General features: G+C 41.4%; 1 protein-coding gene across 1 annotated transcript; it reads right to left on the bottom strand.

Annotated features, from left to right (window-relative positions):
• Nucleotides 1-21,329: 21,329 nt before the first annotated feature.
• LOC124157937 (fork head domain transcription factor slp2-like) lies at nt 21,330-23,827 on the bottom strand. Its single transcript, XM_046533039.1, has one exon. It carries the CDS (start codon nt 23,610-23,612, stop codon nt 22,371-22,373), a length of 1,242 nt encoding a protein of 413 aa, XP_046388995.1. The 5' UTR covers nt 23,613-23,827; the 3' UTR covers nt 21,330-22,370.
• Nucleotides 23,828-72,089: the final 48,262 nt, after the last annotated feature.

The raw sequence follows: 72,089 nt of genomic DNA, 5'->3' as shown, positions 1-72,089 counted from the left end.
AAGCACCAGGTGTATGTTTAAAATCAACTGACCTACAAATTCTAGCAGGATATTCTTCTGCTCATTTAGTTTTGCCATTCTTCACGTTGTGCTTGTATGGCTACTACTTCAAATGATGTGCTCGTATGGCTACTATGAACAAACTCGCCAAACTGCATTTCTACTCCGAGGGATTACAGCTACGTTGTTAGTGAGGGTGGAAGGAGAATTCAAAACAAAGTTTCGCGGAAATGAATGAATCACGGATTTTGGAGGCTGTGATTGGCTGAAGTCTTCCGCACGCCTTCTTGGCCCGACGTTGCCAACTCTTGCCGTACGTATAGCAGCTCCCCTCGCATGGGCCTATCCGTAGGGTACTGGAGCATACCGATTTCCCCTCCGCTCGCTGACCCTACGGATGGGACCGTACGAAACGAAGACTGTAAGGGAGGAGCTCGTGCGCTTTCGAGCATAGGGCCCCAGGCCGGCCGGTTCATGATATACTTGCGCGAGCGTTATAGGGGCCCCATAAGCTCGGGGCCTTCGGCGATCGCCGACCAGCCGAACTGGCCAGACCGCCCCTGGGTCTTCCTTAGGTATTTGACTTCACACCTTTAATTACATAGATTTAAGGTCAAGCTCCGAAATATGCAACCACAGATTTCAAGTATTTGCAACAAATTCCTGCTCTTCAGATTTCTCAAAAATTTCCGGGAAAATGACACTTCAGTCGTCGAAACCCAACGAGAGCCTAAAATGTAAGCGGATCTACATAGCATGTGTATAATCATTATCTGAATTTCCTCTTTTTACACTGATAGATTCGTATTTTGTACCATGATTTCAAATTACTGACCAACTAAACCATCATTAATGGCTTTTGGTCCTCGGCGGTGGAAATATTATCTAAACATCAATCGCTATCTATTCCGACTATAGGTGACAGCAGATTGTTGTTGCTGGATTAATGAGAAATAAGCAACATCACCTCTACCTACGGCCAATTCAAAATAAAGTTTGTGCACGATTTTAAGTAAAATCTATCTATAATAGACGTGAGGGTTCATCTGAGAGTGGACAACTACGCGTAGGCATTAGATGTCATTTCATCACACAGTAGGCATTATTAACCCTGATGACGTTCACTGTCGGATGAAATCAATTACCTAATTAACACGAGATTTGCTTAAATCGCGCAGAAAGTTTAGTTTTTTCAATCAGGCGTGAATTTCCTCAAAGTTATTGGCGAAATTGGACAAATATTTACTGGCAATGAGTAAAATTGATGCATAATAAAGGACTACATAGTGTTTCGATACCCATTGTATTGACCCTAATGCTTAAATTAATCATATCCATCAAGTTTTGATGAAAAAAGACAGGAATTCAAGATACTTTCATTCAGAATATTATTTGAAGGAATGAAGAAGCGTAGAACAGAGAATTTGGCTGGTCTAAGGTAGCAAAAAGGTAAATTTAAATTAATGGACACAGATTGGAATAGATTTTCCAAATTTAGACCTGTATTTTTCAATCAAATTTTAATCACTATCTAATATTAGAGCATTATATTACTGATTTTTTGGCCTTACGGAGTTTATGGACTGAAATAATAGTATATAATGAGAGCCCGTTAAAAATTCTTTCTTCAGGCTAAAAAAGCTTACTTTTTTAGCCATGGCAAAATATTATACACCCAAATGTCGCTCAAACTGCTAATACTTAAGGCAAAAAATATATGAATTTATGTAAAAGATGGATGGATCCATTTAGGTAAGGAAATTAAGATATTAATTAGTAATAATTAAATTACTTGAGATTCTGCGCCTGTACATTGGTTGGAAAGTTTCCATCTTCACTGCATAACAGTTTTTCAACTTTCTTCACGGATTCTGAGAACATCAGTCTGCACCCAGCAATAAAATTAAGCCTGCAGCTTCCCTTAATATGTCTTTGAATCATTATTGAGGCATTCAACGGTAAACTCATCTCAATCTAATCAAACGGTCAAACATCATGGGGAATCGAAGCGAATACTGCCTTAGGCCTTCTATCAGCGAATAGAGTATGGAGAGACGCGTTTCGAAATGCTAAATAGGTTACTTTAGCGCCTCATCTTGGTTCTTGTTTCTGTTTGCCAGGTCACAGCAAGAAACAGATAGGTCGGAAAAAGGACAGGCAATTCTTGCATTGACGATAAGTCCACAACTCTGACGTGATCAAATAAATTCACAGCTAAATGAAGGAATGAGATCTTTCCCTCACACCATATGATGCTCGGTTTGTTGTGCAATTTACGTAATCCGATGGAACAAGCAGAAAAGAACTAGTACTTACTGGTATTCGCGATGCCAAATTAACGTAATATAAAGGAAAAAGTTAACCCAATATTATTATCGAGAGTCAATTTTAATAGAGAATCGTCCATCTAGTTACTTTCCAATTAGAGGGGCAATCAACTTGAAACATTTGTCGAGACAAGTGTAATGTCTTACTTTCACATTGCACAAAAAGGGTCAGATGTGAGCTTTTTAGCGACGAAAGGTTTCAAGGGTTTCATTTTCCGGTGCAGAAAGACTTAGTCCGCGAACTGAATAAAATACAAAGGAAGGCTGCGCGTTTTGTCAAAAACTGCTACGGGCGTACAGACAGCGTTACCCAGATGTTAAGCGAATTAGGCTGGGAGCCGCCGGAGACTCGGAGGTTGCGCGCTAGGCTTAGATTGCTTGAACAATTGAGAATGGATATCTTTAACAGCAACATAGAGAACATACTATTAGAGCCCCACTATATTTCCAGGTCCGATAGAAGTGATAAATTAAGAGAGATGTTTTGCCGAACGGATAGATATGGGAATTCGTTTTTCTCCCGAACCATAAAGGACTTAATAAATGCTAGTCGTAATTTCCTTAGAGCACTTCCTTTTTATTTGTAAACGGCTGGTATCCTATAACCCCCTACCCCACGCCTTTTAGGCGGCTTGCGGGGTATTATGTAGATGTAGATGAATATTTGACAATCGCCTGACACGTTATTTCGGGGGCCGCAACTCCGTGTTGTCGTTGCGGTGGCAGTTCGTTAAACGCTAGTCCCAACTTCGTTAGAGCACTTCATTTTTTTATGAGTAATCGGCTGGTGTCCTAACACCCCCTGCCACACGCCTTTTAGGCGGCTTGCGGGGTATTATGTAGATGTAGATCTACGTGCATTGCGACTCTCGGTGTATTCTCCTGCGCCCCCCTTCTCCCCCCCCTCCTTCCCATTTTCCGAAAGACCAAGAGCCCATAACTTACCCCACCAGTCTCTTCTCTTAATTATCCTGCAATCAATATTTTTATGCGTCAAAATAATAGCCATATTCATTTACACGAAATACTCGTATGAATTCTCATTGAAAACTTATATTTCTGCATAAAGGATTCTGCGTTGCGACTATATCGAGACGGTGAGAATGTAAATACATAAACTGGAGGGGATTAGTAACACGACATTAAAGTCTCTGTCGCTCACTCACTGATTCAACCCGAACGTAGGTATGGATTTGATGGTAAAGCTCACCCAGAACTAAGCTAATGGTGTGTGAATTCCACTGTAAAAATAGTTGATTGAGGCCGCGTAGAATCCAATTTACCACCACTTAGTCAAAAAATAAATAAAGTAGTTATTCCGAAACAGCACGGATCCTAAGTAGAGGCATCGAATTTTCACCAAGAGCGAAATCTCGGAGCTCAGTTTAACGGTTTATGTGCAAATGAATTGGAAATAGACCACATGAAAGTGTTACGCACACTCTGAAGGCACAGTTTGCACATTTAATAACAAAAATTGATACAAACATTGTTGAAATAAACTTCACTTATGAATGCTGTTCACGTATATTCGGTGATTCAAGTTCTTGGATTTGTTCGAGTTAGGTGAAGAGAACAGCTGATCCCAGCGGTTGAGAAAAGTGAGACGTTTGAGAGATGAATGAATGGAGTTCAGAGAGAACGGTTGTCATAAGTGCTCATTTTAAATCTTGAATTTAACTCGAGGGCGGATAGGGAATTCCAGAGAGTTAGGAAGATCCCTCGAGAAAGAAAGGGTCGGCCCCAGTATAGTACAGAGCATAAGGTCCCACGTGCAACATGGCGGGGCCCTTAAAGGGTTCACAGGAGGCCCTGAAGGGATCCGGCGGGGCACGGGGGCGGTAATTGAAGAGCGGCGAGCAGGGGCGGCAGACCGCATCACAGATAGCGGCGGATGCAGCGGGGGGGAGGCCCTCCTCGGGGTGTGAAGCGCCCCTTCCGGTGCCCCCCCTCCCAATCCCCTGATCATTGTTCCCCCTCTCTCGGATAAGAAGGTCCCGGGATCGCGATTAGGAGCCGGGTGGTGTCGGCCCTTTGACACCAGACCCCCTCGGCCCAACACGAGAGATTCACTGAAGAAATCGAAGAATCCACACAGAAACGAAGGCAAGAATAGAGATCGCTCTGGTATAGGCCAGTCGAAACTTTGAAAAGGGAATGGTACCCGATGCATTGAGATGTGTAGTACTGATTTTTAGTGAGTTCTTAGTACAATTATCGGTACTAAAAATTCAGATAAATCAACTCCGGAAAGACTCCTGGTAAGAGAAAAAACTACAAAAGTTATTTTTTATAAAAACCAAAGATTCAAGCATGATGGAATGCCATTTTTCCATATTAAAATTAATACTTGAAATTTTCCACGATTTTAAAATTCTTCCTAACAAAAATTTTTATGCAGATGATAATGTTTCAATGATGATGTAGGAACACCTGAAAGATTATGTAATAACATTGAAACCTAGGCTGTAATAGATGCTATAATTGTGAGTATTATTGAAGTATTTATTTTAATATTTTTTTTGTTTTTTGCTCTTTCCTATAGTTTATGCATACATTCCTCAATCCTCACACGAATATGTATTTAAACTATTTTCAGCTTACCACTTCTAGATTCTAGAATTCCTTGCCGTTAAACATCAAATCATCACAATACCTTAGTTCCTTAAATAATTATTACAATGTTATTTGAAGACCAGCATTTACGTTTGTCAACCATTCTTCTTTTTTGGTTTCGCAAAAACATTCTATTCTTGTGAGTGATCGATACGATTTATTTCAAATCTAAAAAAAAATATATTTTTCGTTTTACTGTTGCTGAATACTTCGTTAAAATGATATTTAATAAGTTTCTGAGTAGAATACGACATGTAACTTCTTTTCTTTGGTCTTAGAGGGTACCCTAGAACATTAAAAGGCAGTCATTTATTTATCCACAGTGTGCGTTAAGGTAACCGACAGCATTATTGAATTTTTAAATAATTGAATTTAATTTAAAATTGGCCTCTCTAAATTAAACACTTCTTGAAAACCTTTCTCCTCAAGAACAATCCATTAACAAAAAAAGAGATCATTCGCTGCAATGTTTTTTTAAGGTAAATATTCCGAAAATGGCTGGTTCCACGAAAACATTCGTGATGAAAGCAATAGCACATATAACTTACCTAAAAATGCTCGAATACTTCATAGTGCACTAAATGATGGTTATAATAAATAGCAATAAAAACCGAAGATAGCATTAATTATGACAATTTGTTTTGACTTAAACGGAGACGGTCGTGGTTGCAACTCCACCAAGTTCAGCAATGCCACGCTTGAATATAACTCGATGAAAAATTTCGATTACAATAGTCGATACCAATAATAAAATAATGACTAATTTATAAGTAAAGGGTGCGGCCCGCAGGCTGTGTGCAATCCCTGAAAGAATCTTAAGCGCTTTCATACCTGTAAGTGGTAATTATTATAAAACCTATGGCAAGTTAAGTGCTCATTAATGGGTAACAATGATTACATTAGTTATAAATTTTTATTTCTATTAAGTCACGTCACGTTGATTTACGTCACGTTTATTTCTATTAAGTGACGTCTACATTCAGTCCGCTAGTTTTACAAATTTGAATTCTCATTTTGCGAATCACACCAGCCTGTCACCAATCTCTAATTGAAATTCTCTCTCCAGCTAAATTACGACCATTATAAAGTTTAAATTTTCTTTCGCAAAATCTTAAAATCCGATAATCTTCCTTAACCTGTTTTGTTTCCCTAACATTGATGGCACCATTTACGGTCGCCAGCGAATGCACCGATCGGTCTCGTCGGAGTCACCAATGTGGAGATGGAGAAGTCAGAAGATCTCCACGTTTATTTAATTAATTTATTAATGATTATTGAGAAGACCATCTAAAATAACCGTCTCTGACATAGATACGTAAAAATAACATCCAGGCCTCCTTAGCAACAATACAAAATATGATTGGACCATTTCCGGTCGCCACAAATTCTTCACCACGGCTTTCAGCATCCCCTACCCGCTCAGTTTACCCTTCCACGACCTGATGTATTTGCTACAGTACCTACCTACTTGTTTTCTGGCAACGTGCAGCCGTGACAGTTGAATTTCTCCAGCGGCTCAATGCTGTGACCACCTGCGTAAATAAATTAAATACTTTCGGCCCCAGTAAACTGAATATTTTCAGCTTATTTTTATACAGTATTTTCTATAGTTTTCGCTAATATTGTAATTAATAGAGGACTGATTTCGTTCCGATGATGACCTCTGTTGGACCGAGTCGGTCTTCAGCTACAGATAATTTTGAGTGAAAAGAGAAACAATAAATTTATTTTTTAAGTATTCTTTATTCTTGAGCCTTTATAGCATCCTTTTTCTTGAGCCTAAAATTCCTTTTTCGTGTAATTCCTGAAAAGTGAAAAACTTTAATCTAGTAAGGCAAATTCATTGAAAAAAAAATTTCGGTGAATTAAAAGCTGCACACTCCAGAAGTAATATACATCAGTGCCTTAGGAATTGCAGTTTGCCAGGCAACCCTCACCAATGGCACACCTTTCAATGCTCAGTTTCATACACGTAATGAGATTACCAAGCTGATTCTTGATCGGAACAGTGCACTCAGCATCTTAAGGAAGTAACCAGGAACTTTAAAGTGCCATTCATTAATTTGACCCAAATTTATTTCGTAACTGGGTGGAATTACCTCTTATGGATGGAATACGATTTAGCCCCATTCCTAAAAAGAATTGCAGTTCACGGCTATTATATGCTATTCTCGTTAATCAATTATAATTTCACAGATTGAACGGACGGCTGTTCACATAAACCTACTAACCTAAATTGAAACCCTACACTCCATTTGTGAATCATACATAAAGACGGCTACGGTGAATCAGGAGGTAATAATGGTGCTAAAAGCTAAATTAAATATTGCATTTCAAACACGAGTCGTCTAGTACCCGTGACACGTTCAACAATCTTGGTACGAATAATCACCGATAGTTTCCATGACAACTTAGGGAAAAAAGCCTGGGTTGCATTGTAATGAGTCACTTTTTATGGAAAGCTATGGGTCTCTTTTGTTTCCGTCCCTTAAATTCGACTCGCGATCATTATTATTATTAAATTATTCTACCGATTGAGGTAAGTTTCCATGAAGAATTCAATAAGTATTCTGCCAGTTTCTCCTCTCTCTATGGGCCTACTTAAATTCACAATATGTCCTACTCATTTTAATTGCATCTAAAAATCCTATTTTCATCCTTCTTCCTCATTTACAAAACATTCTACCCTCCAACACTGTTTTCAACATCCCCTCCCCCATCAGTACTCGCTCCATCCATACCTTCTTTCAACTCCGTATCTCATCTGGAAGCTGCCTCTCCTCACCCACCATGTCCAGCACTTCGTCGTTCCTCTCCGTCCACTTTATCTTCTTCATTCTTCTCCACAATCATATCTCAAAGGTGTCCATTCTTTTTTCCTCCTCCTTCCTAAGGGTCCTTGTTTCTGCACCTTAAAGTGATCCTCTTATTATCCCCTTCCTTTTCCTGAACGCCTTCTTTGCTAACGCAAATCGCTTCCTGATTTTCTTACTGCTGTATCAACAACCATTTCGATTGTAGTTGGGTGGGTGGTATCTATAAGCACTTGATCATATTTATTTGCAGCAGAATGGAGTCACATTCCAAGAGATGAGGCTTATTCGAGAAACTTCAATTTTCCTTAGCCACCACCCTTGACGGAAGTAAAAGGTTCGTTCATTATTAAGTAACCATAATCACGAGCAAAAACAATTAGCCCCTTGGAATGGAGTGAATAAGTTTGTGCTAGAGAGCTCATGAAGACCATTTCGCACTACGTATACTTTGCTAGACCATCTTTCTCCAAAAATAGAGGTAATAGATTTAATATCATAGAAAAAAGAAAAAAATGGAAGTCATTACATCAGCGCGTTGCCCTTTTTTGGTTGAGCTAAAATAGATGTGTGCATTGCATCTGGATTGATTTCAGCTCGGTGAATAATAAAACATCCGAAGAAAAAACTAAGACATACTTATTGCTTATAAATATCATTCATTCATTCATTAAACTACCCAAAGGTAGGTTTCAATAGGTGAGGGTAGAGCTCACCCCGAACTTGGCCACGGGCGTGTGAATATCACAATAAATGCTAGTTTCTTATCCTCAACCACCTCGCACATAGATGACTTTTATTGGGGGTGTTCGAAGCCCCGGAATTGAACGCGGGACCCTTCAATCAGCAGCCCAGCACTCTACCCACTAGGATACCCCTCTCCACTGTTTATTAATATATCTCACGTATTCGTGACATGAAGAAAAGAATGAGCATAAAAATATTAGGTAATAGGAGAGGCGAGTGGAGTGATGCACCAGAACAATCGTGTATATTGGTGACCTATGACGATGATAACATTACTGATTATTATTGATTGCTCGGGCCGCATAAATAGCTGCGGTGTCCGCTAGTTGCCGATCCCTCGAGCGTTGAGCGACAGAATATTTGGATGGATGATCCGAGGGGAACCCTTGGAGACTTTGGCGATCGCCGTCCACTTGAGCGCGGCCTGGGTGCAGTGGGGAGGCTCAGTGCACGTGTGAGGAGCGGCAGGGGGGAGCAGTGAACCGGATGTGATTCATTGGAGGACTCCGGGGGGATATATCCACTCTCCGTCACCGACCACCGCGACCGCCTCCCGGCAGATCGAGTATCAGATCAACAGCAGTCACATCGATGGAGAGAAGGCAAGGAAGTTGCTGGTGGCAACACAGATAGAGGACGCATCTCTCCTTCTCGGGTGATTGTGGTTTGTCTTTTATCTTAATAACGCATTGCTTGTTTAACACTTAATCAACCATCCGTAAATTTTTCAGTGAATGCAGCGTGGACCAGTGTCAACCCTTGTCAATAGAGGTACTGCTTCGTACTCTTCCGCCCACACCTAGGACATGCAGCGAGCATATGGGATCCGGCGCAGAAATATTTAACCCGTGAACTTAAATGAAATACAAAGGAAAGCTGCAGATTCATCAAAAACTACTCCGGTCGCACAGAATGTGTTACACAGATGTTAAACGAATATAAAACTTGGAGCCGCAAGAGACTCGGAGGCTGCGCGCTAGACTTACATTTCTAGAGTAATTGAGATTAGATTAGATATCTTTCAGAGCGACACGATGATCATAATATTTAAACACCACTTTATCTCCTGGTCCGACAGAAACGGTAAATGAAGAGGAATATCTTGCCGAGCTAATAGGTGTGGGAATACGTTTTTCTCCCCGAATAATAAAATACTTCAATAAATGCAAGGCAGAAATTCGTAGGGTATATTCCTTTTTATTGTTAACGGCTACTACACACCTATTGAAACGGTTTGTAGGGTAGTATGTAAACGTAGATGTAAATTTTAAGTGTACCGGGACTAGCCACGGTGATAACTTTTACGGGAGTCACCCTCAATGCACAAATTGTGCGAAAAATCCACAGAAAAAGAAATCATTCGCCTAGACCAGGATTCAAACCCAGATCCCCCGATTTCCGGTCGAGTGCCTTAGCCAGTTAAGCTACCGAGACGTCATTACTCTATTCTAATTTTCACAGGGAGGAATGACGCCTCGGAAGCTAAACTGGCTAAAGCAATCGATCGTGGGATCCGGGTTCGAATCCTCGTCAAGGCGAATGTAATTCACTAACTCTTGATTAACTTTGTGGTATTTCATTATAAGTTCTACTGGATATCACACAATTACTTATACCACTTCTTTTTACAGAGTTTTCCGTAGATCGCTTTGTAAAAATAAGTGGTATAAGTAATTGAGTGATATCCAGGAAAACTTACAAGGCTAATGATTTTTTTCTCTGTGGATTTTTCGCACAAGTAGATGTAAATGATCCGCCCCCGCCGGAGGTGGAGGTGCCGAAAGGGAGGACGACAGGTTCAGAACCCACTGTTATAATTCTGAGACAAAAGTCTTTGTAACCCAAGTGGAACTATTTGAATTTTTTTTATATTAGCCAGTTGAAAGCATTGGCGGTGATGAGGTTCCTTCACATTTTTACGAAGAAAACTAATGATTATTTTGGGAAAAAACGCAAAATAACAAGCGGAGACAGCAAGGAATGTTTACTTTCCTTGAAGGGAATTCGAACCCAGTTCCTCAGAATTCGCGCAAGATTATCTTCCGCTAAGGCTACGAAGGCACCTTCCTCCCCGTCATCGGAGTTAGGACAGATTAGAAGACAAGCAGATTGTTCTGCCAAACATAAAATGTCACCTGAAGTAGCGCAGATATTTTGTTTAAGAGGAGGCCAAGATCAGGTTAAGGTTTGGTTTAAAAAAAATTAAATAGGGATATCTCATGATACATTCAGACAAAATAAAATGTAATACTTTATAAAACATAAAGAAGTACATGCGACATTACTTGTATGCAAGAGTATGAATAGGATGTTAAATGATAGTTCTATGTGGTGGTCTAGAGGCAGGTTTTATGCTAAATATTTTCCTCATATTTGGGGGATTGGGAAGGAGGTGGACCACGGGCACCTCCCATGCATAAATACCAAAGTCACGTTTATGCTCCCATCTACACAGTCCTGAACTTGAGTGGTAGAGCATCAGGTGCGAACTTAGGGAATATAGGTTCGAATCCCTGTCAAGGGAAATGATATATTCTCAGCAAAATTGTAATGGTGATTTTACGAAATGAGAGTAAGACTCATTAGCAGAATAAAATACGGGCATGTAACTGAAATTAGGCATATTTGTTCAGCCTAAATACAACACACTCGGAAGTTTCAAATTCAAAGAGGAATTCTATGAAATATTAACCTGCTATTTTTACAGATTTGTAGGAATTATGGTATAAAAGTTAATTTTTCCAAATTCTAAGTTATTATTTCAATGCATTACGATTTCCGCTCCATTTCATTTGCGTATTTGAATGTCATGCCAGCGTGAATAAGTTCAAAGGATTTTTAACATTAATTCACCGGCTCAATCAGTATTGCTTTGGAAAAGGGATGGTCCGCACAACATGTGGTGAAATTCTTTTTCTCCCAGTAATCACAGCTTTCATGCGTGAATGGAGTGAAAACTTAGTCTAACTTCGTTTTGTGGCTTCTGAAAAGTTGAAAGAAATTATTCATGAAGGGAAGAGGCGATTCTCCAACCCGCAGTGAAAGGGGACACTAGAGCGACAAAGCAGTTCATGAACGGATAAGATCGGCGAGTCATTCACAGGGGAGTCCGGAGTGGCTTTATGCGACGCGGGGGGGACGGGGGCTCCGGTTCTTTAGGGTGAAGAAGTTTTCAGCGGTAATACGACCCCTCGTAGGGGGCTTTCATGAGAGTACTCGAGTGAAATATCACGTCCGTAGGATGAGGCGTTAAGCCACGCTACCTTGCCCATTTCTACGCAAAGATAGTTTAATACCAGCGGAGGAGTTCTATCCTTCCATACCATCGCTGTGAATGCTTTTCACGAAGGGAGGCACCAAAGCAGGCAAGAAAAATTGCGCAACTCCTTAATTAGAGCCACTACATCCAATGCAATAGATTTTTTAGGGATAGATCTTCTTAAACAAAACAATCACAGGTATCGCCCACCAGATATCATGAAAATAGCAAACATGCCCTCAAAAGGTAAATATCATATTTTAGACTATGATTGTCATATAAACCTAAAAATATATGACTTGCCGAGAAGACTACAATATTGGCATCGACAAAAGCAAAAACTCTAATTCCTTCTGGGGCTGACTGCTTTCAAACTGTCAAACCACATTCCAACAAGTATAACAAATGTCCCAGGATACAGAGTCGACGCCTCCCTTCGGTAATAAATAAAATAACAAGTATCTAGCGACAGCTCCAAGAAAAAACTAAATTGATTCGTTCGACTAAAATTACAGAGAATATTTTAGCTATCAACTTATGGTTTCAATTACATTGCTCTCAATATACTAACGCCGCAATCATGTCTTGAGGCAGTGAAATGTTTCATAATGGAAAATGTTATTTTTTAAATTCACACCCTGGGATACACCAAAGGAGCTTTACACTGCGAGATAATTCAAAAGGCAGAACTGTGCTACGAATTAAGGAGGAAGAAAAGTGTTCTTTTGTACATGGCTTAAAAGAGACACTGGTAAAGCGTTGTAACTTCTCACATTTCAGATATGATCAATTGGCAGGAGGCAATTTAGCGGAAATACTTTTTCCAGCGAAAGATATGATAAAACAAGGTATTACCCGCTTCTTATCCAGACAAATTTTATCTTTATTAATGCAAGTGTGTGTATACCGTGTAAGGGTTCAGCTATCCACAAGGTTTAGCGAAGGTCCTTGACCGTACTGAAGGGAAGTATCAAAGGGAGATCCTTTACAAATGTGAGCAATATTAATCAAGTTCGCGCCGAAAGGTAAAGAATTATGAGGTGAATTATGATTAATCATCCGGATATTGCACGCATATAACCCCTCGAGTTGAAGCAACTTTCTCATCCTTACCACAGCTTGTGTAGGGTAGTAAACATAAGGCTTGCATTCAAGAAAAAACACAGATTATCAAAAACGTTTTTAAAAACAAAGTTAGCGAAATTGTGCTAAGAAAAACGAAATAAATGCGAGTTAAGCGGATGAATTCATTGGTCAAAGCTAAAACCTTTACGCCATTATTCGCATAACTTTTGTCCTCATCGATGCGATTAATTCCTGCACCTTACCTTCTGCATTCTTATCCTTAATGAACTACTTTGCAATAGAAGTAGGCAAATTGACACCAATAATTTTTATCAAAATTGCAGTAGAAATAAATAGATATCAGAGTAAGAACGTGTGTGAATTCCATACAAATTTATTCCGCCATTAACTGAATAATAACTTATCGTAACATCCCGACTACTACTAATAAATGAAAATTAAAGATGACTACCAATTGTTTGCTCACGAGTCATGAGTTTACTAAAATCAGAAGCAGTATTTGTTAAGGGTAGCCATGCAGTGAATTCTTTCTTGGATAACCAATGTAACGTAGTAAAGAGGAATGATGAGAATCAATAATAAGAGCGACCAAGTTAGTAATGAGGGAGTCTTAAGAAGGGTAGGAGGGAAGAGAAATCTTGTGGAACCCTTGACAAGAAGACGGAACAACCTTATAGGCAATATCTTGAGACACGATGGCCTGATGAAGACAATTGTCGATGGATGTCGAGGGACAAGTGGATGGCAAGAACGTGAAAGAAAGACCTCGAATAAAACATATGGAACAGGAAAAGAAGGATGTGAAAAGGAAGGAATACGTAGGTGTGAAAAGATTAGCTGATAGGAGAACTGAGTGGAGAGCTGCGTCAAACTAATCTTAGGATTGTTGACCAGCGATGATGACGAACTAAGATATAAGTGCAATTAATCCATCCACACCATTATTGCGTCTACCTGCTCCCTCAACGATTTCGTGTATGTAACCAGGGATCGGCAGCCTACGGCATGCGATACAAGGGACCCAAGAAAAAATTTCACCCAAGAGCAGTCGATTATTTTCATGCTCCTAGTTAGTGCTTCTACGAATGATGCATGTAAATACCTGCGATAGCTTTAAATAAGTGAAAAGTATTGAATATCCTTTTCATAGGATAATAAAGTATTTAGCGCTGTCATAACGTATCAGGTATTTCGCATTTCGTCAAGGTATTTGGCCCCCTTCACTACAAGGCGAGGACACACAATATTTATTAAAAACTCTACCGGGTTCGACTTTTTCAGGTCATAATCAAGAGGTTTCAGAATTCTGTCTGGACAGATCATCACCAAGAGGTGACAGGTATTGAAGGAATGGCAGAGGTAACAGAATTCGATCCCCTCTTGATAATGACCTGAAAAGGTCGAAACCGGTGGAGTTTTTAATAAATACTCAGTGGAATATAAACATTTTTGCGAAAAATCCACATCGTGCATTGCGGGTGACTCCCGTAAAGTTATCACCGTTGCTAGTCCCGGTATAATTCGTCTAGAGCGAACACCTCTTTGTGTCCAAAGCACGGGCTTTGCTCTCCGGCTGTGGCGCCGTGGGCACGACTTGGACTGCTAGTCGCATAATATGCTCAACAGTCCATAACACCTTGTCCGGAATAGTCCACAAAATTCCACAGGGGAGAATGACGCCTCGGTAGCTTAACTGGCTAAAGCACTCGGCCGGAAATCGAATGATTTCTTCTCTGTGAAGTTTTCGCACAATTTGTGCATTTTGGGTGACACCCGTAAAGTTATCACCCCGGCTAGTCCCAGTATTCGAATATAACGAAGTTCATTTTTGATTTTATCACGTCATCATTCGCGAACCATTGATTTGTTACCCATATGCAGTTTTCCGCACATATCTCTAACCACCGTCTTCAACGCCTCCGCTGCTGTCGGCAGTCGAAGCGTCATCACCTCGTCGGCGGCCACTCGATGCTGCGCTGCCTCGGTCGGGACGGAGGCGAGGCAAAAGCAGACTGCAGGGCGGGTGCAGACGGCGAGGCTCTGGAGGGATTGGCTGCCTATTTCCGCATTTCGAGGCGGGCGGAAATTCCGACGCGACCACCCTTGATGTCTTTCGGGAGAAAAGATGTGTGATCTACTTCAAACGACACCGTCCGCCGAACTGTGCGACCGGTGTCGTGCTACCTTCTGATTTTACTCCCTCGCAAAAAAGACAACAAGTTATTCTCAGATATACAAAAAAGTTGTCAAAGCGCATAATGCATTATAACTGCAGTAACTAATCACCTCGAAAAAATAATTAGACTCAACTGGGTATGGAACTCAGAACTTCCGATTTTCCGTGATCACCCGTGCAGGTGACTGTTTCATAAAACTTGATTTTTAGAAATATATCACCCATTTTAGAGATATACTGACGACTATAGAAATAAATAGAGCCATTCTCACTAGATATTATACCTGTTTCATATATAGTTAACTTGCCCAAAAATTTGAAGCCCTCATTATTAATGATTAGTAACATCAAAATTTAGGTAAGTGTCCGAGTATACTTCCTTAATCAATAGCCTATAGTTACATAGTGTAGAAGGAATAATTTATGTTTTAACATCAATATATGCAAGAGAAAACTTATCTGAGTTATAATAATGCTAAGCTAATGTGTTTCAAGCGTTCTCATGGGATTTGAGAATCTCATTATTACTCTAACAGCTACACTAACTCAGCTCCGCCAAATTTACGGCGAATAATTTTTCGGGGCCTCTATGTTGGACACTATACAAACGTACCTACCATAAGACATTATTTAACATCATTTGGATTTTATAAGTTTTAAGTGTTGCACGCTTTTACTGAAATGCGGTGAAAAGACGGAAAATAATCGATAAAATAAAAATTACGCCGTTAAGACTTAGACTGTCACATCAAAGAGTTCGGAAATAGTTTGTAAAAGCTTTAATTAAGAAGGAAATCTTATTAGGTAGCAATATGGAGTGATAGGAATGTATTTACTATTTCATATTATCCATCAGTTCCGTTGAGTGGCAAATGGTTTTCAAAAGCTAGCTAAGTTTCACAATTCTAAGGACAAGTATTGAAGTTGAATATCTTGTATGATATGTGGCACGATTTGGATGGAGTTATTAACATTAGTTAAAATAAGACATTGAAGAGCTCAAGTGTCTTGTGAATATGTTACAACAACGAGACGCATCGCATGCTAAAATAAATATAGTGGAAATACTGCGATACTTTGTTTATCTTATACTGAAATTGAGTTAAAATTCCTGATCGAAAACAAAATGCAACATAAGTATCAAACTTTCTGATCTGCCTACGAGAAAAGAAAAGGTGACTGGCCACATAATTTTTACTGCTTAAAGTTTAGATAGATAGCCCGTCATTGACGTCGCACTTACGTTCTTTAGCATTATGACAAGTTGTTATTTCTATGAGAGAACTAGGGTAGAGAATATTTCCACTTATGATGAATTTACCTCACATTTTCAACAAACTATCCAAAGGAAGTACCTAAAGAAGCCAAAAACTTTTTCAATTACATGTGAATATCAATTATTCAATCCTGAACAGTATAATAAAAATATGGTGGTAGAAATGAATGAAAACATTTTCTCCCACTACCTGCGTCATAGGTCTGCATTTATTTTCCCAAATTTTTCCCAAAATAGCAGTAAAAGAATTAGATAATACAAAATTTTAGCCTACAGACGCGTCATTCAAAAGATATTTTAGAAGCGTAAGTCGATTAACCAGGTGAAAACATAAATTATTGCACTAATGATTCTAGCAACTGGCCGACGAATTGGGTGAGCTACACCGTCATTAAGGCACAATAGCATATTGACCTAGTCAATGATACGTTATACTTCACTGCAAATTAATTGAAGGACTGATACTCGAAAAAAATACTGGAAACAGCACTAATTCGCAGGAACTGGATAGACAGTTGGTTCCTTAAAATGGAGCATTTAAAAATGTCACGACACGACGCTGGTGGTTAGTGGATAAGCTCCTCCCATGCACGGTCAATACGCCCGTCACATTCCATCCTCGTACCTCACTCGGTTGCTTCCGTAGGACCTCCACTTAATCGAGGTGGATTTCGGCTTCGGCTTTTGCAGACGACCGATCCCAAACTACATAATTTCATCGGTACCACAAAGGCTTTCCGCCAGTATCCAATCGCAGACAGCCAAATGCTGTGCGCTGATTAACGATATCATTTCCTTGAATATTTGTCATGCATGATAGAAAAAATGACGAGTTTTCGAATGCAGAATTTTCATTCACAATTACACGGAAAATATAAATCCAATTGGTTTGTTCCAATGCCATGCACAAAGTTGGAGCAGGCGTCACGAACTTAAAGACAAATTCAAATCCACTTCATTTTTGGAAAATAAGTTCCCATAAATATAATGAACTACTTAGAATCACTTGTATGATGTTAGGCACGATGTGGTGGAAGTTCGTAATATTGTTGAAATGACACATTGCAATATTTCCACTTATAGTATATATATATGGAATATATAAGTGGAAATATTGCAATGTGTCATTTCAACAATACTTAGAATCAATTGAAAAGGTTTTCTCATTCCCCATGAGGACAAGGGCTTTAAAATTGCGGACAGCTTTCGAGAAAAATCATCCCCCATCCTCAACGAAATAATGTCGGCAATTTCAACAAGGAAAATTTAACAAGGACTGGTCTGCGATGGCAAGTTAATACTTTGGATGAAACATACACTGTTCCAGAATATTATTCTTGGCAAAAAGCATTCATGACGATCATTGGGAGATGCTAGTTTTCATAACTACACATAGATAATTTCTAACAAAGCGAAATAAGTTTCGGAGCATCGTGCCATTCTCAAGGAAACAAAGGCAAGACAACTTTTCCAATTGAAAACACACAATCAACAGCACCTGCATCATTTAGGCGGAAATATAGCGAGAATTTTAAAGGAAAAGTTTTACGGACCTGCAATGATTTACCTAGCAAATTAGCATCTTCCTTTGAAACTCGACCAGCGAAAAAATTCTATGGAAAATTTTATAATTTTTGCAACAAAGAATGATAGCATTCAAACTCCTTTTCTCGAAATTTGTTCATGCAGAAATTCAGCAAAAATGGTTTTCAATTTGAGTGCATTTAGTGATATTTCCCATTAACCTTTTAGTTTGTAACTTGATTTTGCATGTATTTCATTGCAGCAGAAGACTTAGCTTGTAATTAAAAGGGAAGATAACTTTCTTTCATGAGCTCGTAAGAGAAAAGGTATGGTATTAGATTAATGCAAATACGGTACTCTTGATCTGATTCTAAAAATTTCCATCGACGCTTAAAAACGATTTCTTGGCTTTGATTTATATTTGAATCTTATTAATGTTCTTCTGGCCGTTTTTGCTGTTTATTTCGCTCTCCCATATTTCTCTGTTCATTTATTATGTTTTTCTTCGGTAGGATACTGACTGGCGCCCTTTTTGTGAATGCATATTTCTTTGCGGCTTCAGGCATCACCATTATACCACTTTGGTTCCACATTAATTTTCTTCTGTTTACTAGGCATCGCGTCATCTACGGCTAATTGTTTGAAACTACGAAAGGCATTCAAAATTCCTTCAGTGCTCTGGTTTTCACTAAAATCTATAAACTCCTGTCAAAATACTTTGCAGATCATTGATTGCCTTACACCACCGGAATCTGCTTCATGGTTTAATTACAATTTTAAAATCCGAAGATCCAAGCGTGATGAAGAGGAAATTTTCCACATTGAAATAAACACGCAATTTTCCAGGATTGTAAATTTTTTACCCCACCCTAGACTTAGATGATACCTCATCATCTTCAACGCACAAAATGGTAAAAAAACCTTTTTTGTACCTTGAAGATGATATATTAAAATCGAAACCTCGGTTGGAGCAAAAGTTTTATCATCGTGGGAAATTGCAAGTGTTCATTTCAAAATATACTTATCTCCTACTGGCTATCTTTCTATCGGAATCAATCCTCCAAAAATCAGCAATCGGGGGCCGGAGGATGATTGGGATGTGGGGGGTAACCCCGCCTCCACACCCTCCCCCGGCTGCCGAACGGAAAACCCGCCCCCACCCCTAACCAACCCACCCTTCAAGCACACATTTCACACTCTCGGTTGACTGAGCGGGGAAGGGGCGCCTCGTGTTTTCTCTCCGAAATAATCCCAAAAGGACCTCTTCCCTGCGGAGCGTCGGCCTGGAAACGAGCGGACCGTATTTTGCGAACTCGAGCTATCAACAAGAGACCAGTCACCCTGCACCGTTCAAAACAAATACTCTGCGAATATGTTACAAGGAAAAAATGTTTTGCCATCGCGGACACATCTATTCAGGTGAAATATTAGAATATTAATATCTACACAAGACGAAGTAATTCAATTGTTATGTTCATGAGTCAACAATTCTTTCTGGTATTTAAGCCCACTGTGGCGTCATTTCCATGTTAAATAAACGATATTAACTAAAAATATAATATTAATTAAGCATTGCAAAATTTGAAATAGCATTTATTACAAAACCAGAATCATTATAGCGGCAATAATGCGAAATTATGAACACATTTATGTAAAATTATTACGAATTAAAATATAGTTTGCCGGTAAACAATTATTTACCATACTATAAAACGAACGAATGATTACGTGACTGCTATCATTAATATTGTAAGACGTAAGATTTATTTTCACTAAGTATTACCTATTTAAGATTTGTAAAAAGTGAATAAAATTAAATGTTAGCGTCAATGTGATGATTGGGAGCCTCGGTGCCTAAGAAGTATTATTACTTGGATTGTCTTACTACCGATATACGCAATGCTGGAATAAAATAGAAAATTCACTAAATCAAATTTACGTCGACCCGAGTTCCAGCATTACTTTTGTAATCTTCAGCTGATTATCTGAAATACTGAGGCAAAAGACTGAGAGACAGACATGATCTTGCCTCAAACGATAGCAAAATTTAAGTACAGGAAATTTCACTGCGTTGAAAGTTGAATCTTGCTATCCCTGCATGTGCGAATTACAAAAAAATATGTGAAAATCCTCAGAGAAACCTGCGACATTGAAAGGCCCATGAGAATAGGCTTCAGGAGAATAAAAACTACAGTAAAGTATAAATTAACTATCATGAGCTCAAGAAAATCGCTAGAAAAAGTTTAACCTGAAGTGCCACGCTCTCTGATGATAAACATTGGACAGTAATAAAGAAAAAGAAACACTTACGGTGTTTGAAAGAGGTTACCGCTGGTCTTTGAGATCTAATAAAAAAATTAAGCTAAAAACACTAAGTCCGTATTAAATGGGAGGATAAATGAGTGAAATTTGGGATTTAATTAGCTCGTAGCTTTGGAAGACAAGGAAGAATCTTCCATCTTATCCATTTTTAAAACATAATTTGATTCGTGACTGGCCAGTGATGCCGAAAAATACTCTTCTACAATATAATCTTCTCTACATCTAATTCCTGGTATATCCTGTAATAATATTTTACGAATTATGTATTCTTTTGAAGAAGATTCGAAAGTTCATATCAAATCTATTGTGTAATTTACGCCATGCTTCATAAAATTTCAAGTTGAAAATGCATTGAATATCATTAAACAGATCTGGTGGAGTATGATTTTTTGGAATTTATCCAGGCATCCCAATAAATTAAGCGCTAGCGTTAAGTTTCAGTAAAACCTGTACAATATCATGAAAACGCTACAGCCACTGCATGAGATTTGAGACACGGTATTGAGAATGAAAAAGATCAAACTGATTGATTGTGTGCGAGTTCTGGAAAAGTGCATGATAATAGAAAATAGATACGAAGATGACAATGAAGAAAGTAAACTGATGAGGGAATAAATTAGTACCACATGCTAATTATAGACGTGATGGTGGGCAGAAGATTTAGAGAGTGAACTTAGGCAATCAGAAAAAGGATCACGAACAAATCCATCCATGTGAGACCAAGTTTAAGACCCATCCACCAATGAATAACTAATTTTAATTGATTAATGCATCACTTATGCCAGAGGGACACCAACTAGGGGTAATTGAAAACTACGTGATAAACGTACCCATCTCCACCCAAAGGTATTGGATATTCAATTTTTTTTAAAAATAAACTTGGTTCTTTCACTTCCGCATAGCAAAAAAGTGAATCCTCAGTTTCAAATGGTGAAACATAGGAGCAGTGCCGTGGATAATTTACAATTCTCTTCCACGAATGGATACAAACCCTTTGACTGCCAGTGAAATATGACTCAGTAATGTACCGTGAAACTACTCCGGAGGACGCCATAACATTAGGGCTATGACGCGTAAGATTGCAACACCTCGGGGACCATATGGTGAGTGTTTCACGTCACCATTCGTCAAACATGGGTTCATCATGAAGAAAGAAATATTGAGAGATAAAAAAATACTACAATTTATAATTTAGGAATCTCCTCTGTATTTTCTTCAACATACTTACAATATTTTATGTTCAATTCTACACTCCTTTCATTTACACAATTTACAAGACGGCAGGGTAGCCTTGGGTTTCGACAACCGCTCATTTCATTGGTATTATCTCATTGTTCATTGATTGTCCAGGATTGGAATGGGACCTTTTTCTTTCTTTTACAATGAAGAACTTGGATTGCACAAAGGACGAGCACACGACGGTATGGGCTAAGGAGCACACTACTGAGTGAAGTAAGAAGAGGTTCTTGCCAATCGGGTGCAGGGATGATGATGGAAAGACATCGGAACGTGGGGAAGCCAGCGAAAAAACCAAAAACAGCTGGCCTAGCGTTAGGAGCTAAAGATCCTTCCCTTTGTATTGGGAAATGGTTAGACCATACTGTCGTGTGCTCCACCGCCTTGAGATCCGAAGGTCAACTTGGTCCTTAGCCAGTAAATTTCCATTCCGAAAGAGCATGTGAGTAACGGCCGAAACCGAATTTGCAATAACAATATCCACACACAGCCTCACATTTCGAATAAATAAAAGGGTTTCCCACACAAAGTGAGTGGTTAAGAGGTCAGTGCGAATCGTCAACTGTAGTTCTTCGAAACAGACGCGAGCGAAGAAAATAAAACATCCTAATGCGGCACACAATCGTTCCATAAGTCTGTTCAACCGTCACTAGGATTAATTAAAACAAAAACAAAATAATTAACATTGCATGTTCTTATGGCACATTCAAACAAAGAAATCACACGAAAAAAAAGCCGGAGAAAAAGGTCTTTTTCGCGGCAATGCCTCGGGCATTTTTTTTCATTTTCCACATTTACTCCGATAAATTAAATACGTTTTCGCTTGTCATACAAGTGCGCGCACTTCCACTCTTTGTCGATGAGATCACAGTCAAAAGCTTTGGCCCTCTTTATCGCCTAAGGGCCGGGGTAATGCGGTCAACGCGCTTGAAAAGATAAGACATTATTATCACACGGGAAGGGATTAGTCACCACTTAGCGGTCCAACCTAGCTTGGCCTCGCCAGTACACTCACGGGCTTGTAGATGACCGGGGCGGTGGGCTCGGGACTCGATCCCGGAGCGACGACCACAGAAGACGCCGCCGAAGAAGAGGACGACGAGGAGATGGGGCCCACGGCCGTGGTGGTGGTGCTCGTGGGGGCCGCGGAGACGGACGAGGGAGCTTGCGGGGCCTGGGCCCCGTGATGCGCCAGCAACGCAGCGGCGGCCGCCGGGCCCAGGGAGCGCAGCGTGGCGTAGAAGTCGTACTGCGGCCCGCCGGGGTGGTAGAGGAGCGGTGGCAGGGACACTGAAGGCCTCAGCGGGGAGGGTTCGTGGGGTCCGGGGGCTAATAACCTCTCCACGGAGAAGGCGTGCGTGGGGGTGGGTTTCGGAAGTCCGGCCGGGGGCAGGAGGGCAGCCGCAGCCGCGGAGTGGTACGAATGGTACGGGCCCACGGCAGCCGCGGCGGCCGCAGCCATCGCAGCCGCGGGGTGGGCGTACCTGTAGAGCGGAGGCGGCGGGGCGGAGGCGTAGAGGTGTCCCAGGGGCCCCAGGGCCCAGGGGTGGCCGGCGGCGGACTGGTACGGGGAGCCGGGGAAGAGCCCGCCCGCCACCACGGTCCGCTTGAAGGCGGCCAGGCGAGAGCGGGAGGCGGCCGTGGACCTCCGGCGGAGCTTGCCCGTCGTCCCGCCGATGAACACGTCCTCGCTCGACGGGTCCAGCATCCAGTAGTTGCCCTTGCCCGGGTCGTCGTAGTGGCGGGGAACTTTGACGAAGCACTTGTTGAGGGACAGATTGTGGCGGATCGAGTTCTGCCATCCCTGCTTGTTGTCGCGGTAGTAGGGGAAGTTCTTCATGATGAACTCGTAAATTCCGTTGAGCGTGAGTCGCTTCTCTGGGCTCTGCCGAATGGCCATCATGATAAGCGCGTTGTAGCTGTAAGGCGGCTTCTCGTGCTTCTTCTTGGCCGCGTCGTCCTGGCCCTCGCCCCCGGGGGCGGTGGCGGAGGAAGCCGGGGCGGAGGGCGAGGCGGCGTGCCCGGGGCGGGTCGAAGACGTTTCGTCCTCCTCTCCACCGGTCACGTCGAGGTCCTCATCTGAGTCGGCGTCCGAATGCGCGGGCGGCGGCGGCGGAGGGCTGGGAGGCCGAGCGGCCGTCTCCGGTAGGATGGAGCTGATGCTGAAGGAGGATTTGAGCGGAGTACGGGCGGCCATGGCGGGCACCACCGGGCCATCAACCTTCACCATGATGTCATCCGCGAAACTCTGAGACCGTGGCGTATCCACAAACCGCAGACTTATCCCCACAAAAACACGGCTCGATGCGAAAAGTTCGGCGCGGGAAGTCCGGCTTGGTCTGCCGTAAAACGAACACGGAGAAAAGCAGTCACTTTTCACAGAGGGAGCACGGATGGAAGTGAATATGCACTGAAGGTCCTGCAGACAGAGAGAGAGACGCACGTGTTGTCAGCTCGGAGTTCTCGTCACTAGTGAGGCAGCGAGGGGGGAGGATTATATATGAGGGGGCAGGGAGGTTGTTTGTGGATAGGGTGGGGGCGAGAAAGACGTCTCCTTTCGTTCCGCTTCGTCCCTTTTTGAAGAGAGGGGTGGTGGTTGAGGGCGCATGGTCGGGGGCAGGGGGGCGGCGACTCCCTCCGGACCACCCGCCGTTCCCAGGGGGGCGGGCCGCCTCTAAAACCACGCCCACTTCACCGCCGGAAGACCAATCGGAGCGGAGACGTCGACAAACGGATTGGAAGATAGGGAGAATGTTTGCCGACGGGACCCGCCCCAGCGTACACACCGTCGGAGGCGCGCGCAGGTGAAAGGGGGGGGGGCAGAGAGAGGGGCAGCTCTGCCCCCTTGGCGGGTGGGGACCGACGGTATTACACTCTTGTCCGTGGACGAAGAAAGAAAGAACGAACGAGAGTGGGATTTCGGTTCATTTCAATGATTCGGTGAATGTGAATCGATACTTGCGTTTCAATAATTCGGTACATGTGATTTGATACATTTCTCAAAGCCAGACGTCCTGTCATCCCCTGCCACACTCCTATTAAGGCGGCTTGTGGGATCAGTGGCGCAGCGAGGGGGGTTTTGATGGATAAATTCCCCCCAGAGCTCAAAGATATTTTTTAAGTTTAATCCATTTTGCTTAATTGGATTAATATTACCTATAGTATAGTGTAAGGATAATAAATATCCATTAGAAAGCCGTAAAACTCACAATTTTGAACCATTTATCTGAAAAATCTCATTTATCAAACCATTTATCCATTTATCTTCTTGTTATTGCGCCACTGTAAATTGGCAATAATTGCTGTACGTGGGCTTTTGAAATAAATAAATAAAAATTTTCTAGGGGAGGACCCCCGCACCTCCCGCTTACCCTGACAGGCAATACATGCCCACTAGACCCCCCAATATTAGTGGCGCCTAAAAGCCCCTAGCCTTAGTTCCTAGCTACGCCCCTGTGTGGGAAAGTATGTATACCTATGCTGATGATTCTCTAAATGCCAATGATTTCCCAAGTATTCATAATGAACGAAAGCATTTATTAATTTACTGAACGCCAAAAGTAGCAATATAAATCCACATTCCCTCCCGCTCCCTCCGTAATAACCACCTACTACACCAACCTAAATTCCGTCTTTCTCTCTCTCTCAGAGATCACTTTTTTACAGATTCCCTACCTCCTTCAATACCATTTCGAGTACTCACCCTTCCCTGGATCTTTCAATGCCCATAAGATTATTCAAGAGGCAGCTTCGAAAAGCCATCTACTGAATCCATTTTTTTCTTTTTTATATCCTTTTTATAGTTTTTTATAGTTTACATTTGTTAAAGCTGCAGATTTTGTTTTGTATTCAATGCAAAGGCCATTTTGGCTGTGTTTGAATAATTTAATAAATAAATAAATATAGCAGCAGCATGGTAATTAAAGTCATAATTAGGAATAAAAATTTTGGTAACACTAAATAATAAGTCAAGAAAGACTAAAAGACTGAAAGTTGAAATTATGGCGTGAGTGAGATATGTCAAGAGAATGGAAAGAGACGGAGAGAGGGAGTGTTGAGAAGGGAGGAGGAACGACGAAATGAGGATCATTTTGGGAAAATATAGAGACGGAATTTAGGTTGATGCAATGCATACATTCTGCTGATTGTGCACCATGGGATCTCCAAATGAACATCACGCGGTCATAAACGCATTTGGCATGATTACAAAAAAATACGCTCAAATTCGCGTAAAGGCAGAACTTTCCAACGTTTAGTAACTCCTATAGTAAATCCATGCAAGGTTAAAACAATGTAAAAGATAAGGATGCAATTAGCCGTCCGATAGAGTAACCTATCTAATATTTTAATCGATACACTGTTGCAATCCTTGATAGTAAAGTGACATTTTAAATCTCTCTGTCTTTCAGGCTATTTCCTTTATATTCTTCTCGTTATCATGTCTACCATAACTTGACATTACTAAACGTAGGGTGCGAAAAATCCACAGAGAAAAAAATCATTCGCCTTGACCAGCATTCCGGTCAAGGTGAACGATTTTTTCTCTATGGATTTTTCACAAAATTTGTGAGTTTGTGCGGGTGACTCCTGTAAAAGTTATCACCGTGGTTAGACCCGGCACACGTAGGGCATCGTCTGAATGTGGAGTAAAAAGAAGATCAAATCAGCCAGCGGGATGATGAATTGATAAGGGAATGAAAAAAAATCGAGTTGGGACGAGAATCGACGCCGGGAGGGCGAAGAGACGCAAAACAAGCGAAGAACGCGGTCACGGAAGTCGAACCGGCACTGAGGCACACGCTGCTATGACAAGTATCACGGTTAAGTCGACTCATCAAAATATCTACATCCTTGCGAAGGCTTTCGTGGTGTGGTAAATATTCAGCGTAGAGCTTTACGGAATACGGATCGCGTGTGTCTTTATGGACAACAGTTTCGCTCGCATCGAAGAATGCAGACGCAATTCCGGCGAAAGTGTTGTTTACAAATATGGATGAAGGCGGTTCATATCCCGTAAACCTCTCCGTTGAATCATCGAAATACATTTCGACATTCGATCGGAGGGGAATATAGGATTTTTTTTAAGTTGAGGGCTATGGGAGTGAGGAGATAAATTTGATAATGTAACAGGAGTAAAACAAGTTGCGTTCCTCTAACCCTTGAAAGACCGAACTAACTTACTAGCGGATTTTTATTATTTTTTTGCATATCATATTTTCAAGCATGTTCCCAAATGGAACACGATACAAAATTTTGCAATTGCTTGAAAAACAAATGTACACTTGACCAAAAAACTAAGTTTGACAACGTATTACATATTGATCTTTTGAATAAATGTGCATTTGTCCCTGGAGAACATGTGTAGGGAAGAATATCGAATATTCCGCATACTCACTACAGTGGCGAAGTAACAAATTTTGAAAATATATAATTAACGACCAAAGTACACACAAGTCATGCGATTCACTTAAAAAATACTTGTATACTTTATTTATACAATAAAAGCTAAAAAATTAATCACAGATACGAAATATTATTTTCGTGAATTTTTAAAAATCTGTCCCCAAATTGGACTGTTATCGGTTAAATAATTTTTCGGAAGAGTTAAAAGATTACTTTGGAGCAATCATGTGGGTATCCAATGTGTCCAATATTTTGTCATAGTCTCCTCAAAAATCAATTATATTTTTTATGAAATCCTCTTTAGTATGATCTTCACGGGAAATCAGCCGGGTAAGGATGGACATTACTGCCAACGTTTCAATGGCCTTCTCTGCCATCGTCTTCAGGGCGAAGACGATGGAAGAGAAGGCCATTGAAACGTTGGCAGTAATGTCCATCCTTACCCGGCTGATTTCCCGTGAAGACTTTATCAACAAGATTCGCCGGGAAAGCGCCAAATCTTTCTTCCTCTTCAATATCCTTAACTGCTTTGAAATCCATTTACTATGTCGTTCCCTCCATGGATGGAAAGCGAAAATTCATAACTTTGTATGCGGCTAGACATCTATGGAATATCTAATGCTCAAATTCTATCAGTCACAGTCAAATTTACATTGCCACCACGATCCAATTGTAATTGAAGGTGTGGCGAAATGGCGAACTGTTCATTTAAATAATAAACCCTTTCTTTAGCAACGAATTCACTAAAATATCAAGTGTAGGTTTCAAAAACGGAATCGCTGACATCATTATTCTCATCATTTCATTAAATCAAAGTTCTCTCCTCCATCCAACCATCCGCCCATACATTTTGAACTGATTGAATGGAAAACTATGATTCGATTCATTCGGTTCTTCCCAATGAGTCGTTCATAAATGTCATGAACGATTCACCAATGAACGATTCACGGGTCAGGGGGAGAAGAAGGGGCCGTGAGTGTGGGTGTGTTTTTTCACCTAACCCCCCCCCCCATCTTCGCCCCCATCCCCTCAGTTTGTGTGTTGGCGTGGGATGGGGTGTGCTTGTTTGGTTGCCCGGGCGATTGTTGCTGTCGCAGCACGGCTCCCGTGTACCCCCACCCACCCCTCTGAGAGAAAAGGAGGAAAAGGCCCTTGTCGCTAAATGATGAATCCCCAAGAAGTGTCCGGGAGAGGCCGACACCCCCCCCACTCCCCTCTGCCCATGGGTGGATTACCGCCCCTCATTTCCCCCTACCCCGCCCACCCGCTCCCTCTGTGAATAGCACGCGTCAATCGACCGGGTGCCGCTCCAACGCTCTCTCCCGCACCCCTGCACCACACCAGAAATTTCTTCCTCACAATTTGATTTACTTAATCTCTTCTTACGCGGAAAGTGTAAATGCCAATCGTCTTCACCAGCATCTTCATGTAATAAAATATATATCTTATATATGAGTGGGTTGGAAGCCAAAGGGTACAAGTGATTTTTTTCTTAACAGAGTTAGGTAAAGTTAACTGTTTGAAAAAATACGCAAAAACCTGGTTGCCAAGGGTTATAAGTGAGTGTCTGTTCTGTGCTGGCCAGGGCGGATCGGAAAAATCGATTTTTTTCAAATCCATCTGGCCCAATGAAAAAAATTTGTGGGACCGATCAAAAATAAGGCCTGAAAATTTTGAGACCTCTAGGTGAACCCCTGACCATCGCTCAAATGCGATTTAGGGGGGGGAGGGTTGAAATTCGAAAAATTTAATATTTTATGGTCATTCCCTATAGATTTTGCCGAGTTACTGCCCTTTAAGGGCAAAACTTTCGTGCATATTGACGTATCTGCCACCTTTTAGCCACAAAATGCCTAATTTGAGTCCGCGCCCGCGAGGAAAATATTCCAACGCCCACGCAGCGTCGCGGATACAAGACCGCAGGCCGATACCTTCCCCTCCCTTCTCCCCCTCCTACGCCTCCAATACAGCAAAATTCATCCCGCGTGTGCTGCTACGAGGTCGTTTATCTTTGATAATATAAATCGGAAGATGGAAGAAGGTAATAAAGGAAGCGTAGTGAGACGACTTGTCCCTTATTAGGCGCCTCGTTGGAGTTAAACAAATCGATGTTACCAACTTTTAGAGAAGTGATGAAATATTTTTAGATCCGAGAACGCAGGAAAGGAGCCTACGGCCTATGAAAAGTCCTCGTGAGTGGCTATAAAGGTGTGCGACCTTTGGATATTTTTTTCGGATAATTTCGGCCTTGTCCGACAGATGTAACTAAATGGATTTTGGGCGAAGGCCGCTCGCGTCCCCTCCCCGCACGCCTCTTCCTCGTCATTCCTCGTCTTTCGCTGTTGTCAACAAAGTTTTGGCGAATTTCTTCACGAATCTCTCGTCCGTATGTATGATAAAAAGAAATATTTAACTTCAAATTTGAACGTTCATCAATAGATTTTTGAAAACCCACAGCACTAAGGTCAGATTTAGCCGGAGGTACTGTGGTCTCTCTCCAATATGTCATCAGCGGGTAGTCCTTAAAGTCGATATTAAAATCCAGCAGTTAAAAAAATCTCGGATTGGCCGCCAAACGCATCCTTGCAGCAACGCAAATTCGGTCCCTAGACTGCCCTCCCAATGTTTATGTCGCAAATCTAAGTCAACTTAGTGCATTTAGCAAATAGACCTCTGTAATGGATGAAATATGATTTGATGCTTTCCCGGCGAATGATGTGGGTAAACACTTATCGGGATTCAACAAAATTTATCCCTGATGATGAAGCCCTAGTCGGAGCTTGAAACATTTGCGATAACCCGGTGGGAATCCCGAGAAGAGTTTACTCACACAGCAAGGGATGTTGTAATTATGCTTGTAGCAGAGGGATGATGCCTCCTTTTTGGGCGATATTCACTTGGTACCATCGCATTCAAATCCTTTTTAATTTTTTGTATCTAATTTGGACTCGGAAAGGAATCGAGAATCGCAGATTTTATAACTTTTGCTAATCATCCGATGAGGGATACAAACCCCCAAAAGTGGGACCCTGTTTCTTCAACTAACACCACACATTCCCTTCTAAACTTGGATTGATAAGTCCTCTTGCCTTTTTTCATCAGACAAAAGTATAGTCTTTCATTTCTTAAAAATGTTGCCCTTTGATACCTCTCTTTTCTTATACACAATAATTAGAATCTTTTTCTGTCTACGTAAGTAATTATGGTACAGTACCTTGGATGTATCTTAAGAAGTTATGATTTTTGCGTCAACTAAAGTTGCGGGGACGATCATTGCTGTTTCTTGGTTCTTGCATATACCTCTATCACATTTGACGGACGCATTTTCCCCGCAGATGTTCCAGTTTGTGTTTAGTCCTGAATGTTTATTTCATGAGGAACGTAGAGATAAAAATCGGATGATTTCTCTTCAGTTAAATTTTCTTTATATGAATTGATGAAGAAAATGTTTGATACTATTTCCCCCAACCAAGAATTGACGATGTCGACTCAACACTATCCGACGATTCCCTTTTTTCCCCTCAGTTGTCGAGTTTCTTTAGGACTGAATCCAACACCCATCATCTTCAGTTTCGTCCGCTGGTCTCTCAATATACTCCTTCATTAGGGTCACGGCTAGTTTTGCACCCCCACCCTAGTTTTGATTATAGGGAAAAAATAATTCCCACACCTATCCGTTCGGTAAAATATCTCTCATACCTCATCCTATCTATCGGACCAAGAAAAATAGTAGGGTTCTAATATTATATCCAAAGTAATTCTTGAGGTGCTATTGCACTTCAGTGTTTTCGTGAAAATTAGGCACCCCTTGTTATCAATATCCTTTAAGCTGCTCCAATACACTCGAAGAAGTATGTTGTCGTAAGTACACAGGAACCAATAGCTATAGATAAACGAAAAATGTTCCAACTTTTCCATCTTCCATTTTGAATTCTTCCGCATGCTTTGGCGAAACCAGATCTGACCAAAAAAGAATTTCCAGTTAAAACCCTACATGGATTTTTTTCTGTGCATGTATCGATTTTGCTTCTGACGGCATTTTCACCGGTGTAACACTCAGATTTCTTTAGACTGGTGAAGTGGAGAAACAAATTTTTGACAATCTTGGGTCACTCGGAATGTGAGGAGAAAGCGAATTAACTTGATCTCTCGGTAGTAGTCATTCGTAGTCGTTTCACTTTCGCGATTCACCAGAAACAGTGCTCCACTGCTCAACCGATGCACGCTAGTTTATTACGTGGATGTAGATGATACCCTGCGAGCCATCTCAAGGATGTATGGAAGGGAGTGAATATTACTCCCCAACACGAATATTCATTTGCATGTAGGTGCTAACGCGTTGGCACCTGAAATAGCGTTGCAAGGGAGTTCAACCAAGAATGGTATGGAGTCGTTTCCTCAGAACTGAAATCGTGTTCCATTAAGAATTTGGTTATTTCCGTAAATGGATGGGAAAGATAGCTTGTAACGAATAAAACTTTTTTCCTCATTCAGCCATTTTCTCATAACTCGTAAATGAAAAGGCAAAAGTCGTTACCAACTTCCATGACTTAGTGACGTCATTGAAGTTGTCGTTCATTAAGTCGTTCCGAGAAACGCAATCTTTGGCGGAAACAATCGAAGACGAAGAACTTCGTGAGATGGATGAGCGAGGCCGTAATGCAGCGGAAAAGCGGTGGGTCCTCAGCAAGAGTCAGTGACGTAATAAATATTTCTGCGAAAGGATAAGCCAGTCAATATTTCGCCTCAAATAACTCACGATGTAGGCGATAAGTAGATCGAAAAACGCAAAATCATGGGACTCTTTATTTGTCAAACTCCATCGCAAATGACAATATTAAAAACAATGTTGAACGAGTCCATTGCGACGCAAATTAAGTCTAGAAAGAGGATATTGAACAACAAACCATTGCATAGGTTTCATTGTGAATAGGAAAAAATGTAAGAAGCTGATTAGAAGTGGCACACCTACGGTGAACCTTGTAATCATCTTAATCCGCGAACTGAATAAAATACAAAGAAAGGCTGCGCGGTTCGTCAAAAACTGCTTCGGGTATACAGACAGCGTTACCCAGATGTTAAGCAAATTATCATGGGAGCCGCTGGAGACTCGGAGGCTGGGTGCTAGGCTTAAATTGCTTGAAAAATTAAGAATGGATATCATTAAGAGCGACACGGAGAACATATTATTACAGCCCCACTATATTTCCGACAGAAGCGATACATTCAGAGGGATGTTTTGCCGAACGAATAGATATGGAAATTCGTTTTTCCCTCGAACCATAAAGGACTTTAATAAATACATAGCGGGACTTCGTTTGTCGAACCCGTTGGCCACGAGTTTACTCTGATGCCGGATTCCATGGGTGCATCGCGATCTCTGCTAGACAAAACATTTAAATTCATGAGCTGTCCAGAGGATCCAGCGGCAGGAAAAACTCGCGGCTTCCGAAGTTCAAGAATGGTGCGTTTTCGACGCAAACATCATGGATGGATTTGGTTTCCATTGGAATCTGCTAGCCAGGGTTAAAATTTCGGGACACAGTTTTTCTCCATCGTGATAAAAGGGATCTTCTGAAAAGCTTGAGGCAATTTTAAGGTATGCGGACCCAATAGCGTCTACGATGATTACGCATAATTTCTGTCACATTATATGTATTTAGGCACATTTCTGCTTCTTACATAAAATATTTTAGTACCTTGTGGCAGTACATATTTCTAAGAGAAAGAATACTCACTCTAGTGGAAGCGAAAGCGTAGCGCTTGCCTCAAAGTCACTGTAGTCTTAAAATGGCGCGTTTTCGGTCCAATCATCATCACTAAATTCGGTGGCATCGGCTATTCCAGGTTAAAATTTCGTGACACAATTTCTCTTCACCCAGTATGAGAACAAAATCCGCTTTGCAGAACTGCCCTACCTACTTTGCCCATGACTGGCCGACCCTGTTCCCTGACCCTTGTCCCCTTCCTTCCCCTGTCCCTCATCCAGGCGCCCCTCAATCCTCTCCTTTCGCACACCCTGTTTCTTTTTCTCCTCCACCCCCTCTCCCCTCCCCCTCAATACCCTCACACCCCATTTCCTTTCGACCACAAAAGCAACTTCTCTTTCCGATACTTTAAGGAGCTCGTCCCATCCCCGTGGACCCATTGTCGACGACAAACCCTGCATCCATCCATCCCACAAGAGGGGGTGTGGGGGGGCCTTGGGAAGTCGCGGCGACGTTTAACAGTCCCGCGATGCCTTTTGCGAGAGCCGACGACGTGAGCGATATGCGCTGACAAGGATCCGACTCTCGCCTTGACGTCTCATTCTCTCTCCGGTATCCTCGCAGAGGGAATGGGGGTGGTGTAGCATAATAGGATGGGCGAAGAGAAGCCGCCTCCCACGCAAAGACCAAACGTGTCTCCCCTTCAACAGCCTCCTGTTTGCCCCACCTTTCCCACTGCTTGAAAAGGATGACTTGTGCTCTGGAGAAAAAAAAAAGGATGATGACTTTTGCGCTGACGCCGGTCCACCAGCCGGCCAACATACGGAGAGGGAGAGAGAGGTTGTTCGGGTTTAGAATTGTTTGCCGCTCGCTCTCCGAACTTACACCTGAGGCACATATTTATCTCTTGGCTTTGGAAATAAGCGGGTTTATTTCCCGACAAACATCCCCGCCGCGGGGAGTCCAGGGAGGCGAGTGAATGCGGTGCTGGCCGACGGAAAGGGCACGACTGATATCGACCAGTGTCACCGATATTCATACACAAGGATGCTGGTCAAAACATGTGTGGAAAGTCAGTATCAAGGAGATCACACCACAGGAGTTCGAAGAGGGTTGTGCAAAGGTCAGGAGATGGAGACTTCGGTGCAGCTAAGGGGAAGATTTCTTTAAAATCCTAAAATGTGTAATTTTTTGGGGTTCATGAAAAAAGTTGCTCGTTCCTCTGACTTCGTCATCACACTTTCAAAGATTTCTTTTCCCAAACCTAGCTTGCAGAAGGCTTCACCCGCTATCTCTCTGATATGTTTGCTTGAAGTAAGATCATTAGTTATTCTATCTCCGAGGCATTTAATTGACACTTTTCCGTATACTCTGTTCTATGATACAGGCGTGCTGAAGGTAGGTTTTCTTTCTGCAGAAAAACATCGCTAAGCATTTCTTTAAGCTTAACTTTAGCTGCCACTTTTCACACCTTTTTATAATATCCTCGAGATCTTTAGCCAGGGCATTACCGGTAGACAAGCCAAGGTTGGATTGACAATAAATTCCTCCAGCAGGTAAAATTTCCCCAGTCATCTTCCACTTACTGCAAGGCCGGAGAGACACCTTTTGCCGTGTTTTTCCGAAAAGCGATTTAAGTGTTTCCGAACTGCCAAAAAAAAATCAAGCTTCAACGAGACGGACTGGCGCATCTTCTCTGCTGTAATGTTCTAATCGATATGACCTCAAAACCACAGCCAACCACCGGGGACAGAAGGTGGATCTGTCCCCAAGGAGGGCATGGACCACGCAAACACGTAGAGGGGTGTGCAATAGGACGGATCGGAAAAATCGCTTTTTTCAAATCCTTCTGGCCCAATAAAAAAAAAAAGTTGTAGGACTGATCAATAGTAAGGCCTGAAAATTTTGAGACCGCTAGATGAACCCCTGACCCTCGCTGAAATGCCATTTATGGGGGGAGCGTCAAGAATAGAAAAATTCAATATTCTATAGTGATTTCCGACAGATTTTACCGAGTTAATGTCCTTCACAACAAAAATTTCGTGCATTTTGACGTATCTGCCACCGTTAAGCCAGAAAATGCCAAATTTGAGTTCGCGTCCGCGAAGAAAATATTCTAACGCCCACGCAGCGTCGCGGATAGAGGAGCGGCAGGCTACTCTCGTCCCCTCCGAGCACGCCTCTCCCCCTCCCACGCCCCGAATACAGCAAAATTCTTCCATCGTGTGCTGCTAGGACGGCGATTATCTTTGATTATACAAATCGGCAGATGGTAGAAGGTAAAAAGAGAATGCGTAGTGAGACGACTTGTCCCTTTTTTGGCGTTCTTCGCTGCTAAACAAATCGACGTATCCAACTTTTAAAGAAGTGATGGAATATTCCAATCCGCCTTAGTGTGCACGCGTGAACTTATTTCCCGAGGGTCGACCATCGTTGGGGCTGGTCAGGAGCAGAGGCTAATGAGGCTGTGGCCGCACTACTTCAGACGACTGGGAGGAGATAAATGTAGACGATTGACTGAAAGCGAAGCATTTGAGGGATGCAAATCGCCATCATCAGCAAAAAAGCCTACTTCCATTACCGTTAATGGCGAGAGTCAAACTGAACGAGATACAGCTGCCTACTGACGCCGCCGAATAAAATCCGCGCGAAACAGTAACAGATAGTACGCTTATCCGCCATATTCTTGGTACTTATTTTACGAATATTAGAAAAGAGGATCCTCAATTCGGTCTCTAAGTGTGTTGTCACCCTCTGCGGATTTAAATGGGTTTACAAAAGTCGCCACTCGCGTCGCTGACGAACAAATTGATCCGAGTTTCACGGGGAAATAAAGTATAATTATGGGCGTCAACCGAAATTTACATTCATGATGCTGTAATTTATCAAATTCATATCTTTCATATACTATTCTTTGCAATTAAACACATTATTATTCAAAATATTGTAAATAAAGTGGATCGCATTGCGCTCATCACCGCGACGCGGACATTTTCGAAAACCGATTAAAATGCGACCGAAGCGACTACAGAAATCACCCTTCTATTGGATGGAATGTGGTCTCCTCTTTGCATTACCATTGCCTTCTTTTAAGGCCGTTTTACACGGGGAATTTACTTGCACAGTCTGACTCATGTACGAAGGCGTAGTCAAAATTGCCTCGTGTAAAGCGGTGAATTGCTAGAACACATGCGAGAATGCAAAATAGCCCCTGTTCTAATTTCCTTCATGCATTCACGCAATTCCATGCCATTTTAGAAATGAATGCAATTCTAACCTGCGCAATTCCGTGCCTCGTGTAAAACGGCCTTTATGGAGTCCCCTCGCCTTGTAGTCTAGGATCGTTCCATATTGCCACCTGACTTCCAGCTTCAAAAATACAAACTAAAGACAATGAATGCGCGAGGAGCTTGGTGGGGCTGGTACATGTGTTCGAGGGCGCATTGGACGGGGGGCGGGACGAAGGCCTCCTCCCACTGCGAGGCGCTTGCACAGTAGCCGTGCGGAGACAATGAGACGCAATGAATGGATGATGAAGGACTGCAGAGGAACTGCAGCGGCAAAAGAAGAGTAATGAAGGAGACGTCGTGTGCTCACAATGCGAGATGCAAGGGCAGGAAGCCGGCGAGGTTGAATACGGCGGTCGTCTCTGAAGAAGAGCATTCTTGTCTCGTGCGGACGAACCATTTGGTGTGCAAATCGACCTCCGGCATCACTCTTTCAAGCCCTGAAAGCCACGGGCGAGCTGCCACCGCAACGACAACGCGGAGTTGCGGCACCCGAAATAACGTGTCACAGATTGAATCACCATAAAAAGTTTTTCATTGCTGTAACATAATGCCACATGTTGGCATCACATAGATATTCAATAAATATGCGTGTAGGCTAATCGTTAATAGGGTGGTTTCCTATTATTTTTTAATGCCTTTATCAAAAAATTATAACTCCTGGAGTACGTAATTCACGCTTTTAGGTTTTTTTAAGACGATATCTATTTTTCGCGGTTAAATGAAAAGTGAAAAATTTCAAGCGCGCGAAAACACGACGGCTAAGTAGGAATGATGGGATAAGTCCGTGTGACGTATTTCTAGTACTCACTGCCACCCTATGTGGTGACCTTGAGGCGAGGCTTGAGCTCTGATACGACGCAGGCTGCTAGCAGGTAGCAGAGTACCCTGCTAGAAGGTAACGCTTGGCTTAAATATGGATTATTACTACCATATCGAGCGAAGGAAACTTTCCGACCTAAGACGATTTTAATAAGTGATTATTAAGAGATGGTTCCCTGAGCTCTGTGACTCATGCATGCATTGGTAATCTCAGACGATGTAAAACTCCTATCCTCTCGTGTAGAAACTAGGTCCATTTGACGTCACGTGGAGTGGAATCGCATGGGCGCCAATCTGGCCATTTTCAAATGAGGATAAAATTGACCATTGCCATTCGTTTAAACTGGGATTTCTAGATACAAATAATTTGTTTATTATGAAAACCCTAATGGTGGGTAACGAATAGCAATCAATGTATTTCGTTTTCTTTGATGAAGGAAACAACCCTATTCCCATATATATCCGTTCGGCAAAACATCTCTCTCAATCTATCGCTTCTATCGGACCTGGAAATATATTGTGGCTCTAATATTATGTTCTCTGTGTCGCTCATAAAGATATCCATTCTCAATTGTTCAAGCAATCTAAGCCTAGCGCGCAGCCTCTGAGTCTCCAGCGGCTCCCAGCCTAATTCGCTTAACATCTGGGTAACGCTGTCTGTACGCCCGCAGCAGTTTTTAACGAAACGCGAAGCCTTCCTTTGTATTTTATTCAATTCGCGGATTTAGTCTTTCTGCACCGGATCCCATACGCTCGCTGCATATTCAAGGTGCGGTCGGACGAGAGCGAAATAGCACCTTTCTTTTACTTTCTCATCCGAAAATCTTCCCACAATACGCTTGACGAATCCTAATTTCTTCAGGGCTATGCCGCAAATATTCTTTATATGTGTTCCCCAAGTGAGGTTCGAGGTTATCGTAACTCCCAGGTACTTCACTTTGTCTGTTGCCTTTATGTTAATACCATCCACTGCACAAACAAGATTGGGCCACCGTAAAAAGTTTTCCATCGCTTTAACATAATTTCGCATGCTGGCATCACATCCACATTCGAGAAATTTGCGTGCAGGTAAATCGCAAATTGGGATGAATTAAAAAATTATCATAATGAAAAGTACTTGTCTATTTCTACACTTATTTATTCCAACCGACCCAGGTTTCGGCTCATAATGACATTTTCAGGGTGGAAATAGCTTAAAGAGAAAAAAATTGCTTAAATGGATTTTAGAGAAAAAAAGAGGTGACCGGGAGTCGATAGTGAACATCCAAATTTTATGCGTGATGTAAGGGGAAGACTTGTTCATCATAGATACTTAGGGAAAAATAGCAGGTCTAAATAGGTCGAGTGTTTTTTGTAATTCTGCACGAATAACTTGGAGGAAATTCATTTTCAACAGGTATTGATAGAGTCACGATTAGTAAATGAATGAAATATTTGGTTGCTGAGCAACAGGAATATTGATACAAGCATCCTGGTAGAATTGTAGTTCGGAATTAATTTTTTAGTGCTTAATCTAGAAATTTTGTAAAATATTTTAAAGAATATGAGAATGTCGTAACTTTGTGGATATAATAAATAACTATGAAAAATTTGCAGTTCTGGGTTTCCCTCAAAGCTCTAATTCTATTAGTATAAGTATATTCGGGAACTAAATTCCTGCCAAGTTCAACACTATTTTGTCTACCAACCCTTCCCAGGAACTCACAACGGTTTTCGGAACGTTCAAGAGGCAGCTTCGAAAAGTCTTCTCCTAAATTTTTATTTTTTATTCATTTATAGTTTATATTTGTTAAAGCTGCTGATTACAAATATTAGATTCAATAATTATAAAAGTGAAATCTGGTGCTTTTAGATAACTTAAAAAATTAAATAAATGAGGGATGAAATGAGAATACTGGGATAGGGAATTTAAAAAATAACGCAGAATACGAAGAACGAAATGTCGAACACGAGTCAGGGAGGATTTCTTTTGAAAAAAAATCACTTGAGACCTCTAGGGTTTTTATAGTTCCGACTACTGTTCAGTTCTGCCATGGAAATCTCGGAACTGGCAAGAACAAAGAGGTGTCCCGGGAGTCGAAGGCGAACCTCCGAATTCGATGCGGGGCGCGCGGGATGGAGAGGACTTTTTCGTCGCACTTCGGGGAAAGGGCACAAGGGGACATGCGGAATCGGACACGCGTCCCTAATGACGTCGCAGTGTCCCAGGGGGCGGCGGCCCTGCGCACAGTGGACAAATCCATTGTCCTAGGCCAGTGGCACACCCGGTAGCGAGGATTGGGTGCGGTAACGCGGGGATTTCCCGGAAAAAGATCTTTCATTAGTGCCCATAATGACTCCTGGACTCCGTCACATGATGGAGAGAAGCCTTCAATTGTGAATTGTGCGGGAGGAAGGAAGCCGCAAAGAGAACAGAGGAGAGGCCGTCGAAAGACCCGCAAAGCATGTGGAGCAAGGGGGGGGGGGAGAAAAGGACAAAAAAAAATAAGCCCGTCAGCGGCCACTCATCCCGATTTTCTGGACGTTGTCTCGCCCTGACGGCGGACCCCTGGGGGTCAGAGAGAGAAGGAAAGGGTCCCCGCGGGGCCTTTTGTCTGCAGTCGCCCCCGAGAGGTCGAAGAGAAGACTTCGTCACGGTCACGAGGAGGAAATCAGGGCGGAGAGTGTGCCTTCTTCACACAGTGACTCCCCCGTGCGGAAGGGGAGGGTAAAAAAAGAGATGACCCGTTTAAGCTTTCTTCTGGTTGAATGATGGTCAATGTGGCGGCTGTAACTAACCTGCCTTCACACTTCCCAGAACCGTCGTTAACCACGCTGGCGGCTTCTGTGGAATAGTTTGGGAGGGTTTGCGCTACTGATTAAGCCGTCTTGCATGTAACTGGCGTCTCACCCGGATAGTTGGGAGAGATGTCCAATTGCATATCGATGGAAAATTTTTACCATTTTGATGCGGTGAAAATTTTTTAAATTAAAATTTATTGGTACATTGTCGATAATCAATGAATTTTGTATTCTACGACGTGGTTCTACATTCTTCTTATTACCTCAGTCGTGTATATGAAGACATTTCCTTAGGGGTAATTTATACCCGAATTATCATACGCTAAAACAATGAAAAAATCCAGTTCGCAAGTAGTCAACTCTAACCTGGAGCGTTTTGCCTGCACAGAGCACATCAATTTCCAATAGAAAATTATATTACAGATATTTCCAGCTTAAATGTTGGAGAAAATTAGAGAAAAACGGGAAGGGGTGATACAGTATTTCGGAATGAAAATGACCGCATTCGGCGATGTTTTAGATCTTCGAATGAACCGTTGAAGAAGTCTGCAACGGATCAACAAGAACGACACAATTGGAATGAACTAGGAAGTGGGTTCATACTGGAAATCCGTTACTCGCGCGCCTCCTTCGGTCACTTTTTGAACTTACAAACAATGCCCTTATTTGGGAAAATCCTTGAAGTCAGCGAAAATTCGGAAATATAGAATATCCCCAAGATAGTGATGGAAAATCGATTTCGATTAAAATCAGAGATGGAGTTTTCATTGTCAAAGATCGAGAAAATCGAGATCGAGCCTTGATCTTCGAGTTTCGATCCCACCTCGATTATTCAAATCCGATCGGGGACCATTTCGTTTGATCTCAGCAGTGTCATTAGGGCCTTTGATAACGCCATCCATCCCGCGTGAAAGACTTTCTCTAATTCCCGCAAATTTGGAAAGGCACGCCCTCGAACATCAAGAAAGCATCAGTCGATCTATTTGAAAAAAAATTAGTGAAGCTGAATGGCTCCAAACGATGATCCCAGAACTTTATTATACGTGCATTGGTAAATTTTTCCTACTAATAATGCATGCATACATTTTAAATAGATTTTTTGGAATTTTTTCTGCATCAAAATAAACATTTTTTGTGCTTACTGTATTTTTTTCATAACAGAACCGTCGATTTTTTTTCGAGTAAGCTCAATTTTTGGTTCAAATTTCAAATTTTTGTTGAAAAATCCAGCTTTTCATTCCGTTTAAAAATCGATTGCTTGAAAAATCGATTCTGACGACATTTTTCCATCACTATCCCAGGAAATGTATTGTATTGGAAATGTATTTCGTATTCTCGGGGAGTTGTTGACATCGGTCCTCGCTCCTGTGTTTTACGAAACAGGATGTGAAGATGGAGGGAAGGATAGCAAACAGAATGAGAGCTCCATTTGAATTATTCCACTCGCGCCAAGCACAGAGGAGAGAGCCGTGTTGGGAGGGAGGGGGGTTTAAACGCAGGGGGTGTCATCCAATCCCCCCTTCCACCCTCCCACCCCCCAAACGTGCCCTGGAGACCTTCCAACCGTCCCCTGAGGTCATATACGCCATAATATATTGCTCAAGTATCGCCTGATTGCCCCAATCATTGAAATGTATACCAACGGTGAGGGCGGCGAAGCCCTTTACCCAATTGACGCTGCCTCGCACAGCCTCCACGCTGGCAAACAACCAGTGGAGACAACAGCCAAACACGCCCATGCATCCCCTTTCAGTCGTCAAAAGTCTCCTCCAAGAGTTTTTCCCACGCTTCCGATGAGTTTGTATGTCACTAAAATCACGCAGTGATCGAGGATTACTAATACAGAGGATTCAGCCATCCGATGTGCGGACGACATCGCAGTATCAGCAACCGGTCCGAGTATGTTGAATAAAAACTTTTGGGCTATGTCGCTGCGTCAATTCTTGGGTGGCCCCAACGTTTCCCGACCGATTCTTCCCTTGAGAAATCCTTGAGAAAGCGACAAGCATCGACCGGGAAACTTTGGGGCCACCCAAGTATTTATTATAAAGGTTTTTATTCAACATGACGAGTACCCGCGAAAGTTTTAATGAAGAATTGCAGTGCGAGTATATTCGGTGAAGAAAAATTGTGTCACGAAATGTTAACCCTGCATAGCTGATGCCGGAGTATGAGGACCCAAGGGGGTCCTTAGAGGGTTACAACGCACCGCGGCCGGGACCCAGCAATTCAACACTCGCGTACCCGGGGAGGGGAGTGGAATGGGAAGGAAAAAGGAAGAATGGAGGCGCCGCCGCGATAAGGAGCCCGACGACGCCTCCACGGTAGGGATAGGAATGGAAGGGCAGGATAGGGTAATACCCTCGCCACTTTGAAGGCGATTAGGGGCCACTATTAGCGAAACCATAATTTATTGTGACGACGATGTTGGAAGATTTTTCTATAAAAGAAATAGAAAAATTATTTTTAAAAAATGTCTTTTATAGAAACATCCAAAGAACAAATCGTTGGAAAATAGCTAATGACAGAGAATGAGGGCTCAGGGGAGCCCTTCAAGGATACAACGCACCGGGGCCGGGAACCAAGCTCGTGGCTTATACGCCCGATCACGCGGAGAGGGGATGGAGAGGAAGGGAAAAGGAAAGAGGCGCCGCCGCGATAGGAACCCGTCGACGCCTCTGGGGTAGGATAGGTTCGGAAGGGATGGGACGGGGAAAAACACCTCAACGCTATAGAAGCGAAGAGGGCCCAACTAAATAGTGAAACCAGGAAAAGCCATTAATGATCTAACGATTTTGGAGGATCATTCTATGAGGAAGAATAATCCAACGATCAAATCGTCAGATTAAATAGCTGATGACAGTAGGAATCAAAATTATCAGTAAATTTTAGGTGGAAAACACACAATTTTTTAACTACAGAAACTTGAGTCAAGTTCTTCGGTTGGCTGCGAGTTTCCCCTGTTGCCGGATGTTCTGGACACTCATGCTTTGCATGTTTTCAAGAAATGCGGCAACAGGGCAAACTCGCGGCCAAACGAAGCGCTTGGCTCAAAGTTTCTGTTGTTAAAAAAGTGTGTGTTTCCGACCTAAAAATTATCAGTAATTTTGGTTCCTAATGGCATTAGCTGCCTATGGTTAAAATTTCGTGACCCATTTTTCTCCACCCTGAATTGAATCATTGGATCGCTTTACGCTCATCGCCGTGTTGTGGATGTTTTTTAAAACCTATTTAAAAGTAGCGAAATTACAACATATATCAAGTTTCTACGGGAAAGACTTGCGCCTAGCTACGAAACGACACGACGCGTCGTCGCGACGTGCCCTTGCTGCGATCATCAAATACAGTAATGATTCGGAGATGAATGGAAACCGCCGCTGGAAATGTTAGTCTAAATTCTGGTGGTTGTTTTCAGGCAAGTCCGGATTCTCTCGGGATTGGAATTTTTCCCAAGAAAAGAATTAGCCAAAGGAAAATTTAAGTCGAGATAAAATCTTTGGAAAAGTTTCATCGGCCACAAAATAAGGCATAATGAACCTAGGAAGATAATCGCCATAGGTCAAGAGGAAGTGAAAATTTCAACAGTGTATGGACAAATATTTTACAGGGCGTGTGATGACAGGTGTAAAAATCGTAAATATGTAAACATGAAATGCTTACTGAGCTTGAGGCAAATAAATAGAGATTGATCAACGCCTATGAGCTTCTAAAATTAATACTTAAAGACGTTGACTTAAACTTGTTTTTTTTCTGATAGGATGCCTTTTTTCAGTTCTGTAGCATCATAATGAAAATTTTCATTTCTCTCATTCTCTCTTCTTTTTCATACTCTCAGGTTTTGCGACCTGCATATTTACTGCAACGAATTTGCATTTTTGGCAGCCTGCAGTTGTTGTTTCGACAATTCATTTTTATTCTTCAGACGATGAATTACAACTCTCTGCCTGTTGATGATTATCTTTAATATACTGATGCAATCAGCTTCGAGGATACAGTGTTATTTAATTCTGGCTGTACATCCTCATTGAGACGATTATCACAATCAACAATATCTGTCCCTGAATTGACGACGCGAAAAGTAAGAATGCAAGTGTTCAGGTATTCCAAAAAATAGCTAATGTTTCTATTCTTTTTACTCTATAACAATATCATTTACCTCCCATGGTTGTGATCTTGGTGTTATTTTTTGAAAATGGTGTTTATGAACTGAATTTTTGAAAATTTTTCCAATGACATTTTACAAGTGAATACTACTAATTTAGAAATTTGAACGAGTCCTTGTCGCCAGCGATTCGATTTTCAATGGGACACTATCAAAATATGCTATATCAAATTTTAAATCTCCGAAGGTTATAATCGGTTCCGAAAATAAGTGATCAATCGACTTGATGTTCATCATCATCATCATCATTAGTCAACAATCCTAAGATTGGTTTGACGCAGCTCTCCTATCCGCTAATCTCTTCATAGCTACATATTTATTCTCTTTTACATCCTTTATAATCTATCCTATATAACTCATTCGGGGCCGTCCCTTGCCCTTTTTCCCTTCCACTTGTCCTTCAACGATTGTCTTCATCAGACCATCGTGCCTCAAAATGTGGCCAACTAAGTTGTCCCTTCTTCTGCTTAATGTTTTTAGGAGGCTTCTCTTTTCTCCCACTCTCCTTAGCACTTCCTGGTTACTCACACGGTCAATCCATTTTATCTTCATCATTCTTACCGTTAATATCATCCGCTAAAAGAGCAATATCGATTCTCGGCTTGGAAGGTTTTCTTTGGCTCACCACTGACGCAGAAGGATTTGGCAAAACAGATATGTTGGGAACTGTATAGCTATGAAATCGATTTTTAAATTTCCTATTAATAATCCTTCAAAATGGACACTGAAAATCCGGCAGTTAAAGTAAAGGGAGCTGAGAGTTTTATCCACCAAATCTAATCGATGGTAACGAATCATCCATTCGTTGTGCCTCAATCATAAGCACAAGTAAATGTTCAAAAATCCCCCCGCATGAATTTCATGCACTAACGAAAATAGACAAGGAAGAAAGGTGCATTTTTCCAATTAATAAATTGAATGTAAGGCTGCCTAGTATTTACTAGAAACACTTACCTTACTGGATATTTCGGGAAGCTGAGAAAGCTGTTGGTACTCCTCTTTCATCCCGGAGTTTTTTTTGCAGTAAATTGCAGAGCACCAAGCTAAGCAGCTTTTTTCTCCTCGTTCATTTCCCCGTAGGACAGCCGCTATTAAAAATTCGTGCAATCTGAAACAAAGCGAAGCCAGCATAAATATATTTTACGATGATGAAGTAAATCTTTCCCATTGAATTGTTTGCGTGAAGACTTCTCGCGATTTCCACCGGTTTGAAATCCTTGGATATCGCCAACGTTTCTACGGACGACTCTTCCATCGTCATCAGGGTGAATGAATAGGCTCGGATGAACAAAAAACCGTCGGCAAGTAACTATTTAAACACTTACAACAATCAGGTTACTCTGGACCGGACGGAAATATATATGTTATATGACGAGCGAGGAATGTGAGACTCAAGATAAAGGTGGGAAGTGAAAAACTTGACCAGGTTGAGCAGTTCAACTATTTAGGCAGTACGTTAGAGGAAAACGGATACAGTAGTAAGGACATCAGGAAGAGAATTGCATTAGCGAAGGAGGCGTTCATGAGCAGGAAGGAGCTTCTGAGAGGATCGTTGTGTAAGAGTTTAAAGAAAAGGTTAGTGAAGAGTTTGGTTTGGAGTGTAGCTCTCTACGGTGCGGAAACGTGGACTCTGAGGAAAGAAGACGAGAGAAGATTGGAGGCGTTCGAGATGTGGGTATGGAGAAGAATGGAGAGGGTGAAATGGACGGAGAGGAAAAGGAACGACGAAGTGCTGGATATGGTTGGCGAGGAGAGAAAGCTTTTAGATGAGATACGCAGGAGACAGAAGGTTTGGATGGAGTTAGTGCTTAGCGGTGAGGGGATGTTGAAAATGGTGTTGGAGGGTAGAATGTTGGGGAAACGAGGGAGGGGAAGGAAAAGAATAGGATTTTTAGATAGATTGAAAGAGAGTAGGCCTTACAGTGAATTAAAGAAGGCAGTGCTGGAAGGAAAGGGAGGCTCCCAGATCACCTCTTTAGTACTCCATGGAAACCTACCTTAATCGGTAGAAAACTATAATAATAATGGTTAAAACGGAGGAGTTCTATCATTTTCATTTTTTTTTAATCGGATTACACACATTGCTAAATTTGTAACCGATGGCATGGAGTAACCTGATTGCTGTGACTGTTTATAGTTATGTCTCAACGGTTTATTTTGTTCGATTAAACTCATTCATTCACCCTGATGGCGATTGACAAGTCATCCGTTGAAGCGTAGGTGATAAACAACGATTTGAACTGGTGGAAAACCCAAAAAGACCTCAAGCAAATCTTAAACGATTGTTTGCTACTCAGCGACCAAGATTGCACATTTCGTTTCATTTCACAAGGCCATCATTCCATTATTTTTAGTAAAGTGGTAGCACCTTCCGAATGGTACCAACAAAGACTCCTCAATTTACGCCATGCTGGTAAAATTATGTCAAGCGCGTAATCTTACACACCGTTGCCTTTATGGATGCAATAATGTCCATGTTTGGGCTGCACTGGAAAATCCGCTTGTTGTTGTGTATTGAGCAGACAGCGAGGGAAAGCAAACACGTCGACCGTTGCGACGCTCACCTCCCAGAATGCCCCGCGGCACCCCGCAAGGTCACCGTCCAACGAGTGACAACATGAGGCGCCGACTCGTTCAATGTTTGCCTCTCGCGAAGTGGAAATACATCCAAGACCCTCCTCCCCCACCCACCCGACCAGATCCGCTTGCGGAGGAAAGCACCTCGAAGCTGACAATAATCACCACATTTCTCGTCACCGTTCTTGTTTTGGTCGCATGTTTAGGGAGAAAATACTAACTCTTCTATGATACCCCCAAATTGTTTACGGTGAAACCAGTAAGATACATTTTAGCGACTGAGGTGGAAAATATGATTGGGAGGCATTTTATTGTCAAGCATGTGCACCGTTAACAAAATGAAGAATGCCTTCTGCCTAGAAGAACTTTTTAAAAATACAATGGTAAGGCTATTAAAATGTTACAAGGGCGAACCCAGGATCATAACTAGGGGGGGGGGGGGCAAGCCATGGTCTAGGGGGGTCAAACCAAGTTGTGACATTAGTTAATGATATCGTTTGCTTGAAAAAATAGTTTAATTTTAGTGTATATCTTATACTATTACATATCATTTTTCGTGTTGAATTCTTTCGTTACAATTCAATACTGATTTTGCTTAAACACTTCAGCGATTTTTGCTTCTAGGGGAGAGGGCAGCTGCCCCCCCCTTCCCTCGCTGGGTACGCCCATAAAATCTTATATGCTTTATTTTACAGATGTATTTTCAACTGTGTCACATGAAATCGAAGCCTGGACCATGTAAAAGAGGGTCATGATCATGATGGATGTGATATGTGGGCTATCAGAAGAATTTTTAGAATCAGTTGGGCGTCGGGGGCCACAAATGGAGAAGTACTAACAAGGAGACATCGCGAAAGTGCTCTTCGGGATATGAATACCGATGTTATTTTCTGAAACTATTACGAAGCGATTACTCAAGGGAAGTCATGGTGCGCGAAATCTTTACATGTCTACAATATCTGTCGAACCCGGGCCTATGTGGAAGAAAGCCGTGATGCTTCTTCTTCATTAACTCTCTAGTTTCGGAAAATAACATCGGCATTCAGATCCCGAACAGCACTCTCACGAAGTCTCCTTGTAAGAAGAATGGGAGAGAAAAGATAAATGTGTAAATGCGAAAAAATGGATGGTACAATACCAAGAACATATGATAAGAGGAAAAAGTAAAAAAATACACTTAATTCATACTTTAAACATAAAGGATTTATGAGATAGTAAAATGATACCATCGGCAAAATACGGTATTTTCTGTGGCATTGAGCGATTGCCCTGAATGAGCGCATCTCCAAATTGAAAGACAATAGTGTAGTTTCCTTCATCAAAGAAAACGAAATGCATTGATTCGTTACCCACCTTTAGGGTTTTCATGATACACAAATTATTTGGTTTTAGAAATCCCAGTTTAGGCGGATTTTAATGGTCAATTTAAATCTCATTTAAAAAAACGCCATATTGGCGCCCATGCGATGCCACTCCACGTGACGTCACAGGGACCTAGTTTCTATACGAGAAGATAAAAGTATTACAACGTCTGAGATTAGCAATGCATGCATGAGGTACAGAGCTCGGAGAAACGCCTCTTAATGATCACACATTAAAAATACCTAAGTTCGGAAAGTTTCCTTCGTTTGATAAGGTAGTAATAATCCATATTTAAGCCAAGCGCTACCTGCTAGCAGGGTACTCTGCTACCTGCTATCAGCCTGCGTCGTATCAGCGCTCAAGCCTCGCCTCAAGGTCACCTCACAGGGCGGCAGCGGGAACCAGAAATACGTCACATGGAGGTTTCCCAGAACTCATACTTAGCCGTCGCGTTTTCGCGCGCTTGAAAATTTTCACTTTTCGTTTAATCGCGGAAAATAGATATTGACATTCCAAAATGTATTAAGAGCGTGAAATGCTTACACCAGGGGTAATAATCTTTCGATTTAGGCAATAAAAAATAGTAGGAAACCACCCTATTAAGCATGTACTCGTCCATATTTGAGACGTGGGCAAAATCTAGTTCCAGAAGATAATACTTACTAAGCACGTTGGGAATTTACATTACTAATACGGATGCGATTGAATTCCAATTAAAAGTCAAGAAATAAAAGTAAATATTTTGCACTCCTCTTCATTTCTCAAATACGAGAAGAGACCCAAAAATAACCGGACGGAAATCGCTGCGCACGTCGCTCCTATATTTTGGGCTTCTCCTACTAGATGGGTGTTATTTCATCATTTCTGAGTCAGTATGCGAAACGTAGTGGCTTTAGACGGCTGTAGCGAGCCCCTGTGACAGTTTTCATTCGAAGAATTTTTTTATCTCTTCGATTTTTAAAATGGCTGATATTCGAGAACATCGTGCAGCGTTGAAAATTTGTTCTCTGCTCAGTAAAACTGAGTCGGACACGGTTTATACGCTGTCTACAGCTCATAAAGAACTAGCCTAAAGGCCGTTTTACACGGAGCACGGAATTGCGCAGGTTAAAGCTGCATTAATTTATAAAATGGCGTGGAATTGCGCGAATGCATGAACGAAATTAGAACAGGGTCTATTTTGCCGTCTCGCATCCACGCATTCTCGCATGTGTTCTAGCAATTCACCGCTTTTCACGACGCAATTTTGATTGCGCCTTCGCACGTAGGTACGTCAGATTGCGCAATTCCGTGTACCGTGTAAAACGGCCTTCCTTAAGAAAGAACTCAAGTGCATGAGGGCAGTGGCGCAGCGAGGGGGGAGTTTTGGGGGAGAAAACCCCCCACAAAGCTCAGAAATGTTTTTAAGTTTAATCCATTTTACTTAATTGGATTAGTATTACTTATAGAATAGTGTTAGGTTTAATCAAATATCCCTCTTAAAGCAGTAAAACTCGCCATTTTTAACCATTAACCTTAAAATTTTTCTTGAGGAGTGCCCCGCACCTCCCGCCTAACCTGGCGGGTATGCAATGCTCCCAGACCCCGAAGTATTATTTGCGCCTAAAACCCCCCCTAGCCTTAATGTCTAGCTGTGCCCCTGCATGAGTGGCATTCGTAATTTGCAAGGCATCGGAAATAGACGAGTACCTACCAAAGGTGTTTCGCAAAGTGGAAAAAACGTTTTAACCAATGTACTTATCAGTGCAAATGGAGAGTACTTCGAAGGTGACTAACGCTTATAAGAAAAAAAATTAAATTTTGAATTTTTTAAAAATTGTGTCAGGTTATTTTTGGGTCTCCCATCGTATATAGCTGTAGAGAATTGAGATAATTTATAGTGAGCCGGATATAGTTGCAGCAATGAGAAGCAAACGTTTAAGATGGTTAGGCCACCTATTGAGAAGGGACAATACCAACATAATAAAACAGGTTTATAATGGGAGACCTAATGGTAGAAGACCTCTAGGAAGACCAATACTGGGTTGAAGTGACCAAGTAGGCACTGAAGGACGTAGGAATACTTGGAGAAGAAATGGAAATGGCGGATGGTAAAGAAGGGTGAAGGCGGGTCGTTGGCGAAGCCAAAAACCATTCTGGGTTTACATGGCCACTAGAGTTAGAGTGAGAAAGCGTGTGTTCATTGATCAAATTCATAGTTATCCTTTTTTCTACTTATATTATAGAGATCGACAAATAAACATTTGATGACTTTACACTAGCAAAAAGGGCATATTACGCCTCGAGTGCATCTTGGAATTTTGAGAGGGTCAAGGATTCCTGTGTATCTGGCCCCCACAATCTAGTCATTTGTCAAAAATTCAAATCGCATATGCCCATGACTGTTTATAAAAATTTTGGCAACATTAAAGTGGTGAAATTTACCGAAAATTTCACATTTCCAGCGACTGCCAACGCTTGAAGATGACCTACTTAACGAAAGTTTGGTTGCGTTTGCAACCGATTTTTCTTGGTAAAATACATTAAGGACCACATAATAAAATATTACTGATTGTGAGTCGTTCCAATAGATGGAAAAAATACATAACTAATGTCAGATAAGTAAAGTAAATATTATGAATGAATTTATATCTCTACTCTTCAAATGTTTACTTCACTTACCAAATATTCGCGTGCAAATATAATTTTTAGCCCGGCATTTCCAACGGTAAGTGGCCGATTGGGTATGTTCCGAGGTCCATTTTCCCTTAAATTGTCACTATTATGACATCATTGCTTTAAAGTTGATGTTATCTCCCTATGAAACGCGTGCTTTGAACCACCTGGCTTTTATTCCGAGGCGAATGGTCCTTGAGAACGCACACACGCAATGGTGACGATTAAACATGCATTTATTTTGTCACCAAATCCATCATCTTCAGCACAAGAAGAAAGTTTGGAAAAACCAGTCCAGGTCGAATACGGTCAGAACGTTTCGAGGACACGATTGACGGTCGGAAAGGCAACATTAAAACATTCAGATAGCGAGCGATGCATATCATCACATCCATAATGTTTCCCTTTGTGGAAATATACGATTTGTTGTGTGTGTGGGGGGAGGATGTAAGACACCGGAATTCGCGGAAAAGACAAAGATATTTATGTGAATGAACAGACGCTGAGAAATCCGGATTTTCCGGCGACAGTTATGGAAAATATTTCGCGCTCCAGCGGGGATTTACAGCTCCTGAGGGCACCTGACGAAACTGGAAAACATGGCAGGGAAATTTTTGGCCATTAACGTAAACCTTTGCAAAGTTTTGGCGGCAATTTTCCTTACACTTCCCATAAATGCTCCATTAATTACACCGAAGACTAAAATGACACTTAAACCAATCCTTTAAAGCTTAAATATGGAACATTAACTCTACCTAAAAATTTAAGTGATGAAGAAGATGCATGATGACGATAAACTCGATCACAACGAATTCATTCCCAAAACACAGCCTAAAGTAGTCTGACTTGAAATCAAATAACTGTGGGCAATGGATTCGGGGAACACAGTAGGTCAAGAACCTGGATAACCTCCGGTGGTTGTATAATTTACACCAACCTCCGTCACTATGATGGCATTTGAAAGAGATGTTTGTTACCTGTGGTGGATCTCCCGCGATTGATTAGTTCAAAGTGACTGAATCACTAAGTGAAGTAAATGACTGATAAGTCATTGAGCAAAACGAACTTGATCTTCAATCACTTAGACTTACAGTTTCATCAAATTGATCATTAAAACTACCGGTTAATCCCTGATGTTTAACTTCTAGTTCTGGTGAATGATAACATTTTGTCAGTACAGAAAAGGTTGAAGTTTGGTATCAACACAAATAGAGTGATTTGTGCTTCACGAATCCATAGTGAAAAAAAAATTGATAAATGATAAGTTATTCAGCTTTCATTATACTTCAACCGATTGAATTAGCTTCTCAAATGGTTCCGTTTGTAAGAGGGTGATTAAAAAACGACTCCGTGAAATTTTTACAGTTCTACTTAATGATGCTAGCCTTAAGTGGGGTCGTAAGCAAAGACTCCCTTCGATGATAATGACAACATAAAATCTTGCAGTGCCGACGTATGATCAACGTATTAGGATACCCAGAGTAAAACCTACCTGATGGTATTGTAATACTGTATTCATTTACTGTGAAAATAGGTTATGGACCATTTTTCATATGGTTTAAAGAGAAGCATCAATTTAGTCAGTCTCATATCTCATAAATGACTGCTCAGTTTAAGAAAAGTGTAATTTACTGCAGGAAAAATAATTTTTTAAAGTACATGTAGTTTCTTTCTTCATCTTCACCGATACTATTTTCTAATTTCTTTAAAAGAATGGATACCCACAGTTAATTGTGGTAAACAGCAATTTGTTCGATCATTCGATCATTCCACCAACTCGATCCCAGTGATTATTTTTCATCTTCGAGCACCCATCAATCACTTAGTATGTCGTAGACCCGAAGGCACAAAGTGATTGAATCGATTGATTGAAAATTCACAGAAACTTGATTCATTAAGATCGAATCTCTGAAAAGAACGACCTTGCCCATCTCTATTGGTCACGTATTAGATCAAGCACCAAATAATAACCAGGATTTCCATTTTCACAGAAAAACTGTATCAAAGGAAGTGAAAAGATTTGGTATAGCCACGAATTCGTTGTAAGGACCAAATTGTAAAAGACGTGAGAGGAGTTGGAGAAGAAGTCGAGTGGATGCAGGATCGAAAGAGGTAGCGAAGTGCTGCTGGGGAGATCAAATACCGTCATTACACCTCCCGCCAAACTACTCTTGAGGCGATTAGGGGATTTGATGAGATATGCTGAGACGCAGATCTCAACGAATGACCGCTGAAGCGGGAAGGGAAATTCTGAAGGGCAATCCAAGAATATAAAACCGTATTGCTCATGATGAGCTCTATAAAACCAATACGGTTCTCTTATTGTTGCCCAGCATGTTAAGTAATATAGGATATGCCAAAGCAGGCTGAAAGAAAGCTGATAGTGTTCGAAAATAAAGTTTTAATTGTGATTTTAATAACTGGGCTATTAACTTTTTTAAATAGCTCCGTAACATCTGTTAGCAATATTATTCTAGAGATGATTTTTATAGCTATACGAATAGTTGGCATTAGGCGTATCATTTTACGTACACGCTCATTATCATATGCACCTTCTTATTAAGAATAAAAACATATATCAATCAAGTTATATCATTCGACTTAGGGCACTTGAAGAACAGGATCAAGGGACCAATGGGTCAGAAATAGCTTTCGCTTTGCCACTGTTATACGTGCGAGTGTTGGCATCTATTTGAACTTGCTTGAAGCGGTAGATTACTGCTAATCATAACAAAGCCTCGGCTACAGTAAACAATTCTTGTGGTCGCCGAAGGTGATGCGGGTTCCCCACCCTGCTGGAGTGTCTATCTTGGAATCCATTTCTCTAGGAACATGACTCCCTCCGGCTGCAGAGGCGAGGACACGGAGACGCAGACACAAGACGGTTGCATTAGATGGAGCAGCACTGGGATTCCCCGCAGAAGCGAAGCGTCGACACGAGAGAAGCAAAACAATTGCGCATCGTCCTTGGGTGCGGGAATGAAGACCGGCCCACGGGGCTGACGCGCTCACTCGCCGAAAACATCGGAGCACCTGATCGCGTTGAGCTTGGCTCCTCGGACGGTAAATAACTAAGTTTTTCCTGGATGTACACAATTACTTATACCACTTTTTTATATAAGAGCGCGACCCGGGTTTCAATGAATAATTATCATCATCAGGCGCTAATTATGATTTTTTTATCTTATTATTGTTACCTAGTTACTTGATGAATTTTAAAACGGACGCCAGAATAGGGGAAAAGGATGGGTAGAGATATTCATTTATAAGAGTACTGTCTTGACTTTCAATAATTTTTAAAATTTCTAACTGTTCCCTAGAATTCAGTTCACGACGGTCATTGCAAAATTTTAAAATATTCATTTTAAAATCGGTTCTATGGCAGTTACATATTAAGTGCTTAGCAAAATTACTTTTTTCAACTTTGTTATGTTTGTAAGCACTTAAATGTTCTTTCTTCCTGATTTCATTTAAGTGCTTACAAACATAACAAGGAATGAAAAAAGTAATTTTCATCTTTGTTATGAAAAATGTTCTTTCTTCCTTATTTCATTTAAGTTAAAAGGCCCGGGTTCAAGTTCAGGCGGTTGCAGAGATTTTTTAGAGACTACCCAATCCCTTCTTGAGTGCTTTGTGGCGGGAATTTCTAGTACAGCACTGCGTTCGTCAAATGGGATGTTCAACCGTTGCCCCCTTGGCGCCTTTCGTTAACAGCAGGCTAATGCCGACGCCACGCCGGGTTTATCTCCTTCTATACTTCCCTAATGTCGCAAATTTTGGAGCTTTTTCATTATTCACTCACTCAGTGATTCTGACCGGAAGGTTGGATAGGTGAGGGTAGAGCTCACCTTGGACTATGCTACAGCCGTGTAAACATCACATTCACAGTAGGGGGCCAATTTCGTTCCCTGGAACAACTCGCACTTCGATGATTTGGATTTTGGGTGTCCGAAGGTTCAAACCCGAAACCCCTTCATCATCAGCCAACTGCTCTACTCTCTTGGTTCACCTGATCAGCACCTACTTTGCTACCAAGCTCCAGAAAAGGGGATACAGTTGCATTAAAATCTGGTAAAAAATCAAACCATAAAATGAGGTTAAAAATTTTCTAATGAAATCCAACGGGAAAGAGCCTGGTTTTCCTTTCCATCTCAATCCAGATCACACTTTACTTATCTGACGCAATGAATTTGATCAACAATCTCTCCATCTCTAAAACCAAGTTATAATCAACGTATCGAGATGCAGGACCTTTACTACATTATTCAAACGAGACAAACTACCAGTTTTGGTGCTACGTCAGTTTCCTAAGATGGATAGCATTGACGTTGATAGCGTAAAAGAGAAGCAATACATGTCCATGCAATTCATTCCGATGTAAAAAAAATCCGACCATATCAAAATGAAGCGGTACCTTAGAGAGGGATACCATTTTACGGTTCAAGCTAATTAGGGCTACAAAAATAATAGCCACAGAATAATCGAGTGCTAATATTAGGGTCGACTTTTTGATTCCCCACGATCAATCAGAAAAGGAATTTGTTTTCATTCAAAAATTCATAAAAAATATTTCTTTCCTGTTACCCGTTCGTTATTTTATCCTATAAGGCCCTTAAGGCCCTTATATATAGGCCCTTAAGATTTTAAATGGTGAATTACAACCCCTGTCGCGACGACGGTGACTATTTTTCATTAATTTCCATGAGAAGAAATTGAACCTCACCATTGAATCTCCATCAAATCACCGTGGAAATTAAAAATCCAGGTTTAGTGGTCTGTGCAGTGGCCCATGGCAAAGGCAAAGGTCCATGGTTCGTTTCCCCCTGAACCAGAGGAAAATATTATTGCTCGACGTGTGAATAGGGTGGTTTCCTATTATTTTTTTATTGCCTAAATCGAAATATTATTGCTCCTGGAGTAGGCATTCCACACTTTTAGATTTTAAAATGACGATATCTATTTTTCGCGATTAAATGAAAAGTGAAAATTTTCAAGCGCGCGAAAACGCGACGGCTAAGCATGAATGCTGGGAAAAGCCCGTGTGGCGTTATTCTGGTTCCCACTGCCGCAAAATGTGGTGATCTTGGAGAGAGGATGTGTGCCTTACTGCAATGCAGGCTGCTAGCAGGTAGCGCTTGGCTTAAATAAGGATTATTAATACCCTATCACACGAAGGAAACTTTCCGACCATTGGCAATTTTAATAGGTGATTATTAGATATTTCCCTGAGCTCTATGCCATATGCATGCATTGGTAATCTCAGGCGATGTAAAACTCCTATCTACTCGTATAGAAACTAGGTCCCTGTGACGTCACGTGGAGTGGTATCGCATGGGCGCCAATCTAGCCTTTTTCAAATGCGTTTAAAATTGACCATTAACAATCGTCAAAACTGGGATTTCCAAAACCAAATAATTTTTATATTACGAATACACTAATGGTGATTACGAATCGCAATCAACGCCTTTCGCTATCTTTGATGAAGGAAACTACCCTATTCTCAGGCAGTTTATCGGTTGAAAATATAATCCCTTTCTTTCAGTGCGTGGAGTGATATACCGCCGATGTTTCTTTCAACACGTGATTCCGTTCCCACCGGACGGAGGTGGGGTCAATTCAGCAGAGAGGAGAGGGAAAAAAGCCTTGTCGCATAAGGTCGCCACTCGCGGAATGCGCTCCGAGTGTTTTGGTGCAAACAAGACGCAAGTGCAGCAACACAAACACGCGGAGCGAGGCAAACACAGCCCACAGAGCTGCTGTCCACAGCAACGATCAGATCGGGGGAATCCCCGCGTAATAACTCCCGTCTCCGCCGCGGGCGAAGAGGGAACGATCTCCCACCCTCCCCACCCCAAAACAACCGTTCGGACCGTTGCTGTTGTTTGTGCCCCGTGTGGAGAATGGGGGACACGAGGACGATGCATGGACACGCAATCGGACAACGGTGCCACCGATGGCGCAAGACTTGCATTCAGCAGTCATACTCTAACATATCTCAGTAGACAATTTTCGCTAGATATCGATGATGAGCCACTAAAAATGACAGATGGATTCCCTCATCTATATGGGCGTACCCAGCGAGGGGCAGGAGGGTGCAGCTGCCCCCCCCCCCCCCCAGAAGCAAAAATCGCAGATGTCTTTAAGGGAAATAATATTATTTCAAGCAACTCATTTTAAAACCTAATAAAGAGCTTTTACAGTTTACTTAAAATGTTGGTTTCATTCACCTTTTCCATGCTTAAATCTTACCTACAACTTGAACAACCATGGCTTGCCCTCCTCCCTAGTTTTGATCCTGGGTACGCCCTTGCTCATCTATGGTTCATGTTGGCATCCACGACACAGGTACATCTACATCAATAAACTACCTCGAAAGCCACCTCAATTGGGGGGGAAGAGGGGTGTTAGTACGTGGCAGTCGTTAAAAAATAAAATACCACTGATGGGGGCGGGTGAGTGAGTGGAATTGATTTAAGGAAGAGGGTGTGAGTGTGAGAGATGCATTCACGCCTTTTTAATGACGCCACGGAGAGCTCATCACTCCATGGAGAGCGCAAGTCTCTTTTGTCGCACTGATGCTACTCTTGCCTGCAAAGAGTGCAGCTCGTTACCAACAAGTGTTTTAAAATGACCGGCGACACATCTACATACTACCCCGCAAGCCGCCGCAATAGGCTTAGGGTGGGGTGTGTTAGGACATCAGGCGATGATTAATAAAATGAAAATACTTCAACGGAATTACGTCTAGCATTTATTAAAGTCCTTTACTGTTCGGGGAAAAACGAATTCCCATACCTATCCGTTCGGCCAAATACCTCTCTTAATTCCTCGTTTCTGCCGTATCTAGAAATATTGTGGGGTTATAATATTTTGTTCTCCGTGTCGCTCTGAAAAAGGCCAATTCACATTCACTCAAGTACCAAATCTAGGCCTAGCGCGCAGACCCCGATTCTCTAGCGGCTCCTAGCCTTTCTGCGCAGGATCCCTCATGATCGCGGCGTATTCAAGTTGTGGCCGGACTCTTCCATAGCTTGATTGTCAATGTTCGTTAGATATTATTATTTATGTTATTATTGCCCTTTTTTCGATTACTACGAAAACGTAGCGTATTGCCTGATTCATATTGGTGCATACTTACCCCATGCCAAAAACCATTGAAGTGGTTCGGAGGGTATTATATAGATGTAGATCTGTGGTACGAGTTGGTATACACGAAACAGGTAGATACTCGAATTCGCGTTGATTTGTGATTGGGAACTTATCTAAGGTTTTTAGGCTTTCATGGCATATTCTTGTGAAAATATAGCAATAAAATGGAGATGATACATTCATGATTGGACAGCATGAAAGGTGCGATGCGAGCAGAATAAGGTGTCGAAAAACCACTGAAAAGTGGACAAACTGAGAATAAAATAGAGAGAAATGGAAGCTGGACGTATCACCACTTCTGGCATTGAAATCAAAAGTGAGGTTGGTACGGATACGTTAGCAGAGAACTCACCCCAGACTCAGTCACAGACTTCTGAATATCACGCGTTCACGCTAAGGGGCTTGTTTCTTACCCTGTTCCACCTCATATTTGTAATAATTAGTTTCGTTATGTCCGAAGGCTTCATCCCGGGATTTGACACCGAAACCCTTACATCAGTATGCGGGCGTTCTACCTTCCAGGCTACCCAACACACCTTCCGGGGATGTATTGCCCATTCAAATATCAAAACATACTTCTCAGCATGGCTCAATAACTAAACATACGAAATTTCGAGACTTGCAGGCCCATTAAGTAACTGTTTACGCGGTCGGGAACAAGGACGTATCCAAGATTTTTTTCTGGGGTTGCGCACAAGGGTCTGGCAGGCAAACGATCATTTCATACTTGAGATTCAAAATATGATGCAAAAATTACTGCACGAAATATTCTCTTTATTTTAACATGAAAGGTGTTAATATGAAATTAGATGATTGAGGGTGTGTAATACACGAAGTAAAACGAAAGTAATGTTAACAGTATGAAAAATATTGTCTATTTTTTATGCGTTTTGGGGGTGGTGCAAGTGCCCCCTCTAAATCCGCCTACTGTCGCGAAGACAAAAGGTCTCTCGACTGGTTCATGAAAATAACTCTGTTGCGATTCGCTACGCACGCGCCCTTTCGAACTTCGCGCCGCGTAGAGTTTCGTGTTTCAGTGTTTACGCGGCGAGGATAGTCAACTTATTCTCGAAATATATTTGAGAACTGTGTCCACAGGAGACTAGTTTCAGTCTCCGAGAGGTCCCGATACTAAAATCTTGGAACGGAGACTTTGGTCTCGGAGATTCATCTCCATAATGTGTCCGGTGAAGGAAAGTGATTGAAAATCACGGCGCGATGTTCTTATTCTGAAACCTGTGAACAGTCTCTGAAGAACGAAATTGACTCGAAAAAAGTTGGGAAGTAAGCGTGTCCACTGAAAACGATTGAAGTGTCCAGAACTTATGAGACCAGGGGCGTAGCCAGGTATTTCGTTCGGGGGGAGGGGGTCCAAAATCAGGGGTGAAAATTTTGGAATTGAGTTTTTATATTTCGAGGGGAGGGGGTCCGGATCCCCTGGACCCCCCTGGATAAGCCACTGTATGGGACGTTGTTTCCGAGAGTGATCTTTCTACCAATTTCAACTTGCGACTCGACTCTCCAGACTCAATATTTTTAGTCTTCAGCGGACGCGTGGCTACAATAATTTTTTTGTACTCATAGGATCGAGAATATTGCCTTAAGCTTCATTCTGATGATCAAAAAGAAAGCCGACGCACCTATTCATTCTCCCGCGGATTTCAGTGCCCATCTCGCAAATTCGGTTGACATGTTCAAATCGGTCAGATCACTCTCGCAACCGCCCCTCGCGCAAATGCCAAGCAACGCCCCCTATCAACGGACCTTAGATCAACGCCCACCTCCGACTCCACCGATAATACAAGGTTCACAATGGGGTCATTCACTCAGACCAGAAGTCGAAATGACTTTGAATTTCTAGGGATATGGTGGGAAAAGGTTAAGTAACGGTGAAAAATATATCTTCCTCATTCAGCAATTCTCTCATAATTTAAAAATAAAAACAAACGCGAATGTTGAATCCCACTTTTTATGAGCTGGCGACGTCATTACAGTTCATTTACTCGTACAGAGATAATAACCATGGGCGTACCTAGCGAGTGGCAGGGTGGGGGGGGCACCTTCTCTTTAGCCTTTAAGCAAAATCAGCACTGAAGTGAAGCGAAATTATTCAACAAATTTTCTTGAAACCCACGAAAAATGATATGTATTAGTACAAGATATGTAACTAAAACAAAACTGATTTTTTAAGGAAATAATATCATAAACTAATAAAGCGCTGTTACAATTTTCTTAAAATGTTGGTTTCATTCACCTTATCCATGCTAAAGTGTCACAGCTTGGCTTGTACCCCCTCCTAGACCACGGAATGCCCTCCCCCTAGACCATGGCTTGCCCCCCCCCTAGTTATGATCCTGGGTACGCCCTTGATAATAACCCATTAAAGTAATGAAACCCACACAGGAGTGTAAACAGCAATGAACCGCGCGAGGTCAGTACAAGCTGCGTCGAGGTGCCCCGCTCGGCAGGAGTAGGTTACGTCATCAACTTAGCTGAGAAAGGGTCTGCGCCGCTAAGTTTTCGTCGCAAAGAGCTTGGAAAGTAATCGACGGATCGTAAAACGGAAATATACTGGTCCGTTTATATATAAAACTCCATCAGAATTGAAAAAATTACGTCAACGAGCCCATTGACTTCTGCTCATTTGATTTCGGCGCTCCATTCCGCATCGGCGAGCCCCCTCGATGGATGCATTCGCCCGGATAGACACCGTCACCACACCAAAACTCCCCCTCTGCCGCAGACTGCGTCCGAAAACACACGCCGCATCCCCTCCCCGCACCAACAAACACCACCAAGCACAACTGTCAACCCCCGAGAGCGATAGAAGCCCTGCTCCAAGAATCGAGAGGTACATCTGATGTGAACTCTGTATATATATAATTTTTTCAAACTGCTACTAAATCTAAAAATTCACCAACCATTCTCTGGAAGCAACTTAACTCAATCGGCATAGGTAAAAGCAAGAACATTCCCAGCCCAACGAATGTATCCCTTGATAGATTAAATCAAACATTTTCACAGCCACCAAATGAAATTCCAAATGAGGACAAGGAGCGAGTCATACAAACATACTCCATCAAATCAGCCGCGACACATAACCATACTAAGAAGCTTACTTGGAAACCTGTGACTCAAATGCAAGTACACTCTGCGTTTAAGTGCATCAAGTCTAAAGCTCAAGGCTCAGATGGTATTCCCCTTGAATTCATTAAATCATTACTCCCATTAATTCTACCATACCTCACCAGCATTTTCAACTCGTCACTAACACAAGATCATTTTCCCATTCAATGGAAATCTGCCCTAGTTAAACCCATACCAAAAAAAGGAAACACTCAAGATCAATTAACTTTTCGCCCAATTTCTTTTCTTTCAATCATTTCTAAGGCTCTAGAAAAACTTGTTCACGAACAAATCACTACCTATCTTAAGCAAAATAAAATACTCAATGATTATCAATCTGGCTTTCGGCACGGACATAGTACCACCACTGCTTTAGTTAAAATAACGGATGATATGCGACGCTCCATGGACAAGAAAGAGATCACAGCACTCGTACTGCTAGACTTTAGTAAAGCCTTTGACTCGTTAGACAAAGACATTCTTACAGCTAAAATCCATTGCATGGGTTTTTCTCCTTCTGTTGTTAAATGGATTACTTCTTATCTCTCTGATCGGAAACAGAAAGTAATTGCAAATAATTTGGAATCCTCTTGGATCCACCTTACTAGAGGAGCCCCACAAGGCTCCATCCTCGGTCCACTTCTATTCTCACTTTACATCAATGATTGCTCATCAGGACTAAATTGCAAGTATCACCTCTATGCAGACGATCTACAAATCTATTTGCATTCCACAGTCAATAATTTAAGCAATAGCTTGATGTCTATCAATGATAACTTAGCATACCTCCAAGAATGGTGCATTAATAACTTCCTATGCATAAATCCTAATAAATCTCAAGCAATACTAATTGGTTACCCAAGAATTTTAGCGAGAGTGCAGAGGGATAAACTGCCAAATTTACGTATCGCCGATTCCCCAATTTCTTTTTGCGATGAAGTCAGAAACTTAGGATTAATTATTGATCAAAATCTCTCTTGGGCATCACATGTAAATAAAATCACTAAATCTGTTAATCAATCACTTTATCCCCTATTAAAATTTAAATATGTCATCCCTACATCTCTTAAAGCGCAATTAGTATCTAATTTAATATTACCTTTATTTGACTATTCTGACATTGCCTACCAGGACCTTTCTCAAGAACTTAGTCTTAAGCTTCAACGTTCCATGAACAGATGCATTAGATTCATATTTAACTTACAATTATCGGACCATATAACCGATTATATTAATAAACTGTCATGGCTGAAACTTGACTCTCGACGCCGGCTGCATACTCTTTCTCTCCTATATCAAATTCTAAACACAAAAACACCTCCTTACCTATCATGCGAATTCAGGAGTCTTGACACTGTCCATATGACTAACACAAGAGGGAATCACAATCTTGTTATACCTCATCACCGAACTGTCATTTACAACAAATCATTTACCGTTACTGCATGTAGGGAATGGAATAATCTTAACCTTTCAATTAGGAACTCATCATCATTGGCATCTTTTAAGAGGAGGCTACACAAAGCACTTTTCACCTCACAACAAGTAGGTATACATGACACTGAGCAGCACCTGCGACAAAGTGATATGCATCACTGAATGCTTGTATATATATACATGTTATATTTTATATCTTAATTGCTTGTGTAATATTTGTGTATCCTATGTATCTCATGAACTATGTTGTATTTTGCATTACATTACATTTTACATTAGCTTTCACTCAGTAGGTTTTCGCAGGTTTTTCACGCCCCCCTTCTTGTGTGGGCGTTTTCCTGCAGTGGGTTTTTTCGCTGAAGGATATTACACCCTTATCCTCATTTTTTTCCCACCAACTTAAATCTTTTTTACACAAAAATTTCACATATAGTTGTTTATATTTTTTGACATTTCACAAACAGTGTATATTGTATATTCTTGGTACTGTAAACGTTTGTCTAATATTTTATAATATGCTTGCATTGACGTTATCGAGGGGTTAGGTGGAAGAGGGGACTTTCCAGTCTCAACCTCGCCCGAATAAAGGCATTTTATTATTATTATTATTATTATTATATGCTGAAACGGAAATCACGAGCAAAATAGTTCCTAGGTTTTATAAAATAATTTCGGAGAATGATCTGAGACTACTCAATGGCTTTAAAATATGATTTAGATTTTCTTGGAAAGAAGCCTCATCATCATCAGTTAATCACCCCGTGCCATACACCCTATACATACTGAAGCTTAGAGGGTTCTAGGTGAACCCTCTCGGGATACAACCACCGGGGCCCGGAACCAAGCCCGAGGCTTATACGCCAGGACACCCGGGGAGGGGCTGGAGAGGAAGGAAAAAGGAAAGAAGCGCCGTCGCGATCGGAGCCCGCCGACGCCTCCAGGGAAAGGAAAGGAATGGAAGGGAGGGAAATAGGGATTAAACACTCCAGCGCTATAGAAGCGAAGGAGGCCCTACCTAGCGAAACCAAGCATACGCAATTTTTCTTCTACCAATTCTAGTAGACTTTCCTATGAGGAAAAAAAATCTATCGATCGAATCGGTAGATAACCCTATACATACTGTCCCACATGTCGTGTGTCATTTTTGACCTCTAATTTTAGTAACTTCGCATCGAGCAATATTCATGAAAATTGGCATACATATGGCCACATTTTTTTGTTGAGTGTAAGCAATATTTTATAATTTTGACCTTTTGACCTCACAAAATGCGGGTCCAAACAAAAAATTTGAATTTTCCTGATGGGGTTTAAATGTTAAAAAATTCGAGATAGACAAAAGTCTGAATTTCATTGACCAAGATGTCAATTCTTTGGGTTTCGGACACGAGGAAACCGACAATAACACCTTTATGTACGAAAATTCAACTGTTGACCCGGTAAGGTCATAGTCAAGACCATAAGTGTGGCAAAAATAATAGCATACTAATAAAGGTGTCGATCCATGGGATTGAAAGGCTGCCAAAGTCAATGGTATTGTCCTAAAGGCCGTATTATCCACTAATTGACCTCCAAGCTTCAAAGGAGATCAAAGGTCATAAAGGTAAACGTCGGACCACCGTGACAACTAACGTGTCGAACCATGGGTTTTAAAGGTTGCCCAGGTCAGTTTTGCAGTTTACGGATCTGTATTGTTGATTTTTGGACCTCCTAAGGCCATAATTGGGGTCAAAGGTCATAGAGGTAAACGTCGGGCCATCATGACCACCAAAGTGTGTAATCATAGGTTTTAAAGGGTGCCCAGGTCAGCTTTGAAGTTCATGGATCCGTATTGTTGATTTTTGGACCTCCGAAGGTCATAATGGGGTCAAAGGTCATAGAGTTAACCGTCGTGCCATCCACCCGGGGAGGAACGGGTAAGAGATTTTTAAGTGCGAAAAAAACGGCAATAACTATAACTTGTCCAGATTGGTGTTGATTAACCTATAAGCAACTTCAATCTGGACTAGATATAGTTATTGCCGCTTGCGCAGCACCTTTTTTAGCACTTAAAAAAATCGCTGACCCCGTCCCGCCCCGGGTTCCCCTGCAAGTGGCTCGCTGGGTATCATGTAGATGTGGATGAAAACGATTACTACTGATTCGTTCTCGAAACCATAAGTGATACCGTTTCAAATGAGACCTTAGTTCGTAAAGTTTAATTATCATGAAAGCAAACGGAGAGTAAAATGTAAAACAAACACTACAGAAAGTAAAATATTGGAGTTTGAAGAAGTTTAAATACTTCCCCTGAATCATCATCACAAGTCAACAATCCTACCATTCATATGACGCAGCTCTCCAACTAAGTTGTCACATCTTCTGCTTAAGGTTTTCAGTAGATTTATATTTTCTTCCACTCATCTTAGCACTTCCTCCTTCCTTACTCGGTCGATTCATTTTACCATCATCACCCTTCATTAGCACCATATTTTGAATGATTCTAATCTTGACTCTACTGCACCCGTCAATTTCCAAGAGCAAGTCCAAGATGATTTATCAGTCAATTTCTCAAGTCCAAACACCAACCTATAGTCAAATCGTCCAATTTACTGATCCTTAAATGTGGATAAGATAAAGGTAAACATAATTTAATAGAATTAGCGATTTACTATAGATTTGCAAAACCTAAAAGAAATTATATGCGTTTGGAGATGAGGAGTATAATTAATTTCCATCAATAGAGTCAATTCAGTCGAGATTTTAATTTTGAAAATAAATGTTTGCCTTCTTGCTCAGGATGTCTCGTCATTTCCATAGTCGTCGTTCACACACATCACGCCCACATTCACTTTATTTTTCCCGGTCCTTCCAACCGACATTAAGTGGGTGAAGTTACCCTTTATTGATTGTACGACTTATAAACTGTATAAATATTCCTCAAATAAAAGGTATGACATTTTTTATCATAGCACTGCGACATCTCACCACCGATTATTTAATTTTCCAGACCTCACAGATGACATAGTTGCTGTATAACAACTCAACTCATCTGGAGTGAATAAACCACGATTGCGACCTAGAAATTTGAGAATTTGATGATAAAAGAGAGAGTAGACCTATGGGTATGTTAAAGATAAGGAAAGTTTACACATTTTACTTAAATAGAAGCAATTAAAAAAGAGGACATGACGAAGAGACAAATAATCGGGGTTGGAGGAGACTACATTACGTCACATTTCAAATATCACTATTTCTCCCATAATGTTATCGTTATTCCGTGAAGTGTAGCATGTTAGAAAGATATAAGGCGAGTCTGAACAAAGTAGCTTGGTAAATAAAAAAACTTAGGCATCCCAACACAAGGAACCCAGAATCATTATTTTACAATTGAATTAAAAATAAGTTATTTCAATAAGCAGAGCACCGCGGAGATAATAATATCTGACCAATTATTATATAATTTAAAATTGAATGAATAAATGCGAAGTGAAAAGTTTATTCAACAACTAATGGTTACGTATTGAACAGATCCTCACTACACATTTAACATGGAAAGTAAAATTTATCAAAATTATATCCATAAAAAAAGAGAATCAAGTTATTGTTATGAATAGCATAGTTTCCACGGTAATATCAACTTAAGGATAGCATCAGAGTGGCTATTTGTTTCCATTCCGAGTGAGAATAACTCATTTCTCCGGATGTCCGGAACACTTACTCGTTCTGGAGCATCAAGGAGAATTTAAGAGCCAACTGAATATGAGTACGTACTTCCATGGTTACTTAATATGAAGTTGGAAACTCAATATCGGCTTCCGTCACTGAGGAAGTCCTCTCGGAAGCAAGGCTTAGCTAGAGGTTTCCGGTCGTTCAGCCTCCCCTTTTGGCGACCAAGTTGCCTCAGTGCCAACAGCTGCAGGCTGCATGTATCCAGGGCTGCATTTAAGGGAGGTCACCACATCAGAGGAAATCGTCGCAGTAAACCATTAAATTATCTTTATTATAATTGGCGCAGGCGTACTTAAAGTTTTCATAAGGAAATAAAATGTACATCGCATGTTCCACGCTGAATATGTAGCCATTAAGTACTCGCGTGGGTTCTACATGACCCGAGAATTTTTTCATTGAATTACATTTACATTCAGTTCAATATTTAAGCAATTTGCGTCCCATTTAGTCTCATAGCCTGCTTTCCTCTCTCTTTCCATGCCATTTTTGGGTCCAGGTAAATACTGAGAGTTTACGTTTTGAGAAACACCGCTCTACGACTCGTCGCGAGCGTTTGTGATGCAATTTTGACATACGATGACAGTACTTGAAAATTTTCTGATAGGTTATTTCATGAGACTCAAACCACTGAATCTTATGGGAATCAATATGAGATTCTTTGAATAATTTCAGTTTCTAATTATTAAAACCATGATTTATTTATAATCATGTTACCATTATTACTTTAAAGGTTTAAATTTTGGGTCAATATGATCCGTCGCGAGTAGTTACGCCGTAACGCCGATCTCATGCGATTACTTAGGGGTTAATAACACCTAACTAGTGATTATATCTAGACAACGACATAACATTATCGAAACCATGGTCGGATTTAATTAATATTTTGTGAGGAACGTAAAATGTGAATTTCACATCTGTAGGCCGTGGCTACACACAGTCAATCCGGAAACCTTACACAATGTGGAAATATTTTCAGTTATTCTTAGGTGACGATGAATCACTCGCTCTCTTCATTGAGAACTTTTATTTTAGTGCTAAAACTGCGAAAAATCAGGCTGCAAACTAGCGTTGTCTTTGTTTTCTAACATAAGTTTACACATAACTTGTTATGGAAAGAAATTTATCGATTGATAGCTGTGAACAATAGTTACTTATCGTTGCATGATAAAATTATGCAAGGCAGCAATAATGAATGTAAATATAACAATGTGACGCAATGAATAAACGCAACTTCCGCGTTTCTTTTGCCAACCCATCCACGACGTAGACGAATAAACATTTGAATATGTGATCGTGACCTCCATGCGGGTTTTGGGCACTCAATAATAAAAGTAGAAGAAACAATTTCAATGCAAAGATAAGTAAGCAATAAAGGGCGTACCCAGGATTATAATTAGGGGGGGCAAGCAATGGTATGGGGGGCAAACCAAGTTGTGACATTTTAGCATAACAAATATGAATGAAACCAACATATTAAGAAAATAATAACAGCGTTGTTAACATTATAACAAAGTTGAGACATTTTAGCATGAAAAATATGAATGAAACCAACATTAAGAAAATTATAACAGTGCTTTAATAGTTTTTCTAATTATTTCCTTGAAAAAATAGTTTTATTTTAGCTACGTATCTTATACTAACACATATATCATTTTTCGTGGGCCTAAAGAAAATTTGTTGAATACTTTCATTTCAATTCAGTACAGTTTTGGCTTAAAGACTTTTGCGATATTTGCTTCTACGGGAGGGCAGTCCCCCCCCTACCCCTCGCTGGGGGCAAGGGTCGGGGGGCTACGCCCATGTAAGCAAGTGGCTGCATTATGCAATGAATTTGCTATTCTACGTTTTCAGCCGAGGAAATAACCACAAAAATTAAACTATAAATAAAAGATATTAATAAAACTTCTCCTTGCCTGAAGTCGGGCACACAAAAGCGATTAATTAGACTAAAAAATAAAAGACAAATATTGAGCTGACGCAGGAGAGTTCACTCTTATCTTTTGATGGGACGGAAACCATCTTTCTAGTGAGAGTAGAAGTACAAGAATGGCTTGGGGAAAAAATTTTTTTGAAGTGCAGGAACTCAGTAAGGGTGTAATGAAGAGAGTAAAGATTGAGGGAGGAAAAGCTTTTGACGGGGATTGGTCCGGATTCTGATTTTATTTTTTTACTATCTAATTAAGTGTTTTAAAATACCTAACATGGGACAAGAAGTTTTCTTTGAAAGTCTCGCGAATATTACCTGACGAAAATATTTTGAACGTATTTTATTCAAAAAATAATTATTTTAATATTCTCATTGAATGATATGATATAATTATGTAATGACGACTGCGATAGTTAGGTAATTCCTCTTGGAAGCAAGGCCTTGCTTGATACTTCCGATTATTTAGTCTAGCATCCCTGTGGCCAAGTTGCCATAGTGGACCACCACCAGCAGTCCCGCCCGCTACAGCTGTTGAGGACCACTCTAAATGGCCAGGTACGCTTTCCATGCGAAAGAAACCCATGTGCCCACACTTCGATGATAATTCCATTTCGTACCCCCATTTCGTCCGCTCTCCAATGATTCGAGGTAACCAGCACAGGAATATGAAACCCGCATCTATTGATTATGAATCAATATTCACGTAATACACAATAAATTCGAGACGAGTTTTTCTTATTAAATAAGAGGTGTGACCCTTGGGTGACCATCTTGGCGGAGGAGCATTGTGGGAAATGCGAGTTGAATGGGGGCCCAAAGGGAGAGGGAGTGGTGAAATGGGGTAGGGGTCGACTGTGATTATCATTGGGAGTGACTTTGAACAATGGGGTCTCCTCTAAATCCACATTCGCGTATAGTGAGTGCATTAGTGTATGGCATTCTCGATGGTGAGAGAGAGAGAGAGAGGTTTCTATACTGGATTGGATTGATGGTAGCCACCGACTGGAAGCGAAAAAGCGGTCTCCACGGAAGAGGAGACGGAGCAAATGACGATCGCGCCGCGCAGCCCTCTCCTCCCGCACGCATTATTCACCCAATGAGCGCTCACAATTCGACGAATCCATTTGCGCCGCGGGCCCCACCGATTTCCAGTCAAGTGGCCCCCAAAAGGGAAACAAAGGCCCCACGGGGCCCCCCTTTTCAGTGCGCAGAGCGAGTCCTTTTAAGGGGTAATCGGCGACCAGGGGCTGCTGTTGTCGTCGTGGACCTCTCGCCCGCATCTTTTCCTCCGAGATGATTATTATTTGTCCCGGGATGAAGTGAGCGTGCGGTTTTGAAGAGAGCAGAGTGCACACTTGGAAGGACATGCGCGGATATACTATATGTATGTACTAACACGGCCCCTCTCCACGGTGGACACATGGGACGAACCCCCTCATCCCCCTCTTTTAACTAGCGCGCGCAGGAAAACCAAATATAAAGCTCGCTTGAATTGAATTCCCTTTTCGTGGGCGGTGGACTGAGATAAGAATCTTTCCTTCCCTCTTCTCGAAATCCGTGGAAGCGTGCAGCGAAGCGTGAGGGTAGGAGGAGGAGGGGAGGGCTAGAAACAGGGCCCCCCACTTCAGGGGCGACACCCGGCCTCACATGAGTACGAATGCGGCCGGTATGGAGAGGAGATTTAAAAACACCGGATACAGAGCGTGGCTGCGCATTTGATGGCGTAAACTGTTCGTATCGTGAATAGATGGACACACGGATAACAGATTTAATATCTCAGGGCACGCCCATCGAACAAAAAATCACCTTTCGGCAAAATTAGCAGAAAATGATCCCAGTTTTTGCCAACTTTTCCTCTTAATGCATTTATCCACTACTTTTCCGTCCAAAATTATACTACTCAATATGCAAAGAATAATAATGGGAAAAGATAAAGCTTCATTCCGCAAATTCCATTTGATAGCTCAATCTGCGCCAACCATGAGTACGATATAAATTTGTAACGATAACATTTAATTTACAAAAATACCTGGAAGAGAAAAGATACAGTCAACCAATAATTATGAACCCACTAAAACTTTCGTCAAGCCTTCCACGTGATATACTTCGATTATATATGCACTTGCTCTATTATAATTAGCGTGAAAAATTAAGAGGAGAGCATGTAAATGCCATTCTTCGGGGCCAACTATGATCCATGTCCAAGAGTCATTAACAGCTAAAAGTAAAATTTTGAGAAGAACATAATGATAAATGGCAAGATGACGGAGTTACATAAAGTTCGTTGCACGGATACGATTTTCACGAAAGATTTCTTCAAAACTCGTTAGTCATATTTCTAGTTCTAAGAAAAATTATGCCAAAATGACAGAATAAGATCGGTTGAGCGGTAGTGATACGTCCCTTTTGTAGTGATAATACAAATTCTGGTACGGTTGGAAGAACCGATATCTGCTACGTTCAGTTTACAAAACTTATTTGGCAGTATTTTTGAATCCAAGAACGGAAAGGAAAACAACAGAAAAAATATGAGGGATTGGTAAGGAAGTATGAAAAATATAAAAATTATGAAAGTCCAAAAAGAATAGTTGATACAAAAATTGACTGTAGAGCTGCGCAAACCAATCTTACGTAAGTCGATCACTTATGGTAATGAAAACGAGGCAAAGCCAGGAAATTTTCACTTCGCCACGGAAAATTCACACGCAGCAAATAAAATTAATGAATTTTTAAGGGAAATGAGGGTCTCATTACATTACCTCGCCGGTCACGATATGAGAAACAAATTGAGTTTATAACAAATTTTCTCCCAGAAAATTTATAGGATTATCAACCGAGTTAGTCGATTAATTATCAACAATGTTAAGGGGAAAGACTGACCCCTTATCAATGAGGTAAAAGGAATTTGACGTCCTTCATTTCCATTTACGTCTTAATCAGGAATGACTAACAATTATACCTCGAAAAGTCAGTTACAATATACCATCTCGCCCGATTGAAAACACAAGAATGTTTTTTTTTAAGTTTCTTGGCAGTGAAGGCTGTGGTTGTATTTCATTTACTTCAAATTTCTCACAATAAATGAATTTAAAAGTGTTGGAATGAATAGTCCAACTGACACCGGGTGGCTTTTTTGCGCGCTGTTAACCCGCATGAGAACGACTCAATGGATATGGAACAGGGAAAAAATCGTGGTGTTTGCTCAAAAATGAACTGCAATGTTCACTCGACCGAAATTGAAATCCAATTGAATAGAATTTCGTTTCCACACTGACTTTCGTTTCAATTGTCCGACATAATAGATTTGTTAGTCACATTTGCACGGCGGAATTCTCTTTGGAGTCCGATCTTCAAGACTGAATGATATATCCGTGCACTGAAGCGAACGGGGTCCACCTCTCCACGCCCCCATTTGACCCAGAGGGGATAATGGGGCCTTCCCACAATGCCGCGTCCGTTCGCGCGCACTCAATGGTTCCGGCGGCGAAGGATTTGTTGTGACCGCCGCCTGCGGGGCGCTGGTGGAGTGGGAGGAGGGAGTGGGGGAGGGGGTTGCATTAAGAGGTGAGGGGAATGGGTTGCCCCACTCTGAATCCCACGGTGTTTGGACGACATGCAGCGTTCAAACCAGACGCCTGAAAAATCTCAGATATGCCCCACAATTCCAGCTATTGTCCCGTCTTCAGCAGGCATTTCTATAAATTTTCCGTCTTCCCAATTAATCCAGTCGATAACATCATGACCTGCTGCAATAATTCATGTCACTCTGATTTTCGATTCATCGTCAGAACAAGAATCCGAAATAGGAATCCATTTTTGTGACTCTATAGGGCGTTTGCGACTTTCGCAAAGAGAGAATATCCCTAAACTTTCGTACTTTTTGCTTGCTTCCTTTTGTTACGGAAATCATGCATGGCATGGGATCATTTTCCATCGGAAATTTAAAAATCACATATACTGCTATGGCAATTGACCAAAATAAGCTCTTAATACTCTGAAACTCTTGAGATATGGCTCTTTTGATATGGAGCATTTGAGTGCTGACCGCCTCCAATCGTTTCATGGACTTTCCTCTTCAATTCACAATGAGGCCTATTCCCTTTCATTCTATCAAAAAATTCTATTCTTTTTCTTGCTCTCCCTCGTTTACCCAAATACCTACCCTGTAACACATACAGCATATTTATACATTTATACACATAGCCTATATATTTCCTTCTTTATAATGTTTAAAGTTAAATATTCGCAATAGAAAAAAAGTCCCACATATTCTTCGCGAAGAGATCAAAGTTTTGGCATTAGCACAGACCTTGAAGAAGCTCCTACGTAATAGTGAGAGGTACAAATGGAAAAAATCTAAAATTGCATTTTTTTCCCTCGGAGGAGTAACAGTGGTCTTAAGACTTTGCAGTACTGGAGCTTTACTTTCAATGTTCGTTCACACAACATGCCAAATATCGAAACTAAACAGATTCGTGCGTTAGCTGCTTATTTTATATTAATGGTTTTATTGGCCTATATAATAAAATGTAAAACTGAATCATATTTAACAGATAGATCAAGATTTTTAATTCTGATAGTGCCACGAATTTCATTCCATAAG

The sequence above is a fragment of the Ischnura elegans genome, chromosome 4 (assembly GCF_921293095.1).
Source record: "Ischnura elegans chromosome 4, ioIscEleg1.1, whole genome shotgun sequence".
Lineage (NCBI taxonomy): Eukaryota > Metazoa > Arthropoda > Insecta > Odonata > Coenagrionidae > Ischnura > Ischnura elegans.
This window is presented reverse-complemented; position numbering and strand designations above follow the sequence as displayed.

Excerpts from the sequence above, each read along its gene's own strand:
- LOC124157937 (XM_046533039.1), bottom strand. The coding sequence starts at position 23,612 with ATGGTGAAGGTTGATGGCCCGGTGGTGCCCGCCATGGCCGCCCGTACT.